Genomic DNA, 72,089 nt, shown 5'->3' with positions numbered 1-72,089 from the left:
GCCATTTTCCTCCGTGTGAATGGACCCTAAATGTGATTCTGGCTAAACCCATGCACACATTGCAGGGGAAAAAAACACTGAAGAAAAGCCACATTTTTTTAAAAAAAGCGCAGCATGTTAATTTTACGTGTAGAAATGTGCGCATTTTCCCGATATATTTGTTAAGAGAATAAAAACTGCTGAGAAAAATGCAACGAAAACTGCTGCAAAAAATGAATACCACTTTAAGGCCGGGGCGAATCCCATGCCCACTTTGCTGAAAAAAACGCAGTGCGGACAGACTGCAATTTGCAGAGCCGTTGCGGCTTTGCAAATCACAGCATGTCAATCATATCTACGAAAACGTGGGCGGCTTTCCCGTAGATGTAATGGTAATAGAAAGTCCGCAGAGGAAAACTCCGTGAACTTTCTCTTCAAAGCGCTGCGGAAAGAACTGCAATGCGATCATGCAGCGGTTCTTTCCACAGCGCTTTAGCGCTGCGAATACAGCCCATGGGGCCTTAGCCTAAAGCTGGAGCCCTACCTGGTGTAAACAACGTGGCAAAAACCACAGCGCTTTACAGTCCCTTCAAAGTGGATGGGATTCTAACGAATCACATCCCACATATTGCAGAAAAATATATGCAGTGGAAATGCTACAATTTTCAAAACTGTTGCATTTTTTGGAAATTGCAGCATGTCAATTATACCTACAGAAACGCCAGCAGTTTCCCTAAGCATAATTGAAGCAGGAAAACTCTGCAGAGTTTTAATGAAAAGCACTGCAGGGGAAAAAAGAGACCAAAATGCTATGCCCTTTATTTAAAAACTGTTACTGTTTTCTGCCTGAAAACATATCTAAAGCTAGGACCCCAGGTTGTGGGTCACAGCTAAAAATGAAGTACAAAAGTATCACGTTTTTTTCGCAGCAGTTTTCATTGTATTTTTGCTGTGTTTTTCTCTGCAGTTTTTCTTCTCTTATGAAACCTATAGGGAAAATGCGAGCTTTTCCACAAATAAAATTAACATGCTGTGTTTTTCAAAAATGTGGCTTTTCTTCAGTGTTTTTTTTCTCTGCAATGTGTGAATGGGATTAGCTAGAATCTCATACACTTTGCTGGTAATGTAAAGACTAGAGATGAGCGAACACTAAAATGTTCGAGGTTCGAAATTCGATTCGAACAGCCGCTCACTGTTCGAGTGTTCGAATGGGTTTCGAACCCCATTATAGTCTATGGGGAACATAAACTCGTTAAGGGGGAAACCCAAATTCGTGTCTGGAGGGTCACCAAGTCCACTATGACACCCCAGGAAATGATACCAACACCCTGGAATGACACTGGGACAGCAGGGGAAGCATGTCTGGGGGCATAAAAGTCACTTTATTTCATGGAAATCCCTGTCAGTTTGCGATTTTCGCAAGCTAACTTTTCCCCATAGAAATGCATTGGCCAGTGCTGATTGGCCAGAGTACGGAACTCGACCAATCAGCGCTGGCTCTGCTGGAGGAGGCGGAGTCTAAGATCGCTCCACACCAGTCTCCATTCAGGTCCGACCTTAGACTCCGCCTCCTCCGGCAGAGCCAGCGCTGATTGGCCGAAGGCTGGCCAATGCATTCCTATGCGAATGCAGAGACTTAGCAGTGCTGAGTCAGTTTTGCTCAACTACACATCTGATGCACACTCGGCACTGCTACATCAGATGTAGCAATCTGATGTAGCAGAGCCGAGGGTGCACTAGAACCCCTGTGCAAACTCAGTTCACGCTAATAGAATGCATTGGCCAGCGCTGATTGGCCAATGCATTCTATTAGCCCGATGAAGTAGAGCTGAATGTGTGTGTTAAGCACACACATTCAGCACTGCTTCATCACGCCAATACAATGCATTAGCCAGTGCTGATTGGCCAGAGTACGGAATTCGGCCAATCAGCGCTGGCTCTGCTGGAGGAGGCGGAGTCTAAGGTCGGACCTGAATGGAGACTGGTGTGGAGCGATCTTAGACTCCGCCTCCTCCAGCAGTGCCAGCGCTGATTGGCCGAATTCCGTACTCTGGCCAATCAGCGCTGGCCAATGCATTCTATTAGCCCGATGAAGTAGAGCTGAATGTGTGTGCTAAGCACACACATTCAGCACTGCTTCATCACGCCAATACAATGCATTAGCCAGTGCTGATTGGCCAGAGTACGGAATTCGGCCAATCAGCGCTGGCTCTGCTGGAGGAGGCGGAGTCTAAGGTCGGACCTGAATGGAGACTGGTGTGGAGCGATCTTAGACTCCGCCTCCTCCAGCAGAGCCAGCGCTGATTGGCCGAATTCCGTACTCTGGCCAATCAGCACTGGCTAATGCATTGTATTGGCGTGATGAAGCAGTGCTGAATGTGTGTGCTTAGCACACACATTCAGCTCTACTTCATCGGGCTAATAGAATGCATTGGCCAATCAGCGCTGGCCAATGCATTCTATTAGCTTGATGAAGCAGAGTGTGCACAAGGGTTCAAGCGCACCCTCGGCTCTGATGTAGCAGAGCCGAGGGTGCACAAGGGTTCAAGTGCACCCTCGGCTCTCCTACATCAGAGCCGAGGGTGCGCTTGAACCCTTGTGCAGCCTCAGCTCTGCTACATCAGAGCCGAGGGTGCGCTTGAACCCTTGTGCACACTCTGCTTCATCAAGCTAATAGAATGCATTGGCCAGCACTGATTGGCCAGAGTACGGAATTCGGCCAATCAGCGCTGGCCAATGCATCCCTATGGGAAAAAGTTTATCTCACAAAAATCACAATTACACACCCGATAGAGCCCCAAAAAGTTATTTTTAATAACATTCCCCCCTAAATAAAGGTTATCCCTAGCTATCCCTGCCTGTACAGCTATCCCTGTCTCATAGTCACAAAGTTCACATTCTCATATGACCCGGATTTGAAATCCACTATTCGTCTAAAATGGAGGTCACCTGATTTCGGCAGCCAATGACTTTTTCCAATTTTTTTCAATGCCCCCAGTGTCGTAGTTCCTGTCCCACCTCCCCTGCGCTGTTATTGGTGCAAAAAAGGCGCCAGGGAAGGTGGGAGGGGAATCGAATTTTGGCGCACTTTACCACGCGGTGTTCGATTCGATTCGAACATGGCGAACACCCTGATATCCGATCGAACATGTGTTTGATAGAACACTGTTCGCTCATCTCTAGTAAAGACATGGCATTTTTTTTCTGGCTGTGTTTGCGCGATGTGGGGCCTTCGCCTAAAGTTGCTGCCACTAGATGTCTCTCTTTTAGCTAATTTACCGTTCACTCCCTATTACCTTCAGGCTTAAAGAGGTTGTCCAGGCATTACATATGCCAGGGGAAGTGAAAAAAATTAATAAAAAAATCATACTCCCCTGTCCTTCGTGCTCCAGTGCGGTACTTTTACTGCAGCCGTCTTCTCACGGGTCTCTTCCTGCGTTCCACTGGAGCTGCTGATCATCTGCCTCAGGAGGCCTCAGGAAAAGACTTGTGACATCACAGGCAGTGATTGGCCTCAGCGGTCATGTGTGGCTGGGACTTCCGTCATGCATCATCACTGGACCAAGAAGACCGGACCACTAGGAGACACCAGACCACCATGGAACGGTGGGTAGGTAGACATACTTGATATGTGTATGCGTGAATAAAGCCTAACTATGTTATTTTCCTTTATTGTAAGAGGGGTAATTTCTTTGTAAACACCAGAGGGACCTACTCCAGAGGGGTGGGTGAGTTCCTGTTGGGGATTGTTCACTCTTTGTGCTTTAGGGTAAGTTCACATGGGGTTTTTTGGTCCGGAACCTGAGGCGGAGGCTGCCTCAGGTTCCAGCCCAAAATATGGGTAGCAGCAACTGGATGCCAATGCAGTGCACCGGCATCCAGTCGTGCACTCCGCTCCGGATTAGGCCCAAATGAATCCGAATCCGGCTGAAAGAATGAGCATGTCACTTCTTTTTTCCAGGAGCCGGAACAAACGGCTCCCGGAAAAAAGAACTGACCAGCTCCCTCAAAATCCTGACCAAAAAACCCTGTGTGAACTTACCCTTATGTATATCACTGTGTCAGTGTACAGTTCCTTTCCTGTTTCATATGGATAACATGATGGTTATTATAATAAAAATGATCTGATTTAAATAAACCAGATAATGCCAGATGTACGGACAAACAGGCTGAGTTCACACGGGGTATTTTGGTCAGGATTTTGAGGCAGTATCCGCTGTTTGTTCTGGCTCCCGGAAAAAAGAATGGACATGCTCATTCTTCAGGCGGAGTCGCCTCGCGATTCCACCTGAAGACACTCCCTCCTCCCGACTAGGCCCATTCATTTTGGCCTAATCCAGAGCGGAGTGCGCAACTGGATGCCAGTGAACTGCATCGGCATCCAGTCGCAGCTACCCGCATTTTGGTCCGAAACCTGAGGCGTCCTCAGTCTCAGGGTCCGGAGCAAAAAACCCATGTGAACCTGGCCTTATACTATTACGTACTTATCTGTGGCAATAAGGATCAGTTCTAAATACATAGTGATTGTATGCAGCAGAAGGGTGTGCTGTGTTGTGGTACTGGGCGTGTGTACTTTGTGAAATAGTTTTGTGTACAGAATGAAGCTTAGCATTGTGTTCTAAAATTCTGTGAACTAGGTTAGTAATTAAAAAGAGCTGAAAACAATGTATATACACAACATATTCTTTAGCTAGATATATATCCAAGCATAACTGCTAGGCATATACTGTATTATTTAATGTTCCTTTAACCATATTGCAGTGGATCCATGTACTACTGTAGATATGAATGTAATTTGCTGTATTCACCATATGGATGTGCATTCAGTGTGTGAAATCTGTTTTCCCTACTGTAATTCCTACCAGGAGACTTATATTTCTATCCTGTGTGGGGAGTTAAGTCGGTAGAAGCCGTGGTGCGGACCCAAACAGTCAAAACAGGGACAAAAAATGTGCAGCAAACTGGTTTATTTAGAAAAAAAACTGGAAAATAAATAAATCTTCACTTCATGCACAAAATAAACAAAACAAATAATACAGCCTTAACTTTAGGCAAACACAAAATAAAACCTGCTCGTCTGAGCGACTAACTAAGCAGTAGGTTAACCTAACTATATGTGTGGCTTACTTCCAGCCACACAAACAAAACAGGAGCGATATTGTCTCACCAGACTCAGGGTTACAGGACAGAACCACACACCTCCTTTCAACTCATGGAACTGCACTGCATTGCAAGAGCTGCAGCCTTTTTCTGGCCCAGTAATGAGCCAAGGATCTACACCTGGGCTAAGGTCTGCTTCAGATCTGCCCTGGACCACACATATGTCAGAAACCTGGGGCTTATATGTCTGGACTCCAGCACTCTGCTTGTCACCCTCTCACACATGTTTCATATTATTACATTATTTATAAACCATACAGTTATCTACTATATGTAAATCCTGATTATATACCTTGCAGTACATGTGCCCTCTTGAGTATATCCATTGTATTGGGCTAAATGATACGTGTTTGGTCATGTAACAGTTGCCATTCACTGATATATGCCTACTTCACAAGAGTTGGATTCATAACTATGACCCACACACTGGCCGTCTTTTAAGAACATGCTTTATCTAAAGTTGGATTCACATCAGCACTTGTTCTTCGTCTGGGGATTCTGTCCCTGAATCCATTATAGTCATGTCCACCTTGAGTGGAGGACCCCAGCAGCCACGTTGGTCATCAGAAATAGGAAAAAGGGTCTTAAACTATTTGGAAGGAACAAAGGTTTTCTCGGGGTGTTTCCATTCAGTCATCATAGCTCTTTTGATCATTCTGTCCACTTCAAAGGCCTTAAGCCCCCAAGAGGTGGAACCTCTTTGGGGCCTAAGGCCCGATCGACTTAAAGGGGTTGTCCCTTATGTAATTCAAGACTTTTCCTAAATATATTGCTTTAGAAATGCTGCTTTTTTTGTCAGTTATGCAAAATTATTCCTCCCATTGTTTACACAGCGTTGTTATAACCACCATCCTATAGCACAAGTGACGTCACTCACTCCCTGCTCTTGCCGGCAGGACAATCCATTCAGCTAATTTCAGTTTGCTGATAAAGCCCTGCCTGTTATCTCTCTATGTAAACACACAGATAACACTGAGTCAGTTCTGTACAAGCATCTGTTGTGATCTGCAAGTGTTGTGAAACTTCTCAGGCCATTTTGCAAGAGGGAGGGAGGAGAACTACAGGAAGTGAGAAGAAGAGACTGCAGGCACACAGCTGAAACACTTTGATGGGAAAATCCCTTTAAGAAATTTTGGGATTTTTTTCAATGGAAAAAGAGGCATGCTATACTCCTCGAACCAGTCCTCTTCAGTTGAAGAATTGGTCTCATCCACAATTTGGAACTTTTCATCAGAGAATATAACCGATCTTGATCGCCTATGTTTTTAAAGGGATCCTATCTTTTAAACACAATTTTTTCTCCCTAACATGACGGAATAGATAGCCTTAAGAAAGGCTATTCGTCTCCTACCTTTCCTTTTCTTCTCCACTTCGCCGTTCGCCTGCAATCCCGGTTTTTCTCAGTATGAAAATGAGCTCTCTCGCAGCACTGAGGGTGGGCCCCTGCCCTCAAACAGAACTGGGGCCGTCCCCAATGCTGCTAGAGAGCTCTCCAGCACCGCCTCCATCTTCTTCTGCAACGAGGTCTTCACCGCGTCTTCTTCTGGCGGCATCTTCCTACTTCTAGTCCTCGGGCAAGCCGACTGTGCATGCCCACAGCCACAAGAAAAATGGCCGCTTTCACAGTATTGTAAGCGCCCATTTTCTTGTGGCCGGCAGGCATGCGCAGTCAGCTTGCCCTAGGCCCAAGCCTTAGAAGTAGGAAGACGCCAAGGACTACAGCGGAGCCGGGGATAGGTAAGTAACAGTGGTTTTTATGTTTATATTCCCCCTCAGTCTCCGATTATTATACTCTGGGGTCTGAAGAGACCCCAGAGTATAATAATTGTTCATGGGTGTCCACAGTGGGGCATAATACTGTGTGCAGGAGACACTGTGCGGTATAACACTGTGTACTGGGGCCACTATGGGGCATAATACTGTGTGCAGGGGCCACTATGGGGCATAGTACTCTGTGCAGGGGCCACTATGTGCAGGAATGTGTGTGTGTGTGGGGGGTGTCGGTCGAGGTCTTCGGCGTCCGTGTCAGTCGGGGGGGGGGGGGGGGAGGCATGTCAAAAGTTCGCCACAGCGCCCCGCCATTCCTAGTTACGCCACTGGATGTAAGGGAAGCATTGATTAAACAAAAAATGAAAATGGAAGGACTGCAGCTTAATTTTTTTAATTAACAAAGGAAAACAGAAATAAGGGACCTCCTGTTCTAATTTTAACATCCAGTAGTCATAGTTCAGTAGTCATTTTTATTCACTTACTGCTGACTGAATGGTCACGAGAAAACACTCAACAAATACGATTAGGCTAAGGTTTCACTTTGCAGAAACGTAGCGTTTTTGGCTACTGCAGAAACCTGAAAAGTGAGGCTAAGGCCCCAGTTAGCGAAATGCAGGGGAAATGCATCATGTTTTTCCGCAGTGTTTTTCATTGTGTTTTCGCTGAGTTTTTCTCTGCAAACTTTCTGCCAATATTATACCTATATGGAAAACACCAGTTTTTCCACAGGCATAATTGAGATGCTGCAATTTTCAGAAATGCGGGCGTTTTTTTGACTAAAATGAGTTGGCAGAGTGAGGGAGGGAGGAAGGAGGCTGAAATCAGAAGTCTTGCAGTATACAATATGTGTGAATAGAATGTTGTTTTTATTGGCCCCACACTGTTACCGGATGCACAAAGAATGGGCTACCTGCAGTAATGTGACCATACATATTTACATGAGGGAGCATAGGCAATACAATATTAAAAAAAAAAAAACAAGCTGTATTGCTTGGACAAATCCTTTAAGGCACATACACATAAAGCCCCATTAGTGGCCTCCAGTACAATGCCCTTTTGATGCCGCCATACACTATAATTGGCAATACATGGCAGGATCACTAACTTGGAATTATACTGTATGCTGGACACTAAGGTGTATTATGCTGTGAATGAGGGCGTTAAAGAGCCTTATATTTTGTGAGGGGTATTAAGGAGCATTATACTATGTGGGGTGGCCACTAAGGGGTATTATACTGTGAGTGTGATCACTAATGTGGCATTATACTGTCCGTGTGCGCTAATGTGGCATTATACTTTGTGGTGGCACTAATGTAGCATGATACTGTATGGGGGCATCAATGGTGCATTAACCCCCATGCTCACACACACAGTATAATGCCTCACTAGTGGCCTTCACATGTTAGAATGAACTATTGCTGCCACATCACAGTATGCACTTTAGTACTACCTGTACAATATAATTCACCATTAGTGGTCCATCTCTCACACTATAATGGTTCAGAGTGACCGAAACAGAGCACCCACAAAGAATAGACACTAACACCAGCCAGGAGAAACTCATCTCCCAACCATTGTCCCTAAGCCCAGATGCATTACAATAGTTGCAGCAGATATTGACAGTGATTTCTGCTGACTGTACAAGAACTTAACAAATGTTGCACCTTTGCAGGCATCAGAGACAAGTACCGATCCCTACTGTTGCTATTGCAATGTATCAGTGATTCCTGGACAGCGGACAAGAAGTGAGTGATTCTCCTGGATGCTGTCACAATGCAAAGGTCATGAAGCAGGATTCTAGACAGCTGGCAGTCACAGTCTGCCAGTTGAGTATTGTTGTCAAATTATATAATATAATCACGCCTGAACATACAAAAGTACCACGTGGACTAGACATCCAACACGTGCTTGTATATTAATCCTCAGCTGTTGCTCAAAACCTTCACTGTCCCACCAGCTCTCACAATAATTGCGTAGAATAATAATAAATGTGTATATAAGAAGGTCAGAAGATGAACTATGTCCCCTTCAGGAGATGTTGCTTTTCTGAAGCCATCTCACTGTGTGCAAAGACTTTTTAGACCATATATGCCCTGCTTAGAATTTTGGGAAAAGGAATATGCAAATAAGTGCTCCTATGTGGAAAAAGGGGGAACTTGTTCTGGTGCCATCTTGGTATAGGTAGCTACTAGAGATGAGCGAACACTATTCGAAACAGCCGTTTTGAATAGCACGCTCCCATAGAAATGAATGGATGTAGCTGGCATGCGGGGGGTTAAGCGGCTGGCCGCCGGCAAAGTCTGCATGCCGGCTGCTTCCTTTCATTTCTATGGGAGCATGCTATTCGAAACGGCTGTTTTGAATAGTGTTTGCTCATCTCTAGTAGCTACCTATAGATCAATGCATAGTTTTCCTGAAACGTAGTGGCATAAACTGGGAATAAAGCCAAGACAAAATATCTCCTCCAAAAATGAAGAGGGACCCATCTGCAGCCAGCAGATTATTCAGTATAAAGCAAGGTACTAGCTTGTTTGCATATATTAGAAGGTTGCGATTTTCTTGAAGGGTTTTTTGTAGTTTCTATCTACCGACTGCACCGTGCTGTTAAATATACATACTTTTATTTTAGTTTATATTCATGCTGTATTGTTCTCTAACAATATGCAATATGCTTTTCCCACTACTATTAAGTTATGCTAGTACCTAAATAAAATACCGCTCAGTTCCTTATGAAGAGTGGAACATGCTGCAATAACATTTCCATATTTGAGTGCTCGCTTTCATCTGAGGCTTTGTGTTGTGAAATGGAATATTGTTGCCATGCTGTTCACTCTGTGTCATTTTTCTGTTCTCTTCTATTACATGTTCCTCCCAGTGGCTCAGATTGATTTTCTGCAGCGCAGTGACTTTCCTATTAGGCCAATTAGACATGTCAGTGGTAGTTTCATGGCACTATTCCACAGCTAAAAATACACAACTTCGTCACCATTCTAATATTAGCATTTTCCAATCTGCAATTGCAACCGAATGCTGTTGTTTTATAAAATATGATTGGTGCTGACATGCTCCCCCTCGCTATAGAAACCAGTCCCATTGACCCATTTATTAAGACTACATATTTTCTAATTAAGATCACATAACAATTTCCTACCCTGTATATATATATATATATATATATATATATATATATACAGTCCTATGAAAAAGTTTGGGCACCCCTATTAATCTTAATCATTTTTAGTTCTAAATATTTTGGTGTTTGCAACAGCCATTTCAGTTTGATATATCTAATAAATGATGGACACAGTAATATTTCAGGATTGAAATGAGGTTTATTGTACTAACAGAAAATGCGCAATATGCATTAAACCAAAATTTGACCGGTGCAAAAATATGGGCACCTCAACAGAAAAGTGACATTAATATTTAGTAAATCCTCCTTTTGCAAAGATAACAGCCTCTAGTCGCTTCCTGTAGCTTTTAATCAGTTCCTGGATCCTGGATGAAGGTATTTTGGACCATTTCTTTCTACAAAACAATTCAAGTTCAGTTAAGTTTGATGGTCGCCGAACATGGACAGCCCGCTCTCAAATGATCTGAAAACAAAGATTGTTCAACATAGTTGTTCAGGGGAAGGATACAAAACGTTGTCTCAGAGATTTAACCTGTCAGTTTCCACTGTGAGGAACATAGTAAGGAAATGGAAGACCACAGGGACAGTTCTTGTTAAGCCCAGAAGTGGCAGGCCAAGAAAAATATCAGAAAGGCAGAGAAGAAGAATGGTGAGAACAGTCAAGGACAATCCACAGACCACCTCCAAAGAGCTGCAGCATCATCTTGCTGCAGATGGTGTCACTGTGCATCGGTCAACTATACAGCGCACTTTGCACAAATAGAAGCTGTATGGGAGAGTGATGAGAAAGAAGCCGTTTCTGCACGTACGCCACAAATAGAGTTGCCTGAGGTATGAAAAAGCACATTTGGACAAGGCAGCTTCATTTTGGAAACAAAAATTGAGTTGTTTCGTTATAAAAAAAAGGCGTTATGCATGGCGTCCAAAAAGAAACAGCATTCCAAGAAAAACACATGCTACCCACTGTAAAATTTGGTGGAGGTTCCATCATGCTTTGGGGCTGTGTGGCCAATGCCGGCATCGGGAATCTTGTTAAAGTTGAGGATCGCATGGATTCCACTCAGTATCAGCAGATTCTTGAGAATAATGTTCAAGAATCAGTGACGAAGTTGAAGTTACGCCGGGGATGGATATTTCAGCAAGACAATGATCCAAAACACCGCTCCAAATCCTCAGGCATTCATGCAGAGGAACAATTACAATGTTCTGGAATGGCCATCCCAGTCCCCAGACCTGAATATCATTGAACATCTGTGGGATGATTTGAAGCGGGCTGTCCATGCTCGGAGACCATCTAACTTAACTGAACTTGAATTGTTTGTCCAAAATACCTTTATCCAGGATCCAGGAACTGATTAAAAGCTACAGGAAGCGACTAGAGGCTGTTATCTTTGCAAAAGGAGGATGTACTAAATATTAATGTCACTTTTCTGTTGAGGTGCCCATACTTTTGCACCGGTCAAATTTTGGTTTAATGCATATTGCGCATTTTCTGTTAGTACAATAAACCTCATTTCAATCCTGAAATATTACTGTATCCATCAGTTATTAGATATATCAAACTGAAATGGCTGTTGCAAATACCAAAATATTTAGAACTAAAAATGATTAAGATTAATAGGGGTGCCCAAACTTTTTCATAGGTCTGTATATATATATATATATATATATATATATATATATATATATATATATATACTAGCCTCCGCCCGTGACTTCGTCTGCGGGTTGTTGGAGTGGATTATCCGCCTATGTTTAGCAAATTCTGTTATGTCAGTCCAGGTAGCTGCAACGGGGCTAAGGGATTGCAGTAGGGAATCTCGCCCTGCACTACTCCCACTAGCTAACCCGGTCCCTGCCTCACGGGTGTAGGTCGGCTGTTCTCAGGCTAAACCTGACCCCGACAGCTCCTCTCTCACTGACACCGTAGGCCTAGAGGGAAGTGGGAGAAGGAATGCCCTATTAGATCTCTAGGGACTGGAGACTAAAGGGGGTCACCCCTAACGAACAAGTGAAGCTGCTACTGACAGGGACTGACAAGGGTGTGCGCTGACTAACAACACAAGCAGCACACAGGAAACATGTAGGAAAGGATTCCCCAAACCAATATGGGAAGGAACCGTACACTAGGAAACAAACACAGGGAAACTGAGTAGAAATCAAAGGATAAGGCAATTCACTCACACAGTCAATTATACACGGAGGGAGGATTGGTGAACACAGAAGGGAAAACACACAAACCAACTTGTTCACCCAAAACCTCCCAAAAACCAACCACGGAACTTCCTCTATCCAAGATAACCACCTACTCCTCCTGCTAAGGCCTAGCTCTGTAAAAGCGACACTCAGCACAGAACCATGGGAGGCATGGGTTTAAATACAGAGTAGAGACCACTCCTCCCAGGTGCAAATGGGAGGACAGACTAATGAACCAGGAAATCAAGCTGCCTACCAACAGTGCGTGCGAGCAAGTCAGAAGGTGTGCACCAATACCCACGACACAAAATACTCCTAACAAATTCCTGGCGACAATGGTTTGCCTGCTGTGGCATTTCGGCAGCTCTCAAGCTTTCCTGCTGCTGAACTTGTTCCTTGCACCGTGCCTGTGATTGTTACGGCACCTCAGCAACTCCCTGGGACGCGATATAATGAGCTTGTTGTTGATGTTGATGATCCGCCTGCTCCGGCATTTTGACAGCTGTCAAGCTGGCCTGTCGCTGAATGCGTTACTCACGCTGTGCCTGGGATTGTTCCAGCATCTCAGCAGCTCGCTGGGAAGCCATATAATGAGCGTGTTGTTGGCTTTGATGATCCTCATGCTTCAGCGTTTCAGCAACTCTGAAGCTGGCCTGCCGCTGAACTTGTTCCTTGCACTGTGCCTGTAATTGTTCCGGCATCTCAGCAGCTCGCTGCGACACCATAGAATGCATGTGTTGTTGGCAACGATGATCCCCCCTCAGTTCTGCTTGAGGAGAACTCTGTTGACTTCTGGCTTCCTTCATAGCTCTCGTTGTTTGCGACAAATTAGATTTTCTTTTTCCAGGCATGTTTAAAATTGACAAACTGCCAATTTGGATTAGAGGTGTTTGCCCATATCAGTTTGTTTGCAATGCCTGGAGCAGATGAGATAATATGCAAATGCATGTACACAAACCACTGAGGGTTAGCTGAATGTTTACACAGAGAGATAACAGACCTAGCTTTATCAAAACCTGAGATAAGGCTGCTGAAGGAACAGTGTAATCTAGTATGTGAACATAAATTCATAACAGTCATGAAGCCATGTCATTTTCCGGGATAAAAAGTAGCCTATTTTTTTTTAATCAAGGTTACAATCTATCTATGTGCCGAATTTCATTCAAATCCGTTCAGCCGTTTTTGCGTGATTGAGTAACAAACATTCAAACACACAAACTTTCACATTTATACTATTAAGTAGGATAGGATATATCTATCTATTTATCTATCTTATCTAATTTCTATCTGTATATGGCAACACAGTGGCTCAGTGGTTACCATTGTAGGGCTGGAGTCCTGGGTTTGGATCCCACCAGGAACAACATCTGTAAGGAGATTGTATGTTCTCCCTGTGTTTATGTGGATTTCCTCTCATTTTACAAAGACAGATAGGGAAAAAAAACATGTACATTGTGATCCCTATATGGGGCTCACAATGTACATTGAAAAAAAAAATAATAATAAAAAAAAAAATATATATACATATATATATATATATATATATATATATATATATATATATACACACACACACACACACACACACACACACACACACACAGTGGGTGAAATAAGTATTGAACATATCACCATTTTAAAAAATAAATATATTTCTAAAGATGTTGGTAACAACTTATCCAATGCATACAGGAAAAGAAATTAAGTCATTCTTGTCCATAAGTTAAGTTATGTGTAATAGTGAGAAATGACACGAAAAAAAAGTAATTAAACACACAAAGAAAGAGAGATGCAAACATCATGATACCAGCTGAAATCCATCAGAAATTAGAAAGCAATCCTGCCACTCAGTGAAATACAATATTAGCTGGTTCAACTGATGGCCTATAAAAGGGGACTCATTACTAAGGTGCTACACAGAAACATAATGGGGAAAACCAGCAAGCTATCTCAAGACATTATTGTTACAAAACAGCAATAAGATACATGTGTAAGGTTTTGAAGATTCACACCATAAACAATTGGCTATTTGTCCGGTTCTACTGTGTGGTTTCCTTGGGACAGGTACAAGAGGAGTTATGCCAAGTGTTAGGAGTATTTTGTGTCGTGGGTATTGGTGCACACCTTCTGACTTGCTCGCACGCACTGTTGGTAGGCAGCTTTATTTCCTGGTTGATTAGTCTGTCCTCCCATTTGCACCTGGGAGGAGTGGTCTCTACTCTGTATTTAAACCCATGCCTCCCATGGTTCTGTGCTGAGTGTCGCTTTTACAGAGCTAGGCCTTAGCAGGAGGAGTAGGTGGTTATCTTGGATAGAGGAAGTTCCGTGGTTGGTTTTTGGGAGGTTTTGGGTGAACAAGTTGGTTTGTGTGTTTTCCCTTCTGTGTTCACCAATCCTCCCTCCGTGTATAATTGACTGTGTGAGTGAATTGCCTTATCCTTTGATTTCTACTCAGTTTCCCTGTGTTTGTTTCCTAGTGTACGGTTCCTTCCCATATTGGTTTGGGGAATCCTTTCCTACATGTTTCCTGTGTGCTGCTTGTGTTGTTAGTCAGCGCACACCCTTGTCAGTCCCTGTCAGTAGCAGCTTCACTTGTTCGTTAGGGGTGACCCCCTTTAGTCTCCAGTCCCTAGAGATCTAATAGGGCATTCCTTCTCCCACTTCCCTCTAGGCCTACGGTGTCAGTGAGAGAGGAGCTGTCGGGGTCAGGTTTAGCCTGAGAACAGCCGACCTACACCCGTGAGGCAGGGACCGGGTTAGCTAGTGGGAGTAGTGCAGGGCGAGATTCCCTACTGCAATCCCTTAGCCCCGTTGCAGCTACCTGGACTGACATAACACCAAGAGTGAGTGGCTTGTATAGTGTTAGCACAGTTTCAGGACTAAAGGATTTTAGTGCTGCATATAGGCACATTATAGTCACGTTATATTGTTATATCATACACTGTATATCGGATGCATTGACCTTTGTATTACATTGTATTTGGTATGCTTAGAATTTGCATTCATGATGTTGCTCTAAGATGCATGTTGTCACCGGTCAATAGTTCTGGTAGTTTTTGGAGACTGTGAGAGAAGTCATTTGTTACTTTTCTATGGTCTTACTGACATCATTGCCCAAGGTCGGAAATGGTTCAGTATTTAAGAACCTGTTCACATGCTACAGTGGGAGGCAGACAGCATACAAGAGCAGTAGGATAGGTCACTGTAGAGGAACAGTTTGTAAGGGAGACATCTTCATAGGTCATGGCGCTGTGTGGATAGCTTTCAGGAGAACAGGGAGACATGTCCATAAGATGCCAGGCGGTTCAGTTAACCAGTGCACTTTTAATGTATATTTGGCAGATAGAAATACAAGGTCCTACAGTGGCAGACAGCATATTCCCCTCGACTGAGGACGTGTTCTGGTCGGTGCTGCCGCCTGGTGACTTGCATGGTTACTTTACTACTTTACTTTGTATTTGCCAACCCTGTAGAAGACTTGTTGTACTACAAACATCTTCTGAAGTATAAAGGAAACCACAGTGAGAAGCCAGAAGACAAGTGTGTTCTTTCTCCATCAGAGGGATACTCCAGGTGAGTTGCAAGGGTTGCTGCCCGGGAGAAGACAGTCTGGACAGAGAAGTGTGTTGGTGATGGAAGAGAGCCATGTCAGCAGCGTTGAGCAGCCATATTGCCGCCATCCTGATGCCTACAATTTCCCGTCAGCACCTGTTACACAAGCATGGAAATAACAATAAAAAAAATAATTCAGGCATCTCAGTACTGACTTAATAGTGTTTGCCATCGGAGAACTTGCCAGAATAGTCTGCATTTTGTTCCTATAGCAACTGAGTTATCGCTACACACAATTCGTTCTACTGAAACTAATGCTTACATATGAAGTTTAGAGAAAAGCAACACTAAACTGAGACTCCAGACCACATGGATATGTTATTGGCAGCTGTGGTTCCTGTTGGACAGTTACATTAAAAAGCATTTATCTTCATGCATTTGCTGTTTATACACCAAGAGGAATCTGCTCACTTCCAAGTACATTAATATCGCATTCAATTTCCAAAGCCATTAGTTACTGGGAACAAGATTTTTCCATTGTGTTTGTCAAGATTTGACATTGTCCTGCAGGTCTGGGACATATCCACCACTGTTCACAGTAACAGTCTAGACATCATGCTTCCTGCACACAAATGTACTGTAAGGTCCTATGAGTATAAACATATGATAGCTCAATATTCTTTGTATGGAACGGGGTAATTTAGTAGTGATGTTACAGTATGGCAGTCTATTACATGATTTATTGTATTCCTTTGCTAGATGGCTTGAATTATACTCCAGATAATAAAAGACTACCCATCACCACTCCCTCCGGTTTTGGGCACCCCAGACTGAATTCCAGGGTTAGAGGACCCAATCTGTAAAACCTGGCTCCGTGGTAACAGAAGCTATGACCCTGCTGACATACCACCCCTGGTTATCCTCCTCTACCACAACATGGAAAACTTGCAAGCTGCTTTGTGGAGGGTCAGGTCATTGCAGTCATACTCTTGGCATAATCTATAAAATCCAACATCCCAACCCAAAGGTGAAGTCTCACCCTTCCTCTTTAACTGGGAAAGAGATTTCAACATTATTGTTTGCCCATAATTCAGCCATTAATAACACCTACCAGGAAATGAATTACAAAATCTTTTCACCTTGGTATTGCTTACATGTAACATTAGGGAAAATAATCCCTGACTCATCCTGACTTTGCTGCCGATATTCCTACATGAGGTTATGATCCTCTCCATCTTCTGTTCTTGTCGAATAAAAGGGAGATCTCAGTAACCAGTTGTCACTTACCTGACAACCTGCATTGCTGTTAGATTGCCCTTGACAATCCCTATTCAGAGATCTACTGAATGGTGCAAAACTCTACAATCAACAGGTAGTGGAGGTATACTGAGCCACCATTGATATCCTATTGCATTTGGGAGAGTCAATGAACCTAACACATGGAATCCCTCATCCAAACATCTCAAGGCTGGTCTGCTGGGTTTTATAAAACTTAGTTTTATTGGAAAGAGTTCAACTGCTGCTCTGGATGTTGAGAAACCTGGCCTCAGGGATAGACTAATCATGTACACAGTCCAGTCATAATAATGTGACCACCGCCTACTTTTGACCTCAACGTCAAATAACCAATCGCAGAAGGCACGTGTCATCAGCCAACTGGGTGTCCTCATCATTGTGGAAGGCATGATGGATCAACACAAGTATGCATCTATCCTTGCAGACCATGTTCACCCCTACAGGTGAATTGTTTTTCCTCAGGATGATGGCCTCTACCAACAGGACAATGCGATGTGTTATAAGCTTGCAGTGTACGTGCGTGGTTTGAGGGGCACTAGGATGAGTTTACTGTACACCCTTGGCCAGCAAATTCCCCGGACTTGAACCCAATTGAGAATCTGTGGGACCACCTTAATCGGGTTGTTCGCGACATGGATGCTCAACCGCATAACGGCATGGCTCAACATCCCAGTGAACAACATCACAACATCCCCTCTCTTCCTGCACGTCTCATAGCGGTCCGATCTGCGAAAGGTGGTTATTCTGGATTTTGACAGGTGGTCACACTAGTATGACTGGACTGTGCACAGGACTGGGAAGATTACTGGTGGGCTTCTTTTGATCACATTGTATTGCCTGGCTTTCCTTCTAACCCCATGTATAAATGCTTATAATTTATTTATAGTGTTATCTGGGATTTCAGGCTCTTATCAGCAGAGCCCAGCATACCTGTCCTCCAAGTCAATAGGGAATTTGATTACTGACATGTTAGTGTCCTGTAATTCCAACCCCTTTCTAAATAGAAGACATGTGCCTCAAATATAAATTATGATAAGCATTTTCCTGTTTATGCTCAGTGACTTCCACAAATCTCCTACAAAGATAGCCCCACTCCCTGACCTATGAGTGGAACTGGGCAACTCCATTTCTCATGCAGATGCTTTGACAATTCCACCAAAAGGTCTGATCTCTGGTGAGGTCTCCTGTGGTGGAGGAGAAAGGCCTTGAAGGTGTGACAGAAGTTCTCTGGGATATGTGTAATATTAGATTTGTGCTTTTCAGTGTCTTTTAATGTTCTTAAAATCCCTTTCCCTACGGGAAACTAAGCACCCTTGTATGTAAACCACCTATAGTGACACTTGAGGTATGCCATATATGGATTTGGTGCTGTGATAATCTCCTAATAATGTCCTAGCAGTCAGACCCCTACTTATCTAAAATTGACCATTTTAAAAAGCTGTATAACCTGTTTCAGATGTCATAGTATTTTAACCAACGTTGATTTACTGGTACAGTAGCTTAAGGAAGCTTTAGATGCTTGCATTGTTTGTAGTGTGTGCAGGTGAGCACATGGGCTGACATGGTCTGCTAGGATATACAGTCATTGTCAAACATTTTGAGTTTATTATTATAATTTTTGTGCCATTGATTCCGAGGTGTTGTACATTTAAAGGGGGGGATTTACATAAAACAAACAAAAAAACAAATACAATAGACTAACAGAGCAACCAGCTGGCACAGTGCAATAGAGGGCCCTGTCTGGAAGGGCTTACTGTACAATCTATATGGCAAGTGGGAGAGAGACAATAGGGGAGGGTTGTGATTGTGGGAGACAGTCTTATGTGTCATGATAGTGAATTCCAGAGTAGAGGGTATGCATTGGAGACGTCTTGGAGGTGGATGTGTGAAGATAGGAGCAGACCACAGAAGGAGGTGTTGAAAGGATCAGAGGTTAGCTTTGGGGAGGTAGCAAGAGATTAGGTCAGAGATGTATGAAGCAGATAAAGTGTGGATGGGCTTGTATGTGAGCACTAGCATTTTAATATCTATTTGCTGGACAATGGATAACCAGTGATGGAAGTGGCAAAGAGAAAAGAATGATGAAAAACAAGGAGAGAGACCGATTAAGCAAGTGGCAAAGTTGAGAGAGGACTAGAGGGGAGTGACAGGATTTGCTGGGAGGCCATAGAAAAGGAAGTAATCAAATCATGAGATGATGAGGGTGTGAACTAGCATTTTTGTAGTTTCAGGGATGAGGGTCGGATTTGTTGTTTCTAGATCTTTTATGGTAGCTGCACATGACCGAATTTCACCCGTGAAACTTGGTTCATGTGTTAGCCAGATTTACCGGCTTGAACTTCATGCAAGAGCAGGACTCCTAGCATCTTGGTTATCTTTGATACTACCAGTTACAGTACAGAACAGTATGTTGCTGGGAGGCAGGAACTCCTGGCATCATAGAAAGCTATAATGCTAGGAGTCCCGCTCCCAGAATCAGGTGAAACTCAGTCATGTGCAGCTAGTGAAATTCAGAAGTTTCTATGAGTACTGAAGTACAAGAGAATAAGCATTCTCTACGTATTAAAATGTTATTGACAAATACATTAAGTTTATTCAAAGACTCAATATTTACAGTGCTGAACCTCATTTTTCAAGACTGACATGCTAGATAGCAGCTTCTTGGCCAGTTCTTAACTAATAGCAATCCATTTCTGTCTATTCAGTGCTTAGGGATTATCCCAATTTCTGTTTGTTTGTCCACCCACTTTTTGAGGATTGACAACATTTTCTCAGTGGGATTGAAATCTGAGAAATCTGGGGAATCCAAAATTTCAACGTTTTGTTCACCATGCCTTGTGACATGGTGCTCCATAATGCTGGAGAAAGCATTGTTTATCACCAAATTGCTCCTGTATGGTTGGGAGAATTTGCTCTTGGACGAAGCTTAGATATCATTCTTTATTGAAGGCAGTGCTCTTAGGAAAAATTATGAGCCCTCTCCCTTGGATGAAAAGCATTCCCACACATAAAAGGGACATGAAGCCTTACTGTTGGCATGACAAAGGACTCATGGTAACGCTCACCATTTTTTCTCTTCCAGATGTCCTAAACAGTCTGAAGGCAGCTTTATCAGGGAACATAACTTTACCCCAGTCCATTATAGTCCAATCTCTGTTCTTTATCACTGAAGCACTACAATAGATAGTTGTGTAACTGTAAATCAATTTTACTCTTTTCTCTGTGAACTACTTATAGATTACACTGGAGGGAGGGGGGGAAGGGTTGCACTATGTCAGTGATGGAGAACGTATGGCTTGCATGCCAGAGAGGGCACACAGAGCCGTCTATGCTGGCACGCGTGCGGTCGCCCGGATCGCTCACTAACAGGGAATCCGGTACAGGATTCCCTGTTGATGAGCAATCGCTGCCTTCAGTTGTATGTGCAAATGCATATACAGCTGAAAGCTGTCAGTGTAGGCCTCTTCAGTCATACTGAAGAGCGTACTGAGGAGCATATAATACTGTGTATGTGGGGTACTGAGGAAGACATAATACTGGGGGGCGTATTGATAAGCATATAATACTGTGTGTGGGTGGCACTGTGGAGCATATAATCCTGTGGGGGGCTACTATGGAGCATATAATACTGTGTAGTGGGCCCACTGTGGAGCATATAGTACTGTAGGGGGGGCCACTGCGGTGCATATAATACTGTCTGGGGTCCCCTCACTATTTATATCACACAGTATCTGTTTTATAGCAGACATGATATTAGAACAAGATGTAATGACATTACACGGTCACTATAAAACAGTGCGATGTAAATAGTGAATATGAATTGTTCAAAGTACTAAATGCAGAGACCTTTACATTTCAGTACAAAGTTGTTTGTATTATTAAAATCTCTGTAAAGCCCCATTCACATGACTGTAATTTGTGGCTCTGTGAATGTTCGCAATAGTATTAAGGATAAATTGCCGTGTTGGCACTTCACGGTAATTTAGTGGGTTTTGGGTTGCAGTTTGGGCACTCGGGCTCTAAAAGGTTCGCCATCACTGTACTAAGTTGTTAATTGGGTGTACATGTTTTATATGTTTGTGTAAGGGGCATAAATTTAAATTTTTGACAAAAAATTGTTCAAAAAATAGTTTACTACATTATATGTATTGAATATGTAAAATCAATAAAAATGTTGAAATGAAAAAAAAAAAGTTGTTGTTCACATCAATGTTACGACAAATTAGTAAAATGCCAAAATAATAAAAATGTAAAGTGGAAAAAAGATTTACTGTAGCTCTGAGAATGTCAATTATAGTGTACACTGAAAATTTTACTTTAGCATAACCAATAATTCAACATATTTTCCGCGAGTGAAGCCGCGGGTACTCCACTAGTATTAGTAATATAATAGTTATGGTCTTATCATTATAACTGAATTCCCTGAATTAGATCTTTATGCTTTTACCTTTATTTCTGAATATATTTGTAGAACTGAAAAAAGTATTAAATTCTATACAGCAACCTGCAGAAATCTATTAGTAAGAATCATGTAAAGTGATGCCAGCCGTACTTAGTGTTCACACATATTCTAGTCTAAGGACTACTGATTCTTTTGTTGATCCAAGTGAAATGCCAGGCTACTGTTTAATGTTCAGATTTTTTGTGCCAGCTGATCATTTGAGTTCTGCTACTGTATATTTGCCAGGAACAATTGGTTGCCTAGTAACAGAATTATATGAAAGACAATTTTGTTTTATTATTTAATGTTAATACCTATAAAATCTAGTAGCAACTGTTCCCACCATGTTAAGAAATAGAAAATAGATTCTGGTGAAATACTTTATATAAGAGGGTCATATTTTGAGATGTGCACCGTTTCCCAGTTATGATGATATGATGGTGCAGTAATGGCGTTGGAAACAAAACAATTTAAAGCAACAAAACCCTTTATTTTAACCATGGCATAACGCATACTTACTACACAGCCTGGCTGTTACAAGTCATGTCAGGCAACTTGGCAAGTGTAGTCTCAATTACAGGTTTCTAATGGGCACTCATTTTACTAGTTACGAGTCTCTGGTGGCTATACAGCAAGTACAAGTCCCTGATATGCACACAGTTTAGTGGCTACAAGTCTTTAGTAGGTGCACAGGTTAGCACTTACAGGTCTTTGTTGAACACACAGCTTTGCGGTTACAAGTCTCTTGTGGGCACATAGCTTAGTGGTTACTGTCTTTAATATGCTCACAGAACAATTCACAGTATAATGCAAGGCCATGGTGATTAGTAGAGTCCCAGTCTCTAGTCACACTCACGCAGGAGTAACAAGGTTTCTATCCACCCACAGTACAGGCTCCAGTGCTGGAAAGGTCTCTCTAGAAGCCCACAGTCCAGCAATAGGTCATGTTGCTGTCAGCGGTCCACAATGGCTCAGAAGTATTCTTATAGTCTTCTCACACTGGCAGGCAGGTTTTGTGCGCAGTCTTTTAGTTGTATGGTACTGCAATGTTTCTCTTTCTCACTGTTCACTATACAAACCATGACACATGTCAATCAGCCTTAATACAGTCATGGCCAATAGTTTTGAGACTGACCCACATTTTGGATTTCAAAGGGTGTAATAAAAACATAAAAAACATTTACCTTTCCCTGGCCCTGCTACACTCTCCTGCCGCTGTCAGCCATCTTCAATGACGTCCGGGACGTGTCGCGATGCATATGGACACAGGCCCCGGTCATGTGACATCTGAGACATCATGCTAGTAGGCCCGAAGCCTGCCCGGAGAGGTAAGTAACACTGTTTTTTATGTTCCCTTACCTCTCCTGGGCCTCCGATCATTATATTCGGGGAACCGAAAAGACCCCCGAGTATAATAGTGCTTGTGAGGCCCGCAGCATGCGAGCCAGATGCAGCCATCAAAAGAGCCGCATCTGGCTCATGAGCCATAGGTTCCCGACCCCTGTGTTAGACCTTCAATGATATCTCAGTCAGCCAACCGGTACCCTGCTTCACAATGTTGAGAGGCAATTAACCCCAAAAATGCTCTCTGCAGATGGGTCTCATTTCCTTAAAAGATGTTCTGATTCGGTTTTAATCCAGACAATGTCTCTAGGTTTTATAAAAATAAACAAACATTGACCCAAAAAAGTGTTGTTTCCTTTTTCTATCAAAGAATTTAACATAATTAAATATTCTTTTCCTAGTTTTTATAGTAATAGTTTGCATTAACTCTAGATTGGTATGAAGAGTGAGCAGGTATAGTCGTTGCTTGCTAGGGAAATTAACCTAATCACAAAAACCTAATTTCCAGTGAATTTCAGCCCTGCCACAAAATTACCTTCTAACATAATTTTAGTGATCTCCTGGTTAGCTGAGGACTCAAGGCAGCTGATATCACTCATGTTGATTGAATTATAAGAGCAGACTGGTTACTTTCATAGGGGGACGGTGCTTGAACTCTTTGCCTTCTTCTGCTAGCCATAGTTATCTCCAAGGAAACAGTTGCAGTCATCAATGTTTTGCATCAAAGGGGCTTAATAGGCAAGGACATTGCTGCTTGTAAGATTGCTCTTAAATCAACCATTTATCGGATCATCAAGAACATCAAGAAGAACGGTTCAATTGCTGTGATGGAGTCTTCAGGGTGCCCAAAAAATTCCAGCAAGTGCCATGGCTGTATTCTAGAGAGGATTCAGCTAAGGTATCAGTTCAACACTAGAGATGAGCGAGTAATATTCGATCGAGTAGGTATTCGATCGAATACTACAGTATTCGAAAAACTCATACTCGATTGAATACTACTCGCTATTCGAGTCGGCCAATCAACGCTGGTTCTTCTCCTACCTTTAGAAGTCTTCTCTGCGCAGCGTCCCCACGGCGTCTTCTGGCTCTGAATTCACTCTGCCAAGCATTGGGCCTGGGCAGAGCTGACTGCACATGCCCGCGCTACAAGAAAATGGCCGTTTTGACTGTGAGCAGCCATTTTCTTTTAGTGCGGGCATGCGCAGTCGGCTCTGCCCAGGCCCGATGCCGGAAGACCGCGGGGACGCTGTGCGGAGAAGACTTCTCGGAGAATCCAGCCCGACAATCACTCGTGGACTTGGTCAGTTCAATGTGATCGAATGTTGCCTACCCCTGAAATGAGCATTTTTCCCTCATAGAGTATAATAGGATTCGATATTCGATTGGAGTAGTCGAATATTGAGGGGCTACTCGAAATGAATATCGAATATCGAGTATTTAACTACTCGCTCATCTCTATTCAACACCAATGCTTAGTTTGCTAGTAATGTCAGCGCTCAGGTGTCAGTGTGTATGCATGCACAGTGAAGCAAAGGCTTTTGGAGGCTGGCTTGTGTCAAGAAGGGCTGAAGACAAAAAAGCCACTTTACAAGAAAACTATGTGTATGTGTGCTGTCTATGTGATGTTCATATGGTGTTTGTGAAATGTTTGTGTGTGTGGTGGTGCAGCCCCTTTAGGAGTGACTCTTTTGCACCGTTGCTATAATCCATCCCTGTCAGTCACAGCTGTTGTTTTCCCCTCAGCACTTTCATATTTCCCCATTATATGTATAGGGCCTAACTTCGGGGGCCCCAATTTCATGACGAGGAGACACTAACGAGATGTAACGTGCGCAGTATTCTGCTCCTGTGGGTGGAGAGGGGACGTGCCAGATTTCACCAAAATCGGGGGAGAACTGTGGATTTGTATAGAGCAGACTACTACAGAATTTGAGTTTTATATATATAAATATATATAGATTGCTAATGCAGAAGCACAGATAGCGGGGGGCTGGAGAGGCGACCCCAGGCTCACTGACTCTGTGGTGATGCCACTACAAACTCTAGCAGTACTGCAGGACTTCAATACAATGGAAATGCATGCTAGAGCAGGAAGCGGTTGGCTTACTGCTCTGCCACTCTGTAACTTACAAGGCGCCATGATCACAAGAAAGATGACTCCTCAACACATTTGGGCACTGTGACGTCACAGCATTGCACCTCCTGTGCTGAGACACAGACATCTTGTTTGTGGTCACAGTGCCTTGTAAAGTACAGGCCTGAAGTCTTACAAGTCTAAGCAAGAAGTAAGAAGACGTGGCAGCAACAGCTCTGTGCATCAAGGGATCAGAGGCAGGTATTTATAATAATTGGGGAACTTATTATTACAAGTGGTACTAGGGGGCAATAATGGGGTCATTCGAATGTAATGGGATAATTTATATAAGGGAGCATTATAAATTTTAGGGGAATCATTTATGGAAGTGAAAACATTTATATAAGGAGTCATAATGGGGCACTTAGACTATATTAAAGGGATTTTCCAACTCATCTTTATCTAGTGATCATCAATATGAAATCAGTGGAGGTTTGATACCTAGGACCTCCCCTCAATGGATCAGTTGTTTGAAAGGATCAGGGTGCACATTAAACCACATGTCCTCTTAATCACACCCTATCTGTTTTATAGGGATCGTGCAATGTAATAACAGGCTCATCCCATAGAAGTTTATAGGACAAGGCTGTAGTTGCATGACCGGTAGGAAATGATCAATACAATATAAACAGAGTAGGGCTACAGTGCGTGCACCAGCGCCATGGTTCTTTTGAAAAGCTGATCAGCAAGGATCTTGAGTGTTGAACCCCCAATGATCTCTTATCTTGAGGATAGGTCATCAATAAAAATGAATTGGAAAACCAGACAATGGGGATCAAGTGTTTCTAACAGATCCAGTGTAAGGACACTATCATTTGTTCATATCGAGAATTGAGGGGATAGGTCTTGAAGATAGAACATTAACACTTAGCTTTTTATAAATAACAGAATAAGTAAATACAAATATTAGGAATCACATAACAATGAGTTCCAATTTAAATGGCGGGGTGGGGATCTATGTAACAGTAACTAAATGTCCTCATCACTCATGCAGTGGCCATAAAAAGTGAGTGATTCTACTCCCGTAGCCTATAATAATTTGCTGAAGCTTCACCCTAGGTACAGTAGCGTTATGTGTACCAAATAGTACCAGATAACCTCAAATGTAAATCAGGATGGCTCCCTTTGAATTCCATGAGACACAGTTTAAAACCACACAGACTGATTCACACATATAGGCATATTTCATGAGGAGTTTCAATTCACCTTAATCAGGGTGCACTCCTAGATGTACAAATGCCCAGAAAGTCCGTTGCAAATGCCTCAGAGAGATATCCGTCTGCTACACTGTGTGTTAATGTTCAACGCGTTTCCCCATCTAGGCTGGATCATCAGTGGATCATGTTGCCTGTACAGCAGGCAATAGGCAGGCCCATGTGACATTTAGGAGGCCAGAAGAAGCTCAAAGAGGACACACTGGAGCCCAAAGTAAGTTAGTAAAATGTTATTTTTGCTCAAACCTGACATTTTTGGAAAATTTGTATCAAAACCCCATTCGGTCAGCCCTATGTATGTGCCATAATGGCACATTATGCTGTGTGGAGGGGCCACTGTGGGACATTATACTGTTTGCAGGGGCCATTATGGCACATTATAATGCATGGAGAGGTCACTGTGGAATATTATACTGCATGGAGGGGCATCTATGGGACATTATACTGCATGAAGAGGCCACTATGGGATTACAGGGATCTTTGGCATGAACGTGCATTTAAGGTGCATTTAAAAACATCCAAAATGCATTTAAAAAAAAGTAGTAGTGACCTAGCCATACCCTTTCAACTTCATTACCTGGACATGGGTAAACACACCACTGCGCTCCATACTAGGGAGTGCCAGTGCTTATTAAAGGCAACCGTAGGAGAAAGAAGCAATACTATTTATGGTACTTTTCCCAGATCAGTTCTTAGACAACACTAGAGTGTATGGTTACTATGTTTGTTTGAGCAAGTGCCATCTAAGTCTAAAGTGCCATGTGTGCAGACCATAGAAGTGTCAAGTTTTATTTTCACAAATAGTACTTTATTACTGCTCTAAAATGATAAGTCGTCATCTTCTGATAATATGCGGAGATTAGCTGTAGATGACTGATGTCATTAGGATTTCAGAAGAAATGCTCGTGGAGCACAATGATTGTAGTCACGTTGGGTGATAAAACAATTGACATGGACCATTTTCCTGTTTTGGTCACCACCCAAGTCCTACTCTTCTGAGGTCTGTTTTGCAGGAGAGGAAGTTGTTTTTGGACTATGGCCCTTCTTAAGTAGACATAGTACCCCTTCTGACCCATGTCTATGGCCTCTCACCTAGCCGGCCTGTACCATTTTGAACTGATGAGACAGATTTACTATTACCTAAAATAAAATCTTTTTGCCCATAGCAACCGGTCACATCACGGGCAAAATACAAACTGCTATTCTTTTACTCTAAGTTCACATTTGCACTTAGGTTTCTGTTCATTGGGTCCGCTTGGGGGCCTAAAAAATGGAAACGCAATCCGCTTAAAAAGTAGTTACCTATAATCAGGTCTGCTGGAATTCCATCTGGTTTTTGCCCAAAAAATGCGTTGTGAAGAAAACCAAACGCTGGTGTGAACCCAGCCATAGACATGATAATAAATCTGCTTTAACATAAACATAACCATATATACTAAATATATATATATATATATATATATATATATATATATATATATATATAAACCATATATACATAATATACTAAACATTTTAAACAAATATTAAAAATGAAAGATATTTCAGAGTTGTAAAGATTTTCTCTAGCCATCTTAGTGGTGACTGTCTGTTGTAGTGATCTGTTGCCAATGGATACAACCATGAATGCAAAAACCTTTTAGGCTCAGTAAACAAGCCATGCTTTCATTGTTGTGACCGGATTATCTTCTCATAAATGCACTGATTCTTCCTCATAACTTGTCCACAATAAGGTTGAATTTCTGCCAAGTGTCAGACCATAGAAAGTTCCTCCATTCATTGCCGTATTCTTTGGAAAGCCAATCAAGACAAAAAGATTGTGATCTTAAAATGGTAAGAAAAAATATCTATAAAATTCAGCAAAATTTTTAATTATTTTTTCCCCCAAAATGTTTAACTTTTAATTGTCTACAAATGTAAATGTATTTAAATTTATAGTAAAGGCCCTTTAATGTCTACAAAGTGATGCCTACTAATGTAGTAATGCAAGATGAGACTTGTTTCATATCCTGTCCTAATGGAAGCCTCGTAAATAGTATCATAACAATCCATGTTAATAAGTGGAGATACAAAACAAACATTTCATGAGCCACAGAAGGATTGCAGCAACTGTTCTAATAAGCTGTCTTCATAAGATAATTGCTAGCAATCCCAGTGTTGTCTGCATCTGCCTAAAAGCAAACAATTCAAATCAAAATCCATAAAATCAAAAAATAAATGCCTGCAAAAAATCTGACAAAAACACTGTTAAGGGTACATTCACACTGTGGAAAATGGCGCTGAATTTGGTGTGGAATTTCAGCACTGAAAAAAAAAGCCTCCCATTGACTTCAATTGGTTCCTCTTTCTGCTGCTAGCAGAGGCTTTTTTTTCAGCGCTGAAATTCCACACCAAATTCAGCGCCATTTCCTCCGTGTGAATGGTCCCTAATATGTGGTCTGAACATAGAACACAAACCAACATTCACTTGAGTTGTGCTTAAAGTAGACTTGTCCCTAGGACTGAAAAGGCCAATGACATACATCATCTGTAACACAGCATAAAATGCACCACATAGAGACTCCTCCGTCACCCTTCTACACTAAAAGGCCTTATATCTTAGAAGCTGCTGAACAGATCTGGATGAGCAAAACACCAAATGCTCAGAGTGAGGTTCCAAGAGCTGGTTCTGGTTTTTAATTCACATGTTTTGTGCCAATAAAAAACTTTTGTACCAATCATTGTTTAATCACTCAGAATATTGGGTTGAGTGTCTTTGTTAATATGTATGCAACTTTTTTGTGTTTGGTGTCAATATGACATACATACATAGCGTACACGAGATAAACCGCGCTCCATGGTTTTTGTACTATTGTATCAAATGATGCAAGTCATTGGGCTTTTCAGCCCTGATGACAGGTCCTCTTTAAAGTTAAATGTCCGTGGTGACCTCCATGCGGGAGAACAAATCTCACCCCATGTATGAGACCTTGATGGCACTTGACAGCACTGTAAGTGAGCGTCTGCTTCACCCCAAGTGTGAGAAGGAGCGCTATCGCAAGACCTTCCTTCCAACCGCGATCAGGCTGTATAATCTACATCAGACCAAGCGAAGATCACTCCGCACAGAGAACTAATGATTATGAATGTCCTCCTTCTTTCTTCTCTGTTCCTAAGCTGCTATGGACTCCTAGTATATCTTTCTCAGCATATGTGTGTCTACTACTTCTGTAATATTTACTGTGTATTATCCTGTATCTGTATTACTATGCAGCTGAAACATACTGAAATTTCCCCACTGTGGGACTATTAAAGGATTATCTTATCTTATTCACTGTTGCTGCACTATATATATATATATATATGTACTATCAAGGTTAAAATTGTGCATTTTCTAATATATTTTGCTTATTTATTATATTTTCTTGTTAGTTATGCTTTTAAGAGGGTTTTGCAGGCTAAAAATACCACTGACTTATCCTAAAGAGAGGTCACCTGTATTAGACTGGAGGGGGTACAACACCGCATCCCCACTGATCAGCTGTTTACCCACCCATAGAACGGAAAAATTATATGTGGATTAAGTAAATTGCTGAGAACACCCAATTAGCAGGGATACTGGTTGTTGTAACCCCCACTGATCTTAGGGAGCCTTCACACGGAGTAAACGCTCCACTCATTCTGAACGTAAACTCGTTCAGAGTGAGCGGTGTTAAAACAGATTCCATTGATTGATACGCATGCTACCCATTGAAATCAATGGGAGGCTTTTTTACCTATTGCCTTCAATGTGATACGCGCGTTCAATACCAGATGACGCTGTGAGCATGACATTTGGGGTGACAAGTGACACTACGTTAGTAACATCACTGCTGATATCATCATGGGCTTTCAATGGATATGTGCTTGTGGGTTTCCTGGAGATAAGTAGTGCTTGTGTCTTGAAGACGTCACTGTTAATGACATGGTGGGGAGGTTCAATGAAATATATAACAATAAATGTAACTACTGAGATCAGAAGAATAACACATTTACTGTGGCTCCCTGTATTGAAAAGCTCTATCCATACCTGGGCTGTTCCATCTCCTTATGTGTCAGAGGGGTTATTGAGCCTCCTCAAGCACCAGCGCTCATATGCACCACTACCCCTTCAAGCCCCTATAGCTTCTCCCTGTTTTTCTCCTTGTAACATAATTTTGATGGAAGTATCTATGTATTGTCTCAATGTTGATAAGGTATTGGCTGCATTGCGGCCTGGATATATTATACATGAGAGGCTTCCTCCACTTAATTCCTAGACTCATCAGAGTATAATGGGATGGCAGTATCTTGGATACAATATTTATAACTTTAAACTTAGAATTTATATTCATCCAATTCTCTTTCATTGCCATTATCTGTACCATCCTGTTCTCTATTTATTTTATCTACTATCATCTATTTCCCTTGCAGAGCCATGATTTATTTTCGCCATTACCTGACTATATATTTTTTATATTGTCTACTTTCCTATAAAATATGTGTTCAGTCTGCCACCTAGTGTACGTCTGAGATGTTACAATCCAGCAGCTGAGACAGAACTTGTTTTGCATAATACAATATACAAATTTCCTGCACACATGTCATTTTATTGTACAGGTTTTGCATTTACAGGATTGTAAATGCAAAATGATATTCTAATTTATTTTACTTTCAGTAGTAGTTCAGTCATTGGTGGAACATTGTAATATTTTCCTGCGCCACATTGTCATGGGTACGGCCTAATACGCGTCCTGTCAGTGTAAGGGCTCATTGACACTACGTATACGGTAGCTTACTCTGAACGTAAAACACGTTCAGAATCAGCGCGTATAAAGCAGTTCCATTCATTTCTATGGGAGCCGGCATACGAGCGCTCCCCATAGAAATGAATGGGCTGCTTTTTTCACTACGAGCAGTCCCATTGAAGTGAATGGGAAGTGCTGCGTGTACGGCTCGGCATGAGCAGAGCTTGTCGTATACGCGGGCACTTCCCATTCACTTCAATGGGACTGCTCATAGTGAAAAAAGCAGCCCATTCATTTCTATGGGGAGCGCTCGTATGCCGGCTCCCATAGAAATGAATGGAACGGCTTTATACGCCGCTTATTCTGAAGTGTTTTACGTTCAGAATAAGCTGCCGTATACGTAGTGTGAATGAGCCCTAACACTGAAGGCATAATACATTCTATTATAGAAGCAATATAAAAGCTCTGTGTAATATCGTTGTCCATTCAGACTTCTGTGCCATCTTCCAGCTGCATGGTATGGCGTATGAGGCTGTTCCTAGGCCTCTTGTTGTATTCTGTTTTAGCACAGCTGAGACTTTGTTTCATTGTATCAGTCCAGCCAGTACTCCGAGTTCTCTCTGGTTTGTGAAGAGTTAACGTTAGTTGCTCTATGATTAACATCTTACCTTCCAAACACGTCTGGAGCGGATTCCGGGCTTCCCATATATAGTCCACACATGGGTGCTTGCTATTAGTCTCTTGGAGCTTGCTAGCATATTACTGTTTCTCTGATATTCTGTATTCTGACCTTCACTTTGATCTATTGACTATTTTTCTGGATTACGATTTTATACCTAGTTGCTCGTTTGGTTCTGACCCCTTGACTACTTTGACCTCTGGTTCTTTTTGTTTGTCTTGTCTGTGTTCTGTGTTTCACTTATCATAGCAAGTGACCATCCTATGGCTCCCTTCACACACTATAATGCCCTATGATGGGCTCTCCACAGACTATAATGCCCTATAGTGTCCCCTCCATACAGTACACTGTATCATAGTGGACCCTCCACACACTATAATGACTAATCGTGGCTCCCCACATAGTAAAATGTCCCATAGTAGTCCCTCCACAGAGTATAATGTCCCATAGTGGCTCCTCTGCACAGTATAATGTCCTATGGTAGCCCCTCCACACAGTAAGAAGCCCTATACTGGCCCCTCCACACACTATAATGTCCTATAGTGCATGGCGTCTCCACACATTGCACTGTCTCATAGTGACCCCTCCACACACTATAATGCCCAATAGTGGTCCCTCCACAAAGTATAATATCACATAGTGGTCCTTCCACTAAGTATAATATCACATAGTGGCCCCTCCACACAGTAAAATGTCGTTAGTGACTTCCTCCACACAGAACTTACCCTTACACTGTTTATTATATTTGTCTAGTCCCCCGGCCGGGCCTCATCATATTATACTCTGGGATCTGAAGAGATCCCAATGTTTTTATATCTTAGGGGTTTTCTAGTATTGAGGATCATTTTTATGTTTATTTTGGGATCATATTTAGTCATTCAACACTTTTGCAGGTGTGAAGGATCTTGCATATATTTTTTTCTATAAGACAATGTACTGATGACTTTGCATTCTTCATATCCCTTATGCATTTATCTAGTCTGTGATCATGTTAAAAATTTTAGATAGCTTTTAGGACGGAGCCTTTTTTTACTGTGGTACACACACAAGCCATCTTCTTACAGTCCTATGAAAAAGTTTGGGCACCCCTATTAATCTTAATCATTTTTAGTTCTAAATATTTTGGTATTTGCAACAGCCATTTCAGTTTGATATATCTAATAACTGATGGACACAGTAATATTTCAGGATTGAAATGAGGTTTATTGTACTAACAGAAAATGTGCAATATGCATTAAGCCAAAATTTGACCGGTGCTAAAATTTTGGTACCTTTATCATTTTATTGATTTGAATACTCCTATGTTAGGGAATAGCCAGATGATAATTCCCCAGAAGCTGCTGGTGAACCCTGGAGGGAGGGGCACAAGAGACAGTGAGCCCTAAACTGAAGCCCCCCGCTTGCCCTTCCTATTGCCAGACCCTATCCTAAGTAATAGGCGACAACCACAAAGACAATCCCTCCCTGAATACGTGAAACACAAAACGCAGACAAGACGTACAACAACAAAGGGAGGTCAGGTAGCCAGGGTTCGGTAACAAGAGAGCGATGCAGTGCCAAATCGGAGTCAAGAGAATAGTCAGTAGGAAAGCCAGAGGTCAAGGATTAGCATACAAGTAAATAACAGCAAGAGATACCAGAAAGCAAGGGCAATAACCGGCACCAGTGTGACTGTGAGCCAAGACTAAATAGGGAAGGAAGAACCCGCCCAGAACCTGACAGGAAGAAAAGCTGTCAATCACAGGCAAGACAGATTAACCACTTAATGAACAGAGGCAACCTAGGCAGAAGACGGGTGTGGTGCAAAACAAATTAAGGACTAGAGCCGTGTTCACACAGTGCAACTAAAAACCTTAAGCAGATTGTCAAACTGCACACGCCTCCGGCGCCGCAGCATGCGAGCAGAGGGTGGCGCAGAGGCCCGAACAGGCAGAGATGTTACAGTACCCCCCCTTTTATGAGGGGCCACCGGACCCTCACCAGACAAACCAGTTCTAGAGGGATTCTGAGTTTTCCCTGCCTTGTATTTTGGTTCTGCTTGAACCACAGATGCTTGAGAACCAGGCAAACATTTTTTATTCACCTGGCGCTTCTGATACCACCAGGTTTTAATACCAGAGGGGCGTTCCCAACTTTTAGTAGCTGAGACCTTCTCCTCACTGACACAATCAACAGAATGTAAAGCAATACAGTGGGATGAGCACTGATCTACCCACTTTACCAACTCCTTTTTACCCCAATCAAAAATAGGGTTATGGAGCTTCAGCCAGGGGAACCCCAAAATAACATCAGCAGAGAGATTCTCCATAACAAAAAGGCTTATGACCTCTGAATGTGAAGAACCCACTTGCAAAGAGATCAAGGGGGTTTTAAAACTGACTTTACCCCTGGCCAGTGGAGTAGAATCCGCTCCAGCAACAGACATAGGTGTGTCAAGTGGCAAAAGCTCAATGCCCAAAGATTCAACAACTGAATATTTAATAAAATTTGCTGCAGACCCAGAGTCAACTAGGGCCTTGCCAGAAACAGATCTGTCCCCAGAGGACAGAGACACAGATAACATCATCTTATTGTTATTCCCCCCAAATACCTGGTTGCCTGAGTGGTTCTTCTGATTACCACTCAGGCACTGAAGTTCATTCGCAGGTGACAAGGGTCTGATAGAGCAGTCTCGGATGACATGACCAGAGGAACCACAGTACAGGCACAGGTTATTCCTGAGACGATGTTCTCGTCGTGTTCTGGCTTCCACAGCTCCCAGTTGCATGGGTTCCTCACCAGAAGTGACGGGAGGAAAGGTAGGTTTTTCGGAGGAGAGAGAGGAAGAGACAGAAAACTTGGAGGCAACAGGCCCTACTCTCTCTTTTAAATTTTCCCGAATCTTACGGTCAATATGGACCGCCAAAGTCATGGCCTTCTCAAGAGTCGGGGGATCTGGGTGACCAACCCAGAGCTCCTTAACACGATCACATAGCCCTTGTTTAAAGTGAGCCTTTAGCGCGGACTCACACCAACCTGCAGTTATACTGTACTTACGGAACTCAGAGCAATACTCCTCTGCAGAGCGTTTTCCCTGCCGCATAGTGAGGAGTTGCGATTCCGCAAGCGCAATGTGGTCAGGCTCAGCATAGATAGAGCCCAGGGACTTAAAATTTTTTTCCAGATCAACCCACTCCTCAGCCTCAGCAGGGAGTTTAAGGGCCCAAGCTTGTGGGTCCCCCTGTAAAAGAGATATAACCACTCCCACCATTTGGGCCTGAGTAGCATGTGGATTAACACGGAAGTACAGGCGACAAGACTCCCTGAAAGTTTCAAATTTTGCACGGTCCCCTGAGAAACGGTCTGGGAGTAGCATCTTGACCTTATAAGGTGCCAAAACAGCTGGGGATGGTGCAGCAGCCTCAGTTAGGGTCTGAACCTGTTTAGCAAGCTCAGCTACCAGGCCTGTCAATCCCTCCAACTTGGCTGCAAAGCACTGAATAGGATCCATGCTATCTGTAGGGAAGCAATAGATGTAGGTTTTTTTCTGGCCGGTTATTCTGTTAGGGAATAGCCAGATGATAATTCCCCAGAAGCTGCTGGTGAACCCTGGAGGGAGGGGCACAAGGGACAGTGAGCCCTAAACTGAAGCCCCCCGCTTGCCCTTCCTATTGCCAGACCCTATCCTAAGTAATAGGCGACAACCACAAAGACAATCCCTCCCTGAATATGTGAAACACAAAACGCAGACAAGACGTACAACAACAAAGGGAGGTCAGGTAGCCAGGGTTCGGTAACAAGAGAGCGATGCAGTGCCAAATCGGAGTCAAGAGAATAGTCAGTAGGAAAGCCAGAGGTCAAGGATTAGCATACAAGTAAATAACAGCAAGAGATACCAGAAAGCAAGGGCAATAACCGGCACCAGTGTGACTGTGAGCCAAGACTAAATAGGGAAGGAAGAACCCGCCCAGAACCTGACAGGAAGAAAAGCTGTCAATCACAGGCAAGACAGATTAACCACTTAATGAACAGAGGCAACCTTGGCAGAAGACGGGTGTGGTGCAAATCCAATTAAGGACTAGAGCCGTGTTCACACAGTGCAACTAAAAACCTTAAGCAGATTGTCAAACTGCACACGCCTCCGGCGCCGCAGCATGCGAGCAGAGGGTGGCGCAGAGGCCCGAACAGGCAGAGATGTTACATCCTAACTACTTTTTACTGACTTACTGACTTACAAACAGAGTCGCCTGAGGTATGTAAAAGCACATTTGGACAAGCCAGCTTCATTTTGGAAGAAGGTCCTGTGGACTGATGAAACAAAGATTGAGTTGTTTGGTCATACGATGTGCAGGCATGGCAGGAACATTTCTTCAATTTCAGGAGGAAGTTATTAAGGTTCTGGTATTAGGAGACCAAGAATTGCCAGGTCCCAGTAGTTCTGGAACTGGAGGTGCCCGCGTTCTACCAGGAGCTGTTGTGGAGCTGATACAACCGGCTCTTTTTAGTAAGCAGATCTAAAAGATCCAGATAACTAAAAAGAGATGAAGTTCCCATTACTAACACAGAACATCATCAGAAGAAAGGAAACCTGTTCCGGAAGGGTCATGTGATTGGCGCTGAGATTTGAGGAGTGCTGCAATATCTTTTAAGTAAATACATTACACACTTACTTGTAGGTGCATGATAGTTCATGTACTAAAAGATGATAATTCATGGACAACCCCTTTAAGATGAGAAATATAAATTCTATAAATATAATACATTGTATAGTTCATTCACCTTGGTCTTATTTATTATACAGTATATTGAACCATGAGCAGATATATGGTCATGTAACGTCAACATTCACAGTACAATTATCAGAGCTGCATTGTAATGAACCAGGGAGAAGACATGGAGATGGATTGTACCATATACAGGGTAAACTTCAGTTCAGTAACATGCAAATATTTCTTGTGTAAAGATAACATATGCAAACACTACACAAAAGTTTGGAGTTCAAAAACACAGCAGTCACTTCTGACTTTTCACCTCTCAGGTTCCAGTATGTGCCAGGGAGATTGAGATGACAGCAATAGCAAAACTACAGTCATAAAATACTAGCTCAGTGGGGTAAAGATGATGCCAGAGAATTGTCTGCTTTTCACTGCCCAAACAGATTACAGCAGATTTTTCTAGAGCAGGTTTAAGAATGAAACGTGTGATCCAATTGGTTGTTTTGGGCACTAGAATTGCATTCATGTTAGAAAGTTGCGTAATGTAGGGTTAGTAGTACAACTGCAATGTGACTGTGTTTTATCCTCCGTATTATGGACCCAATTCCAAGCTGAGCTGCGTATATCATGACCCGACATTACAGCATCATAGACATACACAATACTGTAAGTTTGGGTAATGAGATCTATAGTCAGGCCAGGAACTGCGGGCACAACATACAGTTAGGGCCAGAAATATTTGGACAGTGACACAAGTTTTGTTATTTTAGCTGTTTACTAAAACATGTTCAGAAATACAATTATATATATAATATGGGCTGAAAGTGCACACTCCCAGCTGCAATATGAGAGTTTCCACATCCAAATCGGAGAAAGGGTTTAGGAATCATAGCTCTGTAATGCATAGCCTCCTCTTTTTCAAGGGACCAAAAGTAATTGGACAATGGACTCTAAGGGCTGCAATTAACTCTGAAGGCGTCTCCCTCGTAAACCTGTAATCAATGAAGTAGTTAAAAAGTCTGGGGTTGATTCCAGGTGTGTGGTTTTGCATTTGGAAGCTGTTGCTGTGACCAGACCACATGCGGTCAAAGGAACTCTCAATTGAGGTGAAGCAGAACATCCTGAGGCTGAAAAAAAAGAAAAAATCCATCAGAGAGATAGCAGACATGCTTGGAGTAGCAAAATCAACAGTCGGGTACATTCTAAGAAAAAAGGAATTGACTGGTGAGCTTGGGAACTCAAAAAGGCCTGGGCGTCCACGGATGACAACAGTGGTGGATGATCGCCGCATACTTTCTTTGGTCAAGAAGAACCCGTTCACAACATCAACTGAAGTCCAGAACACTCTCAGTGAAGTAGGTGTATCTGTCTCTAAGTCAACAGTAAAGAGAAGACTCCATGAAAGTAAATACAAAGGGTTCACATCTAGATGCAAACCATTCATCAATTCCAAAAATAGACAGGCCAGAGTTAAATTTGCTGAAAAACACCTCAAGAAGCCAGCTCAGTTCTGGAAAAGTATTCTATGGACAGATGACAAAGATCAACCTGTACCAGAATGATGGGAAGAAAAAAGTTTGGAGAAGAAAGGGAACGGCACATGATCCAAGGCACACCACATCCTCTGTAAAATATGGTGGAGGCAACGTGATGGCATGGGCATGCATGGCTTTCAATGGCACTGGGTCACTTGTGTTTATTGATGACATAACAGCAGACAAGAGTAGCCGGATGAATTCTGAAGTGTACCGGGATATACTTTCAGCCCAGATTCAGCCAAATGCTGCCAAGTTGATCGGACGGCGCTTCATAGTACAGATGGACAATGACCCCAAGCATACAGCCAAAGCTACCCAGGAGTTCATTAGTGCAAAAAAGTGGAACATTCTGCAATGGCCAAGTCAATCACCAGCTCTTAACCCAATTGAGCATGCATTTCACTTGCTCAAATCCAGACTTAAGGCGGAAAGACCCACAAACAAGCAAGACCTGAAGGCTGTGGCTTTAAAGGCTTGGCAAACAGTGGCGGATCCAGGGTTTGCGGGGCCCTGGGCAATTGACTTTGGCGGGGCCCTACGCGCAGCGCGCCGCAGCAAATTAGGCCCCGCCCACTTTTATGTTGACTTCGCCCATTCTCATTCATTTTTCATGTGATTCCACACAGTATAATCCTCCTACAGTCAACCGTAAATTATATGTCCCCCCTCCATCTCCCCATTTTCATATACACCCTTCATCTACCCCTAGTTTCATGTCCCACCCCCTCTATCTCTGTCCCCAGTTTCATGCCATTCTCCCCCTTTATCTGCCCACAGTTTCATGTCCCCCCCGTCTCTGCCCCAGTGTCATGCCGTTCTCCCCCCTTCATCTGCCCCAATGTCATGCCATTCTCCCCCCCTTCATCTGCCCCAGTGTCATGCCATTCTCCCCCCTTCATCTGCCCCAGTGTCATGCCATTCTCCCCCCTTCATCTGCCCCAGTGTCATGCCATCCCCCCCTTCATCTGCCCCAGTATCATGCCATTCTCTCCCCTTCATCTGCCTCAGTGTCATGCCGTTCTCCCCCCCTTCATTTGCCCCAGTGTCATGCCATCCCCCCTTCATCTGCCCCAGTATCATGCCATTCGCCCCCCTTCATCTGCCTCAGTGTCATGCCGTTCTCCCCCCCTTCATTTGCCCCAGTGTCATGCCATCCCCCCCTTCATCTGCCCCAGTATCATGCCATTCTCCCCCCTTCATCTGCCTCAGTGTCATGCCGTTCTCTCCCCCTTCATTTGCCCCAGAGTCATGCCATTCTCGCCCCTTCATCTGCCCCAGTGTCATGCTGTTCTCCCCCCTCCATCCACCCCAGTGTCATGCTATTCTCCCCTCTTCATCTGCCTCAGTGTCATGCCGTTCTCCCCCCTTCATTTGCCACAGTGTCATGCTGTTCTCTCCCCCTTCATCTGCCCCAGTGTCATGTTGTTCTCCCCCCCTTCATCTGCCCCAGTGTCATGCTGTTCTCCCCCTCCATCTGCCCCAGTGTCATGCCGTTCTCCCCCCTTCATCTACCCCAGTGTCATGCTGTTCTCCCCCCCTCCATCTGCCCCAGTGTCATGCCGTTCTCCCCCCCTCCATCTGCCCCAGTGTCATGCTGTTCTCCCCCCCTCCATCTGCCCCAGTGTCATGCTGTTCCCCCCTCCCCTTCATTTGCCACCCAGTTTCTTTGGGCCCCCTCCATCTCTGTCCCCAGTGTCATGCCGTTCTCTCCCCACCCCCTTCATCTTCCCCAGTGTCATGCCGTTCCCCCCCTCCCCTTCATTTGCCCCCCAGTTTCATGGGCCCCCTTCATGATGTTCCACCTTAATATTTAATACAAAACAAACACTTACACTCACCTTCTATCACTCACCTTCCATCGTTCCCCCGACGCTCCTCTCTCTCACTCCAGTGCAGTCACATACGCGATGCAGGAGCTGTGACCTCAGCTCCTGCTTAGCTCCGGCCCGGCTTGCGTGTGTAAGCGTGATGTGATGACGTCATCGCGCCTACACACGCAAGCCGGGCCGGAGCTTTAAAGCAGGAGCTGATCTCACATCTCCTGCATCGCGTATGTATTCCAGCTCATCGGCGAACGGACACCGATGAGCTGAAATCGTGACAGGCAAGTGCCGGGGGCCCCCAGAGGCTCTGTGGGCCCCGGCACTTGCCCGACTATGCCGAGGCTGACCGGGACCATTTTGTTAGGGCCGGACCGCGGGGCCCCGCTAAGCGCGGGGCCCCGGGCGGTTGCCCGGCTCGCCCGGCCCTGGATCTGCCCCTGCTGGCAAAGCATTAAGAAGGAGGAAACCCAGCGTTTAGTGATGTCCATGGGTTCCAGACTTAAGGCAGTGATTGCCTCCAAAGGATTCGCAACAAAATATTGAAAAAAAAAATATTTTGTTTGGGTTATGTTTATTTGTCCAATTACTTTTGAGCTCCTAAAATGTGGAGTGTTTGTAAAGAAATGTGTACTATTCCTATATTTTCTATCAGATATTTTTGTTCAACCCTTCAAATTAAACGTTACAATCTGCACTTGAATTCTGTTGTAGAGGTTTCATTTCAAAACCAATGTGGTGGCATGCAGTGGCGGATCCAGGGTTTGCCCACTTTTATGTTGACTCCGCCCATTCTCATTCATTTTTCATGTGATTCCACACAGTATAATCCTCCTACAGTCACCCGTAAATTATATATCCCCCCCTCCATCTCTCCCCATTTTCATATACACCCTTCATCTACCCCTAGTTTCATGTCCCCCCCCGTCTCTGCCCCAGTGTCATGCTGTTCTCCCCCCTTCATCTGCCCCAGTGTCATGCTGTTCTCCCCCCCTCTATCTGCCCCAGTGTCATGCCGTTCTCCCTCCGTTCATCTGCCCCAGCGTCATACTGTTCTCACACACACTCACCTTCCCTCGTTCCCCCACAGCTCTCGCCCTCAAACACATATTGTAGGCACGATGTGACATCATCACATCGCGACTACAAATGCCGGAGCTCAGAGTTAAAACAGGAGCTGAGCTGTGACACCTCCTGCTTCAAACGCCTATGTATTCAGCTCATCGGCGTCCGTAGGACGCCGATGAGTTGAAATCGGGACATGCTGACCCAGGGCCGGCTCCAGGTTTTTATGGGCCCTTGGGCGACAGAGCCTCAGTGGGCCCCCTTGTAAAGGAGGCGGGGGAGTCGAGACACTGTGCGTCGCAGATGAAGCGAGTGACGTCATGCAGGAGTGTGGCATCACTAACGCCATACCTCCTAATTTTTAATGAGTAGAAAGAGGGGTAAAATGTGCGGCGCGCTCTGCGTGTCGCGGTAAATTTGGCTCCACCCACTTTTATGTTGATTCCACCCATTCTCATTCATTTATCATGTGCTCCCACACAGTATAATCCTCCTACAGTCACCCGTAAATTATATGCCCCCCCTCCATCTCTCCCCCAGTTTCATATACACCCTTCCTCTGTCCCCAGTTTCATGTCCCCCCCTCCATCTCTGTCCCCAGTTTCATCACGTTCTCCCCCTTCATCTGCCCACAGTTTCATGTCCCCCGTCTCTGCCCCAGTGTCATGCTGTTCCCCCCTCCCCTTCATTTGCCCCCCAGTTTCATTGGGCCTCCTCCATCTTTGTCCCCAGTTTCATGCCGTTCTCTCCCCACCCCCTTCATCTTCCCCAGTGTCATGCCGTCCCCCCTCCCCTTCATTTGCCCCCCAGTTTCATGGGCCCCCTTCATTATGTTCCACCTTAATATTTAATACAAAACAAACACTTACACTCACCTTCTATCACTCACCTTCCATCGTTCCCCGACGCTCCTCTCTCCCACTCCAGTCATATACGCGATTAAAGCAGGAGCTGTGACCTCAGCTCCTGCTTAGCTACGGCCCGGCTTGCGTGTGTAGGCGCGATGTGATGACGTCATCTTGCCTACACACGCAAGCCGGGCCGGAGCTTCAAAGCAGGAGCAGAGGTCACAGCTCCTGCTTTAATCGCGTACAGTGGCGTAACTAGGAATGGCGGGGCCCCGTGGCAAACTTTTGACATGGGCTCCCCCCCCTTCCTGACCGACACCGAAGATCTCGACCGACTACCCCCCCCACACACACACACACGCCGCATTCCTGCACGCTCAATTATGTCCCATAGTGGCTCCTGCACACAGTATTATACCCCATTGCGGCCCCTGCACACAATATTACACCCCATTGTGGCCCCTGCACACGGGATTATGCCCGATAATGAACACCCACGAGCAATTATTATACTCTGGGGTATTTTCAGACCCCAGAGTATAATAATCGGAGACCGAGGGGAGATACAAACATAAAAAAAAAGTTACTTACCTGTCTCCGGCTCCGCTGCAGTCTTTGATGGTGTTGGCCATCTTTAATAACACACTGATGTCACATGACATTTCATACCCTCCCTCCATCTGCCCCCAGTTTCATGCACCCCTCATCTCTACCCACATTTTCATGTCCTCTCCTCCATCTCTGCCCCTAGGTTACTGTTGCTCCTCACCACACCTACATACACACTCACACACACTTACACACAGACAGACACTTTCCATCCTGCATCTCCCTTCCCCCTCCCCTTCATTACCTAGCAGCACATCTCTCCTCTTTCCAGGACTGTACGGGCTATAGACACGCCCACCCAGTCATGTGACGGATGACGTCACACAAGGTCCTTTCAGCTTTCCCCCGCTCTTAGCACAGTTAAAACAGTTTGTCTGTGATAACAGCGGGGGTAGCAGAGGTAGCTGTCCCGACTGCCGAGCTGACCGGGACCATTTTGTTAGGGCCGGGCCACGGGGCCCCGCTAAGCGCGGGGCCCCGGGCGGTTGCCCGGCTCGCCCGGCCCTGGATCCGCCCCTGGTGGCATGCAGAGCCCAACTCGCGAAAATTGTGTCACTGTCCAAATATTTCTGGCCCTAACTGTATACACCAAAATGTGACCAAATTCAGGTATTCTGAATTAGCAATTAAACTGTACCACTATGTGCCTTTTATAATGCTAGTGTATTCCTATGAGCCACATCTGCTTCAGAACATATCTCTATTGTTTCCTAAAACTGAATGATGTTAGAAGGAGTTATCCAGGTCTTAAATACTGACTTGTCTTTAAGAAATATCATCACCAGTATCATAATGGTGTGGGTCTTAGCCCATCAGCGGTTTTAACAGGAAACTCTTGGAATACCTAGTCTACTCTTGCCTAATATGTTGTTTCTCTCAGTGGCATAACTAGGAATGGCGGGGGCCCCGTGGAGAACCTTTGACATGCCCCCCCCCTCCCCTCCAAAGACCCCTACCGACCGACCCTTTTCCCCCGCATTCCTGCAGGCACTATTATGCCCCATAGTGTCCCCTGCACAAAGTATTATACCCTATAGTGGCCCCTGTACACAGTATTATACCCTATAGTGGCTCCTGTATACAGTATTAAACCCTATAGTGGCTCCTGTATACAGTATTATACCCTATAGTGGCCCCTGCACACAGTATTATGCCCTATAGTGGCCCCTGTAGCACATTATTATGTACTGTAATAACCCCTTCATCCCTAGGCAGTACTGTGTGCTGACAGGACGCACGCTGAGACTCTCCACCGCCCAGAACTCGACACCTCAAGTGGCCTCGGCCCTCAAAAAGTAAAATTTATTGTTCATTTATTTTTTGAGCATATTAACTAGTGAGGGGGCCCGGGCCCCCTAAGGTGTCGGGCCCTGTGGCAGCTGCTTCCGCTGCTACCGTGGTAGTTACGCCACTGGTTTCTCTACTAATCCATTTTTCAACCCTTTACAATGTGGTTTCTATACACTACAGAAACTGCCTTTGCAAGTGTTTATTATAATTTTTACCTAACAGCAAAATGTAATGTAATTTACTTTACACATTATGCTGGATCCATCTGCAGTGTCCGTCAATATAGACCACTGACTCCTCAGTATAGTCTACCCAAAATTAAAAGTGGGGCCCCAAAAGCTGATTAACCAACAATGCCATCGTATTTCCAATGGAAGCCCCTTTAATAACACCCCCTTTCTCTCTCAAAATCTTTCTCTCTCTCTGCTATGAGCTTGTAAGTGTTCTCTCTTGCTATATACCACTGTACTATCCACAATGCTGTAACACACCAAATTTCTCCATGGTAGGACTATTAAAGGAGTGTGAGTGTGTGTGTGTGTGTGTGTGTGTGTGTGTGTATGTGTTACCACACCCCCATCTGTACAGTCTCCCCCTCTCCTTCTGTCTCTATCCCTCTTCCCTCGTAGATTGTAAGCCCTTGCAGGCAGGGCCCTCTATCCCACTGTGCCAATTGGTCACTGTTAGCATTATATTTGTTTGTATATTTTGTGTACTGTATGTAACCCCCAAATGTAAAGCACCATGGAATTAATGGTGCTATATAAATTATTAATAATAATAATAATAATATTATATGTTTATATGCCTGAAAACAATATTCAAACATATACAGGGCTTGATCCAAGTTTGACCTGCTTTCCATTGGGGTTTGTTTTTTGTTTTTTTTGCATTGGGAAGAAGACTGGAGTCGACAACACTTCTCTGTCTAACTAAAAAAAACAAGACTTAATTAAAAAGAAGGTCAAATGGAGTCCAAACCTCAATCCTTGTCAAACCGAGGGACCAGCTGACATCATCCTTGGGTTTCAGAAGAAGCTAAATATAGGAACATAACGGCAAGGTAATGCATGACATTTCCAATAAACAAATAGCAGTGTTATTGCCCAGCAAGTCACATACCCCGAACATTTTCATCCAAATCTCTGAAAAGACACTTTATTAACTTCTAAAAAAAATAAAAAAAGATGATATCTTACTAATATCATGTGAACGAAGATGTTATGCTGTTTTTGTACATTTTGTGAATAGCTCTTGTGTTTTCCCATCCAAATAACAAATCATTATTATAAAATAATTCCTTAAAGGGGTTATCCAGTTTCTAACGTTAATATGCCAAAAATATTACGTCTGTAGGGGTCTTTCGGTATTGTTTACATATCGCTGGCCATGCTACTTACTCACTTGTGTTATGTAAACAATACCAAAAGCCACGCTGTCTGGGTACCAGTGAATTGTGGGGGTCCTGGGAATCCCCCCCCCCTCGCTTACCTTAAATTGGTGGTACTTACGAGGGTTGTCCTGGATAACCTAAAATCCCTACAATAATCTAAACACCCCTACTACTTTCTAAATAACATTGATCAAAAATGTATAATTAACCATATTCTGATTATCTGGTGACGATCTGTTTCCCCATATCCAGAAATGTATCGTCTCTACTACTTCCCCAATCTACTCCACTCATACTTACCCATCCATGGCTTCTTCCGGCGAAACGGCTCCTCCTTCTGCTGTCTGTGCAGTGCACACTCTTCTTCACTGTGCGAGTCACCGCCGCTGCCTGTAATTCACCTCTAATGCGCTAGAGGTGCGGTAGAGGTGTCTCGTCGCATCGCCGCTGCTGAGCAGGACTACGGAAGCAGTACAGGAGGAGGAGGAGGGGCCGTCTCAGCAGAAGCATGGAGGGATAAGTATATACTATGGGTTGGGCTGAGTAGGTAGGAAAGGGTGGGATAGTTAGAGAGACGGGGGGAGTGAGGAAGGAGGGGGAGAAAGGTTTAGTGAGGAAGTTAGAGAGCAAGAAGCAGCATCATATAAACAAAAGCAGAGATACCAGCAGCACCCAGAGACACCCAGAAATCACCCAAAATACTGATATAGGTGTATGGATGCATTTATTAACCCATTAGTAGCACTAACAGACATTTTATAATAAAACTTTTTTTGCCCGGAAAACCCTTTTAACCACTTCAGTATCGGGCCAATTTGTGGTCCAGGACACAGAGTCGGAAATGCAGTACTCTGTTTCTATTTTTTTTAAAAACGGTTTCGTGGCGGAGAGCATAAAATGCTCACCGGCGCACACGGCCGGACCCGGTCTGACAGCTTTCCGTCTTCTGCATGCAGAAGATGGAAAGCTCAGAACGGACTCCGGGCGCTAGTGTGAACCTAGCGGAAGTAAAATGTCTTCCATCCTGATCAGTAATGTGGTATTAATGAAAAATGGAAGCATGTAGTTCACTAAGTATCAGATCATAAAAAGTTGCAGAGCAGGGTCACAGTGGCTGAGACATGTAGTGTTATGACAGTGACTCTGGAGCAAATATCAGAAACTGCAGAAGTGGCTGACAACAGAGAGCAATAGAACTAGCTGAAACTCATACAGTATTGAGAGATAGATCCTAGGCACCCAAATAACTTCACCAGCAGCAGCCCCGAAGTCAAATGGACTTATGCTGAATTTAGGGCCCAAGTTATCACCACACATACTGGTATGAGAAATAAACGCTCCACATTCTGAACTCAAAGCAGTACTTATGATAAACTTACAAGGAAGGCAAAACCAGCAGGATAAGTCAGGCGAGTGAATGTGTCCAAACCAAAAATCAGCCCGAGAGAAAGCAGATTTCCAGTAACAAGCCAAAGGTCAATATAGAGCAATCCAGCACAATCAGAATATGGAAATCACACTAGTCCAACCAAATAGCAGGTACCTGGATGAGCAGGAACAGGGTTGGCCACTTTATGAAAAATTTTCAGAGACAAATATTATGGTTTGTATACTAAAAAGTGATACAGTTTTCCAATATACTTTCTGTATCAATTCCTCACGGTTTTCTAGATCTCGGCTTACTGTCATTCATTCTATTACTTCCAGGGGATAAAAATCAGTCCATGGTCATGTGATTTACGGTCCATGGTCATGTGATGTACACACAGGTGCACAGCTCGTTACCAGGCAGTTGTCTGATTACTGTGCTGTGACTATAACGAGCGGAACCTGTGTGCTCATCACATGACCATGGACTGTAAATCACATGACCATGACCTGATTTTTTTTATCCACTAGAAGTAACAGAATGAATGACAGCAAGCAGAGATCTAGAAAACTGTGAGCAATTGATAAAGTATAGCAGAAAATTATATAACTTTAGTATGCAAACAGTAAGAATTGTCTCGCAATATTGGTCTGAGAGTGGCCAACCACCCCTCAGCTGCTAATTGGATCAGCATAGGAGAGGCCAGAAGACTGCAGAAGCTGCACATGTTGGCACATTGAAGCAAGAGCAGCTAAAACAGGGGTAGGGAACGTACGGCTCTCCAGCTGTTGCAAAACTACAACTCCCAGCATGCATACTTACTCTTCTGTTCTTGGAACTCCCATGGAAGTGAATGGAGCATGCTGGGAGTTGTAGTTTCACAGCAGCTGGAGAGCCGAAGGTTCCCTATCCCTGAGCTAAAATGAGATTTCTGATACGTAGTGCATCAAATTCATCAAAACTCTGGTGGCTTACTAACTACAGAGTACCAAAACGTCTTGGGCATTAACATCAGCACAAAAGTGTGCATTAGGAGCTTCATGGTATGGGTTTCCATGGCCGAACGCAGCTGCATGCATCCTTATATCGCCGAGCATCTTATGGAGTGGTATAAAGCATGCTGCCACTGGACTCTGGAGCAGTGGAATTATATCACTGTGTAGTGACAATTCATACATCTCCGTCTGGTAGGCTGGTGGACGAGCTTTGGTTTCTCAAATGCCAGGAAAACGCTACATATCTGGCTAGACTGCGCCAACTGTAAACTTTGGAGGGATAAAGTTATGGGGGTGTTTTTCAGGGATTGGTCTAAGCCCCTTAGTTCCAATGAATAGAAATCTTCATGCCTTAGCATTCCAAGACATTTTGGACAATTGTCTGCTTCCAATTATTTAAGAACAGTTTAGAAAAAACCCCTTTAGGTTGCAGCTTGGCTGTGCCCAGAATAGATCAATATGTGATATGTGGGGGTCCAACACCTGAACCCTGCATTGATCAGCTGTTCAGCAGCCTCTGAGAAACCCCTTTAACTTCATGGCTCTTAGGGTGGAGGGTTAGAGCAGTGCCACCCTTGTACTGTATTTGGGTGTGCATCCTCCACCTTTGGGCAGCTGCTAAGGGTGAAGGTATACTGATTTATAGATTTATCGGTGGGTGTGGGATTCATCATATTTTAAAACAGGTGGCAGTCCTCCACTACTTTTGTCTGTGGGAAATGTCTGGCATTGAAGCTCTACCATATTCAAGTGAATACCAGACAGAAGTTGTGCTGTTTCTAGGAAAAAAAAAAAGTAAATTCTTTTTTTGATGCTGACAATTTTGGCCTTGAAGTCCTGTCAAATATCTAGTCTACTGCAATATACTTGGCAGCTATCAAAGTCAAAGTGTGTCAAAAGGCTAATAAAGTAGTAAAAAAAATTTTTTTTTTACAAAAATATAAAAAAATAATAGTTATAAATTACTGTGAAACATATAAACATTAGGTATAAATGTTTAAAACCTAGATGCGTCTTATAGTCCAAACGATACGGTACATACAAAACATAATACAAAACATTCCTATATAAGTCACAATGACAGATGAAGTGAGTACCAGCACCTATATCATAACACAAGCCAATGGCAACATACCCACGTGCAGGGGGCAGGAAAATGCCCCATGTGTATCACCACAGACTTTATCCCACTGTAATACCTACTGAATTAGCTAGGATCCACCATTATACACCTGTTTTCCTTTATAAATAATGTTAAATTTGGCTACATGTGAAAGTGCCTACCCCCCCCCCCCCTTCCTCCTACATGCAGTCACCATATGCTTTTATTTTGTTTCCTTTCAAGTCTTTGTTGGCATGATGTGATTAAATTGAGTCCTTAATCAAATTTGAGCTAAATTAAAGAGATTGTTCAGGAATTAGATAAACCACCGAGGCGGTCAGGAGCGATGTGACATTCACAAAGAAAATTTTTTTTTTATTATGCTCAGCTGTCCTCTGCTTCCACTCATTTGTTTTCACACTGTGCCCTTATGGACAGAAGTCATACACTCTGTGTGACCGCTTAGACCAGTCAGTGGCCTCAGTGGTCACATGGGGTGCAGCGCTTTCAGCAGGGGACAGGAAAGTAGTTTGTTTTGTTTTTTTTGTTAAACCTCCCCCAGCCTCCTCTGTGGTTTGTCCAATTACTGAACAATGCCTTTAAGGGAAGACACGCCTATAATGGCAGTTATCCTTTAAAAGGAGTAAGTTTCTTTTTAAAACTCTTTTCTTATATGAACTGCAGAAATTGTGATAGTCCAACACAGAACCATAAGATACCCTAGATTCATCACCCACTCCCCGCTACTCCTGTTCCAGCAGCAGGCTCCACTTACTGATCCCTCTTGGCACGCAGGAAGCAAGCACCAAGCCAGTTTCATGTGGTAGAAGTGACCAATGATTGGCTAAGTAGTTGTTTCCTATGCGACAAGAGGGATCAGGAAATAGATTATTGTTGGTCTGACGACACCTTTAATATTACTGATCGGTGCATGTTCTATATCTTACATTTATGCATGCTGACTCATTCTAAATGTTTTTATAAAGGTGGCTTAAAGATTCAGGGTGTGGGTCTTGACATTCATTGTGAGAAATATGTGCAGTAGGGTGTTGCATGAGTCATACCCCAGATTCTTCTCTGTCATGGACTCATAATGGATAGTGAACCTATCTCTGACTGCTTGGGTCCACACCTTTGCTACTACCAAGCAAACTCCCCCACTAGTGTCAATAGGCTCCTTGGTTATATATGTCTACTGGTCATATATGCCTAATATGCATGGCTATACTTCAAACCTAGAGGCCATTGTTAGGTACCTAGCAACCCCATTATCACTTTGCAAAAGCCTCCCTTGCTCTAACCACTTAGCATTGACTGCAGAATTTAAAGGGGTATTCCAATGACGCTTGTTCACTAACCTGCAGGCTGTTGTGCTCTCTTCACTTCCTGCTTCTCTCGGTACATAGGTGGGCGGGGTTTCACTTGCACAGGATTGGTTGTAAATGAATTACCACAGTGTGAAGCTGATGTAGCAGAGCTGGATTTGAGTCAGTTTGCATTACATACAAAGGTAACGGACTCCCTATCTCAGCTCTTATCAGGCAGAAGCAGGCAGCTACATCACTTGACAAATGGAGTATAAACAATGGAGTGAATAAATTAAGATAGCGGCCAAACAAAGCAGTTTTGATACAGCAATGCATTTAAGAAAAGTCTTAAATCCACATAAACTAGTAGCATAGATAGGATCCTTGTGATGGGACAATAACTTTAAGGGATAATGGCTAGGATTGGAGTCATGACCGATTCTGGGCATCAGATCAGAGTGTTCGCTGCGTAGATGACATGGGCAGAGTCCCTACAATAGTTAACTACCTGAATGATGCAACATAGCATTGCAGCCCAAGACGTAAGCTGTTAAGGCACTGTACACATCTATATTAATTCTGAAAAATAAATTTATATCACCTGGAGCTTAAAACACAAAAGTCTGAAGGCAACTGAAGTCCCATATTTGCATTTAAAGGGGCTCTATCATTGGGAAAAGTCAATGTTAACTAAGCACATACTTGCATAGCCTTTAGAAAGGCTATTCCACACATACCTTTTATATGCCACTCGCCTCAGTAGTTTTTGAATGAGGCAGCTTTTTACTTATATGCTAATTAGCTTCCATTGAGCACCGGAAGTCTCATCGCGCATCCTCTTTGCTATTCTCTGCTGTGTGTGTGCACGAGCAGGGAGATAAGTCATTAGCAGCAACCTGTGCTGTACACACACATAGGAGAGAATAGCAGAAGGTGATCAGACACTTCCGGTGTACGGTGGAAGCTAATTAGAATATGAATATAAAATGGGCTCATTCAAAAACTACTGAGGCGATTGGCATACAAAATGTATGTGTGGAATAACCTTTCTAAAGGCTATGCAAGTATGTGTTTAGTGAAAAATGACTTTCCCCAATGATAGAGCCTTTTAATTCTGTATGGTGGATGAACAGACCCTTAGGCGCTCCTTCCCACCCTCAAAGGGATTAACATGTATTTTTGGCTCATTCATGTTAAATGGCAATAAAAGCATATGTTTAAAAAAAACAAAAAAACAAAACAAAAAACACCATATTGAAAGAGATGACATGGCTGGCTGTTTATCAGGACCAGAGAATATATGGAACAAATGAAAGGGCAGCATAGACAGCATGTGTGGATTAGAACTATCTGTTCCCAAAAATAAATTCTATACAGTGTTTACTGACAAGTTGTTTCAGGCTAGAACAACAAGGCTATAGGAATCATTTCCAGACATCCACCGTAATAGCACAGTGGATGCCAGGTCTTTAAAGATGGCGGCTCCTCTACTGGGCCGCCACTGTGTTGCATAGTGGAGTTCACTCTAATTGTGGGCACTGTATTATGTAATTCCTCCATTGACGTGTCCCAAAGCCCACCAGCCCTGAACGTTTAACTATGCAGGGTGGCTCCTGAGACGTGAGATCAGGGGAGCAGTCTTAGGGCCCCTTCACACGGAGTTTACACTCCACTCAGACACGTATACACGAGCGCTTCAAAACACATCCCATTCACTTCAAAGGGAGCGCGTGTAAAGCTGACTCCTATTGAAGTGAATGGGATGTGTTTTGAAAAGCTCGTGTAAACTCCATGTGAAGGGGCCCTTATCTCTATAACAGGAAGGAGCCCAATGAAGGCTCACAGGCCTATCATAGAAATATACATATGACCAGCCTCAATAGCTATGTAACGAATCTCCCATAGACTGGGATACAATTGTGTTGTAGTATATGAGACATGCCATCAAAAAAGATTGCATGTTCAAGACCCCTTGGGAACTAATAAAATGGTTAAAAAAAAATTCAATAAATAGGTTCAAATCACCCCTTTTCCCTAGATTTGATATAAAAATAAATAAATTATACAACCCTGTGTCCAAAGGAGCCAAACCGCCATTTTGCCTTCAATACAAATTTGTCAAAACAGACATTCCCTAAAGTGATATAAATATGTACATCTGGCCCTGCAAAAAACAACCCCCCCCCCCCCCCAAAAAAAAAAGCCTTATGCATCCCCATACACTGAAATATAATGGTACACATAATGGTGTATTACCACACTGCTTATCTGAATAAATGCTCAGCAATGCCCAAGTGATATTTCTGTTTGTAGCAGTATAAGCATCACATTTCCATGCCAGATACAGACCGTGTAAATCCAACAAACCAGCTTAGTTTGAAATATAAATAAATAGAATGGAATTTTATTTAATTGCAATATCTGCAACAAAATAAGGCTAAAAAAGGAACAAAATAGAAAATAATGCAGTATGTACAACTACACAGTATATTAAAATAAATACATTTTATAAAACATTTCTAGATTACAAACAAAGGCATTGATTGAATGATACATAGCAGCCAACCACAGTACAGCTTTAGTTGTTTCTTACAATGGTCACGGAGGGCTAGAAGTAGATGGTGCCAAGATGGTTCTGATTTACTTTATTAGGTGTTAAATAGAAACCTCAGCGTAGCTGTTGATATCATCTGTTAATACTTTCTATTAGACTGTGCGGAAATATTGTACATTTAAGGCCCTATTAGACAAGGTGATTTAACAGGCAATAATTTGGAATGAAGAATCCCAGTAGTTGTAAAAAAAAAAAAAAAAAAAAAAAATAATTATATATATATATATATATATATATATATATCTTTAAGCTGCAATAAGACATCTTTTGACTTCTGCATCTAAATACTGTATGGCCTTTTAAGAAGCAATCACATGACAACTTTTATTAGCTGCTTGGAGCAGGTCTGGATTCTCTAACCATTGGTGATCAGCTGTAATTACTAGGAAAAGAGATATCTGGTCGTATAGTTGTACTACTGTATCCAAGCTATATAGCTGTATTATATGAAAGCCATTAAAATTACTGAAATGCATAGATGTGCAAGGTCCACTCTTATATAGTGCCTATACCCAATAGTCATTCTGATGGGACAACCCCTTTAATAAGGCAATGTGAATAGTCAGCAATATAACACTTTGTTGTACATCAGTTTTACACATCCCAAAACATTTACAAGTATAAATAAATCTACAGAAATATATTCTATGAATATCACCTAAGTAAAGTATGTCTGTATAAAGGAGTTCTTAGTATTCAGTCTAGCCAAAAATAGTAGCCTTGAACTTCTGCAGTATCCAGGTGAGTAAAAAGGCCGAGCACACATCTATCAGCCAACAGCATGAGAGGCAAAGAACCAGCTCCGCCTAATACATTTGTGCAATTTGGTGTTTTATCAGTTGTAAGTATTCCTCAAATTCTGACAGTCAGACAAGAGTTAATTACGTCTGCTTTCACTGCGTTTATATATGGACCTCCACAGTGAAAGCCATAGGAAACCAGTGAGCTTTAATACTCTCCAGTATTTTGTGCATACAACACTCAATGATGGACACCGAGGTTACAATTTGTGAATATAGTTGGACACTTGTCAGCATGAGGTGCTGTATACTTGAGGTAACAGATATACTTCATTGTTATCACACAAATGAAGCTTCTTTCAAGTCCCTGAAGGATCCAGTTTTTCCTGCTTTGGTTGTTGGCAGTTTTTTTATAACATGGTAAAATCCACTCACAAAAAATATTATTGCAATGACCGCAAAGTAGCCAGCGTAAATTTTAAACTGTGCAGAGGAGAAAAAAAAAAAACCCAGTTAAGAATTGCATTTAGGACAAAGAAAAATGGACAAGTATAACAGGATATAGTTAAATGTAACATCAGTCTGATTGTAGACTGGGTAGCCTCCTATAACAGCAGTCTGACTGTGTAACCTGGATTGTCCCATATAACAGTGGTCTGTACCATCTGATAAAACAGCAGGCTGGCTGCATAGTCTAGACCTCCACCTAAGGGTATGTTCACACAGAGGTTTTTGCAGGCTGATTTTGACACGGAATCCACCTGAGAAACCACCTTCCATCCATTTCAATGGGAGTCACTCGCAGTTTTTTTTCAGCTAGCCGGAAAAAAAAAAAAAAAAAAAAAAAGCAACATGCCCTATCTTCTGATTAGGCTCATTCGTCTGGGCTTATCCAGAAGTGGGATGCTGCGATGGACAGCCACGCGAAAAAACCAATGGCAGAAAAGTCTTCTGCAGTGTGAAACCGCCACCTGGATAGGCAATCTGGATCATCTTCTATATCAGCAGTCTGGCTGTGTATTCTGGAGCGCCCCCCTATGTCAGCAGTCAGGCTGTGTATTGTGGAGCGCCCCCCTAGGTCAGCAGTCTGGCTGTGTATTCTGGAGCGCCCCCCCTAGGTCAGCAGTCTGGCTGTGTATTGTGGAGCACCCCCCCATGTCAGCAGTCAGGCTGTGTATTCTGGAGCGCCCCCCCTAGGTCAGCAGTCTGGCTGTGTATTCTGGAGCACCCCCCTATGTCAGCAGTCAGGCTGTGTATTCTGGAGCGCCCCCCTATGCCAGCAGTCAGGCTATGTATTCTGGAGCACCCCCCTATGTCAGCGGTCTGGCTGTGTATTCTGGAGCACCCCCCTATGTCAGCGGTCTGGCTGTGTATTGTGGAGCGCCCCCCTATGTCAGCAGTCCGGCTGTGTAGCTGGGACCAGCCACTCATAAGTACAGGAATGGGATCCTGGCAAACAACCAGACAGCTGTTATAGAGGGAGGTCCAGGCCAAACCCTTTCCACCTATTGTGCATACCCTGAACATTGCTCTAGATCAGGGGTCCTCAAACTTTTTAAACAGTGGGCCGGAGGCAGAGCAGGTCGCACAGACATCGGGAGCGGTGCCCTCCAATAGGTAAAGTGAAGTGCGCTCCATGGCCTGGCCTGAGCTCCCCAGGAGCTTCATTATAAATGCACGCCTGCCGGCGTTGTCGGCGGGGCCAGACAGAAGTGCTTGGCGGGCCGCATGTGGCCCGCGGGCCGCAGTTTGAGGACCCCTGCTCTAGATAATCTGGTCAAGAAGTTCACAATTACTAAGGATCCAAAGCGCTGTAGATGGGTACTAAATATGACTTTCCCCTAGCAACCATCTCTTTCATAATGTAATGACAAGGCTGAAGAGAAGCATTGATTCATTAAGGGATTTATGAAAACATGTAGATAACCATGGAAACTAAAAACCCACATACACATGGCTTAGATTTACAATCCCTTAACAACAAAACGATGGACTTACTTGTGTAAATAAATCCAAGCCAAGGCCGCTGGAATCCACAACTATCACAGTCATCAGAGTTTGCAATAGTAAGGCTATGAATGTGTTAACTCCAAAAACAAGGGCATAGCACTCCACGCTTAGGTTAGCAGCAATCTGAAAACTTTACAGAGAGAGAGAGATAGTGAGTCGTCAGTAGAAATTCTCATAGACATGAATGAAACACCAGTAACAAAGTGGCACCAATTCCAAGCACCTTATTTATGAAGGCCACTCAGACATTTGTTTGGGTTAGTAAGCATGTATACAAGTTTCTGCCCCAAGGAGGAACACTGTGTGCCAAATAGCGTACATCATTTGCCCAAACACATCGACAATGAGTAGAGACGACACATGCTAAGTTGCAATTCCAACGGAAGATCTATAGTTGTACCAGTGAAGATAACACATCTATGGAATCAACATTCGCTTAAATGCATTAGGATAAAAATGTAATAGGTCAGATATATATATATATATACACACACACCTCATAAAAGGTGTATATATACACCTCATAAAATACTAGAACAGAGAATGGGGGTATTTTATCCCCTGTTCTGAATGTAGTGATGGACACAGGCTGCTTGCTTTTGGTCCATACACTTGAAAGAGTGCACCAGAAATGGCTGAAGTACAGCACTCCACTATCTCCAGAATACCCATGGAAATGAGTGGAGCAGGGTCGCACGTTCTCCATCCACCTCTACATTCAGAACATTATAAAACACCCTTATTTTGGGGATCAGAGTGGGCCTCAGCACAGAAAACTTCTCCAAATCAAAATTTAATTCATTTTTGTTGCATAATCCCTTTAAGAGTGGCCAGGTATTTTGAATATTAGAAGCTATGTATACCACAGGAGCTATTTCTTATTTATTAGTTATTTACATGCAATTTGGGAGAAAAACATATTTGCAATTAGGGTTGTGTGACAAATTAAAATCTCAACTTTTTTTTTTCCAACCCTAAGGGCAATTCTTGATGTTAGATTTGGAATTTTAAGTTTTTAGGCCAAGCCCCACGTGGCATAAACATCATGGTTTGGCCGTAGAAAAAACAAAAAACACAACAGAGTTTTACAGTTTACAGTCCTTGCAAAGTGGATGGGATTCTAGCAAATACCATCTACATATTGCGAGAAAATATGCGCAGCGGACACACCGCGGTTTTGAAAATGTTAATTATACCTTCCGAAATGCTGATAGTTTCCCTATAGGTATAACTGATGAGAAAGTCTGCAGAGGAAACCTGTATGAACTTTCTGTAAAAAGCGCTGTGGGAAAAAACGTGATGTGTTGCGGCTTTTTTTTTTAACTGTAGCCCGCTACGTTGTGCTTTAGGCTAAAGAAACAAATAAGTTCAGTGAGCTGGTGCAGTGAGAAGGAGGGATATCTGATGTAGGCTTCCTTGTCCTACCACCCAACTATTGATACTACTGAAGAATCCTATTGAGACTGTCTTCTGGATTGGTCTCCAGTCCTTCTGATCTGAGAAGTATGACCAAATCAAATTGTAGCTTGGATTTAGTCATACGTCAGCTTATGAGAAGGTCAGACAGTGGCTGGGTAATGAGACAGCCGGCAGTCTGATACATACGCTTCTGAACAGCTTTCCCCATCTGACTGTGGAGTATATAACAGCAGTTGCAGAAGTCAAAGCAAAATCATGAATAAAACCTAATACAAAAAAAGGAGTTTACCTTGAAATACATTTAATTCAATAAGAAATGGCTTCATATGTATCTACAGCCTTTAATTTTGTGCGATGATCAGTGCAAGGCCCCACCAAACCTAACAGCAGGACTGAGCCAAAAGTCATGTCTAATCCTATGTCCTCACTCCTAAAGCTGGCTATACACATGAAAGAAAAACTTCTCCACTTTAAAGTACAATAAATATGTTACATACAGCCTATCTTCTATACAATTCATTTCTCCATATGTAACCTTGCTGTAGTGTTTTGCAGCATATTTAGTAATATTTTGTGCCAAGCATGCATTGAATGCTATCAAGATAAAACAGGGAACCCGTTGCCGAATGTTCTGTTTGGGAAAGGTTTGGCTGCTTTGTCCCTTAATCCTGTTCTTGGCGCAGAATATACTGCTGCTACAGCCATATTACACCCATCTGAATGCAACCTAACAAAATAGGAGCTCAGCAATGCCTGGAAAATTCATTTTGTGCTCATGGTGCATGCAGAATTTCTATTTTACCAATGATCACAGTATTTGGCACTGTCCTAGACAGACATAAAGCCAACCTATACTCCAGAAATCTGAGGTCTAGGGTAGTCTGAAATGTCAGATAATAGATCTGTATACTAGAACATGATTTTATATATAAGCAAAACTTTATTAATAATTATCATTCGCACAAAAGGAGAGCAGTTTCTTAATTAATTCTTATGAAAGCCTTGATGTGAGGAATTAATGGAGAAACTGGCTTCCTGGCCACACACAAGAGGCTGTGTTGGAGTCTGACTGTTGGTCACATGACAGAGCTGAGGACCAGATTAAAGTGGATAACTTACAAATACAGCCACTGGTTAAAAGATTTTCACTACAATGTACATCATGTACCTTTTTAACAGGCCAGAGAATAAACAATTTGTGGAAGCGCTACTTTAACTCAAATGGAGTCTATCAGCGCAAAAATTGATATCAAAGTAATGACAGTATCCTGTAGTGAGGCTTCTATACTTTCCAAAGATGCCTTTCCATTGCAGCTCCACATTCATGAAAATTAGTAAGGAGAAGACCCTCCCCTAAAGCCAGTTAATTTGCAGAAGAATAAAACTATGAATTTAATGAAAATGGAGCTGCAATGTAGAAAATAAAAGACAACTTTGGTAAGTCTGGAAGCCATCCTACAAGGTACTGTTATTAGTCTGATGTCTATGTTCCTACTGACAGACTCCTTTAACTAATAATAAATTTGAGAAGGGATTACTTACGTCGCTATCGTGATGAGAATCATGTAGATGCTTCTAAAGAGGACATACATCACATAGCAAACCCAAATGTTTCCAATGATGTCCATAATATATACAGTCACTGCAATGATTAGAGCAAAGACAGCCAGAAGGAGCTCGCCCCAAGTGGACCATGAAACTTTAACATAGCCAACAATAAAGACGGCAACCGCACCTACAGAAAACAGAGAAAAGATGCAAATGGCAATGAACTAAAGCCTGTGGTGGAAACAAGTAGGGTTGAAGTAGGAAATTTAATGCATCTGAATGATCTCCGGCTTCATATAATGCTATACGATTAGGGGTATTCCTATACTGGACTTGCTGAACCCCTAAGTTTAAGAAAAAGTCTATAAGCTACTGAAAGAAGCAGACTTTTCTTGTAGAAATCAGATTAGATTCTTAATAACCTATTTTTTTTCCATGTTTCAGCAAGTTCATCAAAGTGGATTGGGATTTCCATGGCCTGTGCCTGGCGAGGTCTCCACTGTAGATGAAGACAAAGCCCTGCCTCTGCTACAAGCTAAAATAGCTTAAAAATGGAGTGTTACATGGGACTGCTTTTTGCATCCATCTTTTCTAAGGCCACATTCAGACCTGACTGCTTGGCTGTGGATTTTTAGTGTGGTTTCTACACTGAAAATTCACAGTTCAATATATGCGAATGTGCTTTTCAAAACCAATCTATGTACAGAAGAAATCAGTTGTGCGAATTCAGTTGTGCAAATGCTGTAGATTTTACCCTTTACAATGCATAAGGTGAAATTCATGGTAAAATTCACTAGTAACACATGTGGATGGAAAAAGAAACGCTTTGTATCAATGCACACATATTACACCCCCTACTACCCTCGGGTTAAAGGGGTTGTCCCATCACAAGGATCCTATCTATACTGCTTGTTAATGTGGATGTAAGACTTTTCCTAAATACATTGCTTGAGCAAAGCTGCTTTGCTTGTCCACTATCTTACTTTATTCATTTCTTTGTTGACACATCCCTTGATTTATATGCTGAAAAGTCAAGTGATGTATCTGCCTGCTCTCAGGGGGGAGTGAGGAGGGGTTAAGTGCAGGGAGCCAGCCTGTGTATCTAGCTATTCCTGTGTCTACACCATGTGACCTAGGTCCTGCACTCAGATAGAGGAGAGGAGCTGCTTTCATTTCTGAACTCATCTTCTGTTCTCCCAGTTATCAGGCTAGCTAATTCAATTGTGTTCATTATGGCAGAAACAGTTAGTCTCTGTATGTAACACAGAATGTAGTTGCTGCTGCCTGTACTTCATAGTCCAATATTGTGCATATAGTGTTGTTTGAGGACCTTTGATGACATCACAGTCCCTTCAGCCGCCCCATAGGATCACGCTATGCGGTGGGCGGAGCTACATGCTAATTTGGGGATGGAGCTAAACGGCAGGTTGCATATGAAACCCCGCCTACCAAATGACGCAAGAAACCAGGAAGAAAGAAGATTTTACAGCAGTGAAGACTGGTGAGTATGCGACGTGGGAATACCCCTTTAAAGCATTACAAAGGGCTTCTGAATTATTACTATGAGATCCTACCAAGTCGTCTTCAGTAAATACATTTAGTCATACCATTGATGCTTGACCTATAAACAGCTTACCTAGGAGTGTAGACACAGCTTCAACGCTGCCATTGTAAATATCAGAATGGGACGATGGAGCCACTGTTTCCCATAATCCCTGAGAATAGTTCACCACTTGGAAGTACCCACACGTAGACAAGGCCCACCAGACTGACCAGCAGAGGAGCGTGCGGGAGGAGTAGCAGTGCAAGAAGTCCTTCCATAATATCTGAAGCACAGTCTGTAAAGTAACAGTCCTCTTCTCTGTGACCTACAAAATGACAACATATTGTCACAAACTGAACATTGAGAAAAAAAAAAAAATTATTCCTAATACCATCTGTACATGTAAGATTAACCCACTGATGATCTTATATGTATCAGGGTGTTTGGATCAGTCATGCTTGATTTTTCATTGCCAATACTATTATTAAACCTAAAATTAAAGGAATATTCTCACTTTAGATATTCCTGGCATACCTACAGTATGTCAGTGATGTAGGTCCTGCCTCTGGGATGCACACCTATTTTCAGTGGTCCCATAACCCTGTCCAAGTCTTTTAGTGGTTTTTGAGTCACTGTACAGAGCTGAGATATACATGACCACATCTTCATTAATTCTCTGCCTGGATGTGCAGGATAGGTTGATAAGTAGGTGAAACCCCATTCTGGAGATATGTCAGAAATGCCTAAAGGTAGAATTACCCTTTTAAGCAGCATCAGAGCACTGGGTTAAGCCAAAAAAAAAACCAAAAAAAAAAACAACAAACAAACCCTAAAAGCTAAGATAAGCTTTATTGAGTAAAATAATCAAATCTAATTTTGCATTGCTAATTTTCTACCACATGTGTATACAACTCCTATGAATCTCCACGGCTACAGACTACAAGCAACCTAAGGCCCGGTTCACATCTGTGTTGGGGTTTCCATTGGGAGAGTCCACTTGGGGACCCCCTGAATGGAAACCTATACTTATTAAAAAAGCAGTTACTGCTTAGGGCCCATTCACATCTGCGCCCAGGTCTCCGTTATGCAGGTTTCCGTTTCCTGCATAAAACGGAGGCAGGAGACGGAAACCTGCAGGACTCTTTCATACCCATTCATTTGCAGTACTCTGTGTCTGGATTAAAAAAAACGGTTTCGCGGCGGAGAGCATAGAACGCTCACCACCGGACCCGGTCTGTGGTTTCTGTCTTCTGGCATGCAGAAGACGGAAACCACAGAATGGAGACCTGAACGCAGGTGTGAACCTAGCGTTACAGGACTTCTCTCCGCATGTTTTGTGCGGAAACCATATGGACCCAGTTATAGTCTATAGAGTCCGGGGGTTTCCCAGGTAACCGCTTTTCTATGCGTATAGGTTTCCATTCCGTTTTCACACTTACAAATAAGCACTTACTGAGTACCCTGTTCCTCAATGAGAGCATTAGATGGGACTTGGGATCCTACCAAACACACACAGTGTTAAGGTAACTCATAATACACCATTGATTTGCATCTGACAGCAAATAACTTTTGGAAACAGAAAATTCCCTGGTAACAAATCGGATTACATACATTCCATAAAAGACTAAATCTATCAAGTTCACTGCATTTACATGACTAGGGATTAAAAAAAAATGTAATTCCACGGATTTCTCATGAACATTTGTGGCGTTATAGTTATTGTCAGAAATTACAGGTTACCCGCTTCTCAGAAACAGAACTTTTACATCATTGAAGTGAATGAGCATCACCAAATCTACAAGAATATGCTACGTGTTTTACATTCATTAGGAACGAGTGTCTGTGCTTGTGTGGCCACCTCACTTTTGGACACATTTGAGACTATTTTAGTTGCCATATGAAGCAACCTAGTGCCAATCTTTATTACTATACTACAGTAGTTTACAAAGGTTCTTCACTTCAATGTCTTAAAAAAGATGAGATTGGGAAGGGCATGATAATACGGTCTAGTAATCATAAGATACTGCTATTCAGCCCTATTCCCTCTATTAGGACCTTCACTGCCCAGTTGGCATCCTATGTAGAACTATTCATTTAAGGGTAAGTTCACACAGGGTTTTTTGATCAGGGTTTTGAGGCCATATCCGCCTCAAAACCCTGACCAAAAAGACGGCTCCCATTGACATCAATGGGAGCAGCTCAGGTCTTTTTTCCGGGAGCTGGGAAAAAGCAGCAAGATGCTCATTCTTCAGGCCAAGTCAACTTGCAATTCGACCTGAAGACACTCCCTCCTCCAGACTAGGCCCACTCATTGTACCAGCTTTCAGTCACGGTCACCCAGCTTTTGGACCGGAACTTGAGGCGGCCCCCGCCTCAGGTTCCGGTCCAAAATTCGTTGTGTGAAATTACCCTAATCACTTTTTGCTCTATGCCTTACACATTGACCAGTTTCTGAAATCAACGGAGGCAGGAAATCTTACATATACTCATCCACAACACCCACGAGGGTCTACCCTTGGTTAGATTTAAACCCAGGACCCCAGAGCTGAGAGGTGACAATGCTAACCACTGAGCCACCATACTACCCTTATGTACTGCATTAGGATGTACAAGTTGTATAAGTGTATTAACTCTGCCTAGTTGTAACTTCATACAGTGAACATTAAAGGCTTTAGGTTGCAAGTCTGTATGGGACCATATTACTTTTGTACATACCCCAACATTAGATGCTTACGATGCTGGACTCATGGGATACTACTAGAGATGAGCGAACACTGTTTGGATCAGCCAATCCGAACAGCACACTCCCATAGAAATGAATGGAAGCACCTGTGACGCTGACTTTGCCGGTGGCCGTCACAGGTGCTTCCATTCATTTCTATGGGAGCGTGCTGTTCGGATTGGCTGATCCAAACAGTGTTCGCTCATCTCTAGATACTACATCACCTTTACCTGACTATTCAGGTACTGATAGTTACCTGGACCTCAGCTTTGTGTTCTTCAGTGTTCAGGGGCACTTGAGATTCAGTCTCCTCAGACTCTGCAGCGCTCTCCAAATCACCATTGTGTTGTATTAGTTTCTTGCTTTTCTTGGCATTAATTATGTTTTGGTGGAAAAAAAGGCTTTTCATTGGCATTGGTAAAAACCAAGCCGCAGAAAACGCAATAGAGACACTGATCAAGGATATAACGTTCAGACTGAATAGGGACCAGTTGGCCACAGACATCAGGACCTGGCCAGTAACTGAGCCTACAGTGTAGCCAGTTAGCGTAGCAGTACGGCAGTAGCTGGTCACCTTCTGGTAGACGTCAGGTTCTACCATGCTGTAAATGTAAGAATAATAGGCAATTTCTGTTGCTGTGGAAATGCCATAAAAGAATTCAAGAAACTGGATGGCCAGAGTGCCCTGAGCGTAGAGGAGCATAAACCAGGTGATGATAAGACTGAGCCCCTGCAGGATGATCACCGGCTTGTATCGCAGATAGTCCGTAGCAATGAAGACTGGGAAGAGCAGGATCAAGTAGGAATATGTCCAAACTGGATAAATTTCATTAAAAACCTAGAATGGAAAGATTTCAGAGAAGCGCCTTGTTAATGGGGTTGTCTAGTACAGGCCTAACTACACCTACAACGTTTATGGAATAATGTACCGGAAACTATTAGATCAGGAATCACGAAATAGTATACTACTCCTGGTTACACAAACCTCTGCTACCACACAGCAGAAGAGGAAGTGACAACTTTATGTTAAAATCTTATTGAATAACACGAACCACTTCTTCTAAAAAGAGTGACAGCTGCAATAGATCTGCACATTATAGTGACAGCCACAATATGACTTGTGTAGTACACAAACTGTAGTGTCAGTCACAATGCCCAGTACTTTTTTTTTTTTTTAATATATGTAGATTGTGAGCCCCATATGGGGATCACCATGTACATTTTTTTTCCTATCAGTAAGTCTTTGTAGAATGGGAGGAAATCCATGCAAACACAGGGAGAACATACAAACTCCTTGCAGATGTTGTTCCTGGCGGGATTCGAACCCAGCACTCCAGCGCTGCAAGGCTGTAGTGCTAACCAATGAGCCCAATCACTAACATTTTAACACCCGGTCAATTTCAAAAATTTGCAGACAATCTAATGGGTATGGGGGAAGGGGGCTACTGAATGGGGTTAATCCTCATCTGAATTGCAGCATTTCATATCGCACATCTGGGGCAGAAATAAGCGGGTACAGCCTAAGATTTCAGCCTAGAGAGAAAAGACTCCCAGTGCACAGAATGAAGTAATAAATCAATTATCAGCCTCCTCATCCCCCCTCCTCTCTCCATAGAATTCTGTGAGAGCGAGATATGGCTAAGGCTGGATTCTATGTATACAGGCTGAATGAAGATATGAAGCAACAGAACAGTTTCAATAAGTGGAAAAGGAAACTGATTTCCTCAATAAAATATTTTACAAAGTTTCTTACATTCACATAGCCTATTCATTTATGAGGTTCGCTTTATGATGTAGGACACCTGTAGATCTCAGTGCTCAAGAATTACAAACCGCCCTATATTTTAGATAAAAGAGGAGGCGGATGAGCTGGGCATTTACTTATCATTAAATGTAATTATAGAGTTGAGATGTTCTGCAGAATGAGACTTTCTGTTACGGAGTCACAATATGACAATGACTCAACAATCCTGGATGATGAAAGTTATGAGTCTGCAGCAAAGGAAGCACCATAAACTGTAACAATCACACTATATAGCATTGCACAGCACTCGGCATCTGACAGGAGATGGTAAAGGGGACAATAAACATGCTATGGAAAGGTCACACGTAACATCACATCATGGCATGAATGAGCCAGGAATTATTCGAAGTCCTGCTTGTACATGGATATGTAGCCATGAGGAACATTCACTGTAACAGAATGGTTATTTTATATTGGAACATTTAAAGGGGAGCTCTACTGTAAGCAACCTTCTGACAAATCAAAGGTAGAACTATGTCCATGAGCTTGGGCCCCACCAGTATCTGGAACCTCTGCTGGTCAGTGCCAGGTTTGATGGAAGAAGCGACCCATACTAGCCAAGACTCTCCCTGTTCAAGAGGCTTCCAGACTAGAGGGGTCAGTCACTGAAGACTACTCTGAACAAATAGACTTTACATTCTGGCTGGCACAGCATACAGGTGGCACTCCTCTTATTGGCATACTGGGGAATTCCTCTCTGGTTGGCACTGTGTACAGGTGGCAAACCTCTCCGCCTAGCTCTGTGTACTGGAGCACTCCTGTTTGATACCCCACACAATGCTATGAAATGTGGGCTGCACTACATATAAGGGAACACTCCTTGCTGGCTGTTACAGGCTACTGTAATGAGGGCACATTGTAGGAAGGGGCATCCTGCTCTGCTGATCACTGCATACAGGGTGGGGGGTGGGTGGGGGGAATTCCTCTTTGTATAAGGACATTCTCTGGCACTGTGTAGTATGATTTAGCTAACCTGGTGATGTTCTCTATCAATGGCACGGTGTATGGGGCGCAGCTCTACATCTGCCATGCTGTGCTCCTCCATGACTGGCATGGCACTTGGGAACGCGCCCCTATGGCAGGCATGGTACGTGGGGACGCTCCTCTACGGCTGGCATGGCACTTGGGAACGCGCCCCTATGGCAGGCAAGGTACGTGGGGCCGCTCCTCTACGGCTGGCATGGTACAGGGGGACGCTCCTCTACGGCTGGTATGGTACAAGGGGACGCTCCTCTATGGCTGGTATGGTACAGGGGGACGCTCCTCTATGGCTGGCATGGTACAGGGAGACGCTCCTCTATGGCTGGCATGGCACAGGGGGACGCTCCTCTATGGCTGGCATGGTACAGGGGGACGCTCCTCTATGGCTGGCATGGCACAGGGGGACGCTCCTCTATGGCTGGCATGGCACAGGGGGACGCTCCTCTATGGCTGGCATGGCACAGGGGGACGCTCCTCTATGGCTGGCACGGCACAGGGGGACGCTCCTCTATGGCTGGCACGGCACAGGGGGACGCTCCTCTATGGCTGGCACGGCACAGGGGGACGCTCCTCTATGGCTGGCACGGTACAGGGGGACGCTCCTCTATGGCTGGCATGGTACAGGGGGACGCTCCTCTATGGCTGGCATGGTACAGGGGGACGCTCCTCTATGGCTGGCATGGCACAGGGGGACGCTCCTCTATGGCTGGCATGGTACATTGGGGCGCCCCGTTTTGGCTACCCCCATGCAGTCCTACCTGTGTGGTCGCTATGGTGTAGGGGGCAGTGGCGAGCTCTGGAGAGGGTCTCACATGATAAGAGAATGGTACTGCCCTGTATTGCTCAGAGTCTGGGGCAGCACATGTGGTACAAGGGAATTGTACAGAATAATGGCAGCTCCCTCTACATGACGGCGGATACGATGTCAGTCGCCCCTCCCCACATGTCGGCTACCCACCTGCCTCTCGGTGAGGTTCTTGTCCGGCCCCAGCAGGTATGGGGTGAGAAAAGGCTCAGAGGGTCTGAGGTTGGCAAAGAAGCCATTGGCGCAGAGTATACAGGTGGGCAGTAGCCAGCCTCCCCAGGGTGCTAGCCGCTCTGTCTTCCGAGTCGCAGCCTCCTTCAGCTCCATGCCGGGTGCAGGCGATGGTCCCGCCTTGGGCTCAGCAGCAGCCGGGAGCTATCAGACACAGAGCTGTGAGCGTCAGCACAAGGTCACTACTGCCCGTCCGCCTCCTCATGTTCCAGTATCAATAGTGTGACGCGTGGGGGTGGGGAGGGGGAGTGATCCCAGGGCGGGCAGCCATTCACCCGGGACAGTCACATGACCGCTGTCTCCTCTCATTAGAAGAACGTGACTAAAAGACACGCGGTGTAACGCACATGACCGGCATGACAGTGTAGACAGGGCTGTGGAGACTCATGGACGCAATGCTATTATACCTTACAGAGTCTATTCACACAATGCGGTTACATTCTGGTTGCTGCAATTAAGGCGATATTGTAGCAACATGTTGGATAAACTGCACTCCATAGGTAAACTAATGCCTCAAGCACATGACCAAGGGGGGCTGCACTCAGATGATATCAAATGTTATGCAGGTCCTTTCTGTCCACCATTCATTCCCATTATGATTTTGCTGAGCAGAACAGGAAGCACATAAACTGTCTAAGGGCTCGTTCACACGGGGGTGGTGGGGCGGGTTTTGACCATATTTTGACTCGGGGAGCCAAGCCAAAATATGGTCAAAACCCGCCTGCCACGATGTCGCTGTTGCGGCTTCCCCCGCCCCGGAGTCGGCTCAAATGAATGGGCCAACGCCGGAGGTTGTGGAAGCCACGGCTCAGTGAGCTGTGGAATCCGCCTGAAGAAAGTTAGTGGTCTCCATAGACCACCATTGTAAAGGGGCGGATTATGACGTGGATTCCGCTGTCAAAATCCGCCCATTTGGCCTCATGTGAACTAGCCCTAAGGCGGAAATCTTTTCTGCCGCGTGACGTCTCCACATGGCTAGCCGCAACAGGATGCCAATGCAGTGTATCCGCAACCCATTGCAACCCATACATTTTAGTAAATTTATATAGTATATTGCACACTGTATGATGCCCCATAGTGACCCCTGCACACAGTATGATGCCCCATAGTGGCCCTTGCACACAGTATGATGCCACATAGTGGCCCCTACACACAGTATGATGCCCCATAGTGGCCCTTGCACACAGTATGATGCCCCATAGTGGCCCTTGCACACAGTATGATGCCACATAGTGGCCCCTGCACACAGTATGATGCGCCATAGTGGCCCCTGCACACAGTATGATGCCCCATAGTGGCCCCTGCACAGAGTATGATGCCCCATAGTGGCCTTTGCACACAGTATGATGCCCCATAGTGGCCCCTGCACACAGTATGATGCCCCATAGTGGCCCCTGCACACAGTATGATGCCCCATAGTGGCCCTTGCACACAGTATGATGCCCCATAGTGGCCTTTGCACACAGTATGATGCCCCATAGTTTCCCTTGCACACAGTATGATTCCCCATAGTGGCCCCTGCACACAGTATGATGCCCCATAGTGGCCCTTGCACACAGTATGATGCCCCATAGTGGCCCCTGCCCACAGTATGATGCCCCATAGTGGCCCCTGCACACAGTATGATGCCCCATAGTGGCTCTTGCACACAGTATGATGCCCCATAGTGGCCCCTGCACACAGTATGATGTCCCATAGTGTCCCTTGCACACAGTATGATGCCCCATAGTGGCCCCTGCACACAGTATGATGCCCCATAGTGGCCCCTGCACACAGTATGATGCCCCATAGTGGCCCTTGCACACAGTATGATGCCCCATAGTGGCCCCTGCCCACAGTATGATGCCCCATAGTGGCCCTTGCACACAGTATGATGCCCCATAGTGGCTCTTGCACACAGTATGATGCCCCATAGTGTCCCTTGCACACAGTATGATGCCCCACAGTGGCCCTTGCACACAGTATGATGCCCCATAGTGGCCCCTGCCCACAGTATGATGCCCCATAGTGGCCCCATGCACACAGTATGATGCCCCATAGTGGCCCTTGCACACAGTATGATGCCCCATAGTGGCTCTTGCACACAGTATGATGCTCCATAGTGGCCCTTGCACACAGTATGATGCCCCATAGTGGCCCCTACACACAGTATGATGCCCCATAATTACTATGGACCACTATAGGGAACCATACTGTGTGCAGGGGCCACTATGGCATAGGATGATTCCCCATAGTGGCCCCTGCGCACAGTATTGTGCCCAATTGTGGACCACCCATGAACAATTATTATACTCTGGGATCTGAGAGTATTATAATTGAAGATCTAAGGGAGGATACAAACATAAAAAACAATGTTACTTACCTCTCCCTGGGCTCCAGCGCACTCCTCGGTGATGTTGTCCATCTTCAATGATGGACCAGCCGTCACCTGACTCAGGCCGGCGTCGCTACGCAGAATGACGCTGGCCTGGGCCACGTGACGTCTATGATGTCACTAAGTAGGCCCGAAGCCTGTGGAAGTGTAGGCGACGTAAGTAACAACGTTTTTTTAAGTATAATGATAATGTTTGTGAGGTTCGCAGGCCCGCCACCTTATTTGCCGAACCTAGCTCCTGCTCACAGCCTCTGCAGAAAAAGAAGCGCTGGCAGCCGTGAGCAGGAACTAGGATCGGTAAGTAAATAGGGTCCAATACCTGCTGGGGTTACTCCAGCAGGTAACAGACTATTTAAAAAAAAAAAAAAATGTCCCGGGCCCTGTGGCAGCTGCTACTGCTGCTGCCCCTGTAGTTACTCCCCTGTCATCACTGATATTAGCATATTTAGGACATGGTAGCCTCTGCTTTTTCCACGTATCCCAAATCAGAAGAAAATCCCTCCCTATGGTCACATTATGGAACAGGGACTTAACCGTGCCCACCTTGTGACAGGCTGTACTAGAGGTAGTTTTTATGTTGACCTATGCAACCATGTTTACTCAAGACCCCAATAGTTTGTCCACTGTATAGTGCAGGGTTGACCAAATCATAGTGCACCAGGGTTAACAGGCTCCCAGAGTCCAGGAGTACAGTACAGCATGCCCTGCTACAGTGGTAGCATATTTGTGGTTCAGTCGCAGTTTCTTCTGAACAGTTGGGTTCCTCCTTGAAGTGTGAGAGATGTGTTTATGACTAACGTATCAGAGAATTTCTTTCTTCTGTGAAACTAAATTGTTTTCTCTTCTGACACCCAGAAAATTTGTTGGACAGTTTTGTGCCACGTGACCATAACTTGTGCCCTTCTGCCCCATAAGTTGGACTGTTCTGGGAGCCTATACAGGTGACTGCAGGAATATGTCATATAACAGATATCTATTTGTTCTCTATTATTTCATTAATACTGCTTCTTACTATTTTTACAGACTCAGCATCGAGTCTCAAGATCTCTTCCCTTCTCCCGCACTGAACATTTTACTGTAATACCTTGCCAGAAATGTCAAGAAAATGCATGAAAGAATTCTGGTAGGTGTAGTGCCATGTCCATTATGTAAGTACAATACATCTACAGTGGTTAGACTATATACAATAATTGTAAAAAGCTTTTTTCATACATGTTCACCTGTCTTTCCCTGGTAGACATACAGTAGTCCAGTGCTAAAACCTGCCCAGGGTGAGGCCATACAGTGCGGAAATGTTGCATTTTTTGTTGCAAATATTGCTGCAGTTATTTGAGCGAAAGCCGAGACTTCACAAAGAATGGGAGATATAAAGGACAACTGTACTTCTTCTTCTGCTAAATCCATCTTTGGCTTTGCCTCAAAAAAATCCTCAGCAAAATCTTCAACATAGAATGCAGATTTTCTGCAACATATGGCCTCGGGACAACATGTGATTAGGACAGGGGCGCACCTCAGGCGGCAGCATCGGAGGGGTGGCATTTTGGCATTGTTGCAATTTTCTTTTTTTCTTTTTTTTTTTTTTAAAAAGGTGAGAATCCCCAGCAGGTAAAGCCCTATTTACCACCACTTTTCCTTCTGCTATAGGATGCAGAAGAGAGGAGCAGAAGCGGCTGTGAGCAGGAAGGGGGCCCACAAACCCCAGCAACTCAACTATTGTTATAATCCGGGGTCTTTTTAGACCCAGGGGTATAATAATCAGAGACTCAGGGGAAGTGAAAAAACATAAAAAACACTGTTACTCACCTGTACTGTACTGTACTTGTCAATGGCCTTGTACTGTTAGAGGGGGCATTCCTTGTCGCCCAGCGTTGATGCTGAGCTGTGAGGAACACCCCTCCCCAATACAAGCCTATAGACGAGTACAGTCAGGGGGGGAAATCCTCACAACCCAGCTAGACTGTTAGGAATGCCCTTCTGATGGTGGCCATAGATCAGTGCCAAAACTAATGGCACTGATATCTCCAACCCCGGGGCACAGAACAGGAAAGCTGACAATGCACTGAATTCTGCACACTGTCGGCTTTCTAGCAGTATATAAAATTGGATGTGCTGGAGGACATGAAAGGCAAACTTTTTTTGCACAATATGTAAATTGGTATGTTGTGCAAAAAAGTTTGCCTACCCCTGTCCTAGAGGGTGGGCCCCAGAATCATTTTATTTGGTTGGCCCAAGGAACCCCAGTCTGACATTGGGTATTCCCTAATGTCAGTGGCCTATTTCACCAGGATAATGCCCCCTGGCATAGTGCAAAAAATTCTTAGTACTTTTTACAAAACCAAAGCAAAATAAATAAATAATTTCATGTCAGCAGGCAGGTTGACATTGATGGGATTGGCTACTATTACATAAGTACAGCTGCATAATATAAATTAGGGAAAAAATATTTACTAATTACCAGTTCTCCCTATTTTTCCCAGCTACTATGTCTCCTTGACCAATATCCGTGCCGTGGAGAACTGGTTTAAGTCCTTACTCCTTGGCATACAGTATACAACACTACACATATACCCTGCCCTCTCGGTAGGGTCAATGCAATCTCATTCACTTATGTAATGGAATGTCACAGGTTGCATCTCCAGAAATCCAACACTTATCCTGTAAATAGGGGATAAATGTTGGTGGGAAAACCACTGTATAAAAACCCCCCAATAAAACCATCTCTAAATGACAATAGGGCAAACAAAATTGTAAAACAAGAAATAGCAAAGAATAAAGAAAGATAAAAGTAATAATACAACAAAAATGACACATTATTGCGCTAGGTTCAAACCTGCGTTCGGATTTCTGTTCTTAAAGTCCATTTGGGGACCCGAAAAACGGAAACACAATCTGCTTAAAAAGCAGTTACTCTCTGAAACCCCTGGATCCCATAGACTATGATGGGGTCCGATGGGTTTCTGCTGAAAAAAGTGGAGAGAAAATCCCTTCTTGATCTGCATTTTTTAAGCGGATTCGGGGATAGAATCCCTGAATGAAGTCCAGGAATGAACCTCGCCTTAGAAGAAGTACTTTTTTACTAAGGATATATTAGTTTCATATATTTGGCATGTATACAGAAATGCCAAATCTTTTTTTTTGATCTTTTGGCTACCACTAGTGGGTTCATCAGCATCTTCTGTTGACAATACAATGTCAATCTAAAATAAAAAAATTTAACTAAAATGAACTTCAGGAAATCTAATTACCAGTAAATTGCATATGCTGTGTTTGCCATGGTGTGTTTGGCATAGTCTTTTGGCTGCCCCTAGTAGGTTCATCAGCAGCAACCCTTTACAGTAAGATGTTGGTCTAAAAAAAAAAAAAAAAAAAAAAAGGGCCTCCTCCACCCCTTAATAGCCATCAGTCCGCACCTTTCCTGTCACTTATGACACCACTGTAATAGACCTGAGGAAATCCTACATATATATATAGTATTAAAAACATCATAGGCATGTGGTAATTCAACCTCCCCCACCCCTTAATAGTCATCCAATATGCATTAGTTGATTTTCTCAAACTCAAGACTGCATCACAAGGTGGTGCTATCATGAATCTGAGAATATCCACTTATCAGTCAACTACACAT

At 43.7% G+C, this 72,089-nt stretch overlaps 1 protein-coding gene across 1 annotated transcript; it reads right to left on the bottom strand.

The window, feature by feature from the left end:
• Nucleotides 1-52,146: 52,146 nt before the first annotated feature.
• SLC19A2 (solute carrier family 19 member 2) lies at nucleotides 52,147-66,252 on the bottom strand. Its single transcript, XM_075264023.1, has 6 exons — nucleotides 66,013-66,252; nucleotides 62,526-63,107; nucleotides 59,641-59,872; nucleotides 57,999-58,191; nucleotides 55,026-55,167; nucleotides 52,147-53,510 (listed from the first exon to the last, which is right to left on the bottom strand). The coding sequence occupies exons 1-6, from the start codon at nucleotides 66,184-66,186 to the stop codon at nucleotides 53,367-53,369; spliced, it is 1,467 nt and encodes a 488-aa protein (XP_075120124.1). The 5' UTR covers nucleotides 66,187-66,252; the 3' UTR covers nucleotides 52,147-53,366.
• Nucleotides 66,253-72,089: the final 5,837 nt, after the last annotated feature.

The sequence above is a fragment of the Leptodactylus fuscus genome, chromosome 2 (genome assembly GCF_031893055.1).
Source record: "Leptodactylus fuscus isolate aLepFus1 chromosome 2, aLepFus1.hap2, whole genome shotgun sequence".
In the NCBI taxonomy this organism is placed as follows: domain Eukaryota; kingdom Metazoa; phylum Chordata; class Amphibia; order Anura; family Leptodactylidae; genus Leptodactylus; species Leptodactylus fuscus.
The sequence above is the reverse complement of the archived record's forward strand: the minus strand, read 5'-3'. Positions and strand labels throughout refer to the sequence as shown.

What these genes read in the sequence shown, in the direction of transcription:
- SLC19A2 (XM_075264023.1), bottom strand. Translation starts at nt 66,186, where the DNA reads ATGGAGCTGAAGGAGGCTGCGACTCGGAAGACAGAGCGGCTAGCACCC. An exon ending in AGAACCTCACCGAGAGGCAG is followed by an intron (nt 63,108 to 66,012) that starts GTGGGTAGCCGA and finishes TTTCCATTCTAG; the next exon opens with GTTTTTAATGAAATTTATCC. An exon ending in GCTTGGATTTATTTACACAA is followed by an intron (nt 53,511 to 55,025) that starts GTAAGTCCATCG and finishes TCCTCTGCACAG; the next exon opens with TTTAAAATTTACGCTGGCTA.